Source organism: Podarcis raffonei, chromosome 8 (genome assembly GCF_027172205.1).
Source record: "Podarcis raffonei isolate rPodRaf1 chromosome 8, rPodRaf1.pri, whole genome shotgun sequence".
Taxonomy (NCBI): Eukaryota; Metazoa; Chordata; class Lepidosauria; order Squamata; family Lacertidae; genus Podarcis; species Podarcis raffonei.
In genome coordinates this window covers 38,417,651-38,486,186 of record NC_070609.1, presented here as the reverse complement: position 1 = coordinate 38,486,186, position 68,536 = coordinate 38,417,651, and the positions used below count along the sequence as shown (strand labels likewise).

The 68,536-nt window shown below is 44.6% G+C and overlaps 2 protein-coding genes across 2 annotated transcripts; both read left to right on the top strand.

The window, feature by feature from the left end:
* The first annotated feature begins 12,687 nt into the window (after positions 1–12,687).
* CALB2 (calbindin 2) lies at positions 12,688–45,339 on the top strand. The gene is made up of 11 exons (XM_053399390.1): positions 12,688–12,881; positions 34,691–34,767; positions 35,607–35,696; positions 36,813–36,893; positions 37,976–38,032; positions 39,601–39,678; positions 40,913–40,968; positions 42,427–42,466; positions 42,881–42,934; positions 43,391–43,462; positions 44,798–45,339. Exons 1-11 carry the CDS (start codon positions 12,791–12,793, stop codon positions 44,912–44,914), a joined length of 813 nt encoding a protein of 270 aa, XP_053255365.1. The 5' UTR covers positions 12,688–12,790; the 3' UTR covers positions 44,915–45,339.
* Positions 45,340–56,164: 10,825 nt separating this feature from the next.
* On the top strand, positions 56,165–67,301 carry GOT2 (glutamic-oxaloacetic transaminase 2). Its single transcript, XM_053399389.1, has 10 exons — positions 56,165–56,347; positions 59,975–60,131; positions 60,929–61,057; positions 62,216–62,275; positions 62,413–62,574; positions 63,417–63,521; positions 63,838–63,988; positions 64,875–65,040; positions 65,499–65,649; positions 66,272–67,301. Exons 1-10 carry the CDS (start codon positions 56,262–56,264, stop codon positions 66,392–66,394), a joined length of 1,290 nt encoding a protein of 429 aa, XP_053255364.1. The 5' UTR covers positions 56,165–56,261; the 3' UTR covers positions 66,395–67,301.
* Positions 67,302–68,536: the final 1,235 nt, after the last annotated feature.

Here is a 68,536-nt window from a genome sequence, read left to right as displayed (position 1 = left end):
AAACTGGGAACCAGCTAAGGGTAAGTGCACAAAGGGTTTGGCCCTCCAATTAATTAGGAGGAAGAGAAGTCCTGATCAAACTTCTGCGTCTCAGTAAGGGGAAACTGAGTACGCTACATGGCTGGGTACATCAGATGGTGATCTGGTGTAGGGAAAGGAAAGGTTGGGAGGTAGAGTGTGGTGAAGTATCCAGCGCATTGTATGTGTGAGAAAGTACAATCTGTAAGTGTGGAGTGGGTACTACTTCGTTTCCTAGTAAGGCGAGTGTGTGAGTGACTGAGTGGATACTTCACAGGCCCATATAATGGGAGTTAGAGGTTCAAAGGGGGGAAATACACCTCTTGAATGTATGTTAAATAATTTTAAGAAAGCCTTCTCAGGAGCATATGGAGTCAAAATGACGCCAGAGCGCTTGAGAACGTTATGTGAATTAGAGTGGCCGAAACAAAATACTGAATGGCCATCTCAGGGAACCTTTGATATAAATTTAGTAAGCAAACTTTGGTCTAATATCGCCAAAGAAACTGGAGGGTGCCCAGAACAATTTTCATATATAGATTCTTGGCTGAGCACATTAAATAAAAATCCTCCATGGATAAGGGAATGCAAAGTCCAACGATGCAAATTATTGGCTGTAAAAGCCGAAGCTAGGAAAGGAATCTTGCCAAATAAACTCAAACCCATTTTTGAGGGACCAGAGGAAGAGGTGCTTCCACCTCCACCCTATGCTCCACATCGAAGGGAGCCTAATCCAAATACTCCACCAGTTGTAACCCCAAGGCAAGAAAGTGGAACGAATAATGGGGGTGGAGTCACAGAACTTGATTCCTTGATAGATTATGATAAATATCTTCAGGAGGCCTTGGAGTCCTATAATAAAGCCCAAGCAGAAGTGGTTATTCCACCTGTGAGTCCCAGTAGAACTCCATCTACAGTCTCCTTTAGTGGAACAACCAATTGCCCACCCCAAACCCCTGTACATCCAAATCCTAGAGAACTATTACAGAAGTTACAGGGAGACCTTGATCGGTCAGCAAGCAATACAGCAAGGCGTATAAAGCTGCTAAAAGAACGCCTTGGGACAGATACCATCCCCTATGATTTGAGGCCCCTAGAGCAAAGCGAAGAGAAAGGTCACGTAGTAGCCCCTCTTAGAAGAGTATTTGATGCACTTGAGGAGCCTGTGCTGGTTAACGGGCAACCCGGACCACGGCCACCTCGAACTTCGACCCTCCAGTACATTCCATTCACAACTACGGATCTGATGAATTGGAAAACACACACCCCATCTTTCGCAGAAAAACCTCAGGCTATGATGGACTTGGTGACTTCAATAGTAAATACTCATAGTCCTACTTGGACAGATTGTCGCCAGCTCCTGAATACTCTGTTCACCACTGAGGAAAGGAGAGACATAATTGAGAAGGCACAGATATATTTGCGTGAGCAGGCCAGAGTGGGAAATATTTTTAATATTGACCGTCATCTCCAGGATAACTTTCCTTTGGAAGATCCTAATTGGGATCCAAACAATGCAATTCACCTGGCCAGGCTTACCACCTACCGCCAGACGCTTGTGCAAGGTATCCGCAGGGCATGCCAGAAGCCCACTAATATGTCTAAAGTCTCAGAAGTAGAACAGAAACCTAATGAGAGTCCGGGAGACTTTTTAGAGAGGCTGCAGGAAGCCTATCGTATATGGACTCCTTTTGACCCTGAAGCCCCTGAAAACAGCAGAATGATTACTGCTACTTTTGTGGCCCAGTGCGCTTCTGAGATTCGTAAGAAAATTCAGAAATCAGAAGGATGGGAAGGGATGCTGATGAGCCAAATTATGGCCATTGCACGCCGAGTTTATCGGAATAGGGATGAGGCTGAGAAACAAGAGAAGAAGAAGTGGCAGAAAGAAAAGATGGTAATGCTGGCCACAGCAGTGATGTGTTACCCATAACACTGTTTCGTGTTCAGTGTGCACCCACAAAAGACTTAAGTTGTCACCTTTTGCGCTCCTGTATGGGAGGCCACCCTCCTTTGTTCAGGATATTCCAGCTGACCTCAAACAAATAGGAGACCATGTGACACAGGGACAAGTGCAATCTCTCTCCCGTGTTTTTGTCTCTCTCCCGTGTTTTTTGTTGTTGTTTATCTTAACAGGTGGGCCCTCAAGCACACGCCTTGCAGCATTGCCCAGCCGATTCATCAGTTCCAGGCTGGCGATAGCGTATGGGTGAAAGAGTGGAAACGCGATCCACTTGCACCTAAGTGGCGTGGACCTTACACCGTCTTGCTCTCTACTCCAACAGCGGTGAAGGTAGCTGAGGTGACCCCCTGGATTCATCACTCCCATTTGAAGAAGTCCGAAGGCAGTTGGATGTGCAAAGGTGACCCCTCTAATCCTTTAAAACTGATTCTCTCCAAAAACCCCTGTATCTAGCCCTACGGGGAACGGGCTAGGTCACGGGCAACATTAGACGACTGGCCTGCTGCAGCCACAACCTGGAAGCTGGCTGACCTGCGCACGCCTGAAGCTTGAGGAGCGTCTGAACCAGCGATTGTGAACGGGAAGATTCTCTTATACAATTGATTGACTGCCCCCCCCTGTGGAACAATTATCAGAGATATTACTCATTGGGGATCCTTGGGATATATGTTTTGGTCTTGGTGGTTCCCCATTTCTGTCACTGGAGGAATTATATTGGGGCTAATATTTTTTTGCTATCACAATAAGGTAATCTTTTGTGGAAGGAATGCATATACTAGACATCAACATGATTTTATTATTAATCCTGATCCCTTGGGAAGGGGAAGGGTCCTTGAATCTGACCAAATTTGCTAAATATGGATTCAGTCAAAACCACAATATGTGGGTAGGCTTAGCTGAGATGGTAGCCAATGTTACAAATAGGACCAATTGCCTTGTTTGCTCTCTTGGGCCAGATGATTCAGAGGGAGGTATGCCCTTATTACCAATACCATTAAATGCCATTGGTATGGTAAGCGAAATGCCACACCAAACAGAAGTACAGAATTTCCCCGGATGGAACTCAACTAAACCAATACGAGTTATACCTGTACAAGGGGAATTCTGTGTACATAAATCATCAGAGGCAGCTGATTCTACCATGGTAGACTCTTCTCATTGCCACTATACTTGGGATTATATTAAGAATAGTCAAACCTGGGCAAACGGTACTACCTATTGAACTCGGAATACCTTGCCCTGTGCACCTCCTTTTATTCATGCATGGAAAATGGTGTGGAACATAACTGTGACAGAAAAAGGCAATCTAACATACTGCACTGTGAACTCTGTACCCCTTTTGATATTTCGCCTTATGCACTCCACATACCAAAAACCTCAGACCCGATGGTTGTGGTGGATATGTGGAGAATGGGCATACAAGAAACTCCCTTCCAAATGGAGTGGGACTTGTTTCCTGGGATGGGTATTACCACCAATGTGGATTATGCCCACTAGTTCAGCCAAGCGTACACGAAGAAACGCTGATATTTCTCATATAGCAGGAGGAAGTACCCAAAGTTGGAGCGATACTGATGATTGGCCACCAGAGCGCATTATAGCCTATTATGAACCTGCCTCCTGGAATCCTGATGAGCTCATACAAGGGGCTCGGGATCCTATTTATAATCTAAACAGAATAATTCGATTGCAAGCAGTAGTGGAACTTGTAACCAATGCAACGGCCCAGAGTTTGAGACTTATTGCACAACAGTTGGATGAAAGTAGAGCCGCCATTTTGCAGCTGAAAATGGGAATGGATTATGTACTTGCCAGGCAGGGAGGCCTATGTGGAGTCTTGAACTTGACAGGGAATGCCTGTTGCTTTAACATTTCTGATAATGGTGAGGCAATCCGTGTGTTGGCCACAAAGATGGAGAATATAGCACATGTCCCAGTACAAACATGGGAAGGATGGGATATGGGATGGCTCACCAACTGGTTACCAAATGTCGCAGGACTCAAAGGGATACTATTGTCTTGCTTGTTTTTCTTGACGGTAGTAGTAATGGTTTTGTGTATGGTGCCATGTATCATTTCATGTTTTAGAAGTACAATTAGCAAGATGATTTCAAATGAAACTCTACCTCATATCATGGCCCTATACAGAGCTTTACCTCAGGAATATGATGAAGGTCAAGCTATCAAGGACACTTGGGAAGGTCCTTGAGCTTGAAAGGGGGGAATGAGGCATCTGATCATAGCCTGCATTTTAATCAAGGCTTATATTTTGATCAGATTCCTGTATTCTAAAAATGACCTTAAAGAAATATATATTTGTAAATATTTGTATCTCTCATGCCAGGCAGAAACCATACTCTGGCAGCTGTTTATCTTCTTGATCAAGGGCCCCCCTGATCTATAGCAGTGTCTCAGGGTTGTAAAAGGAAATTACAGGCTAGGAGCAAAAGGTCACACTGACCATACAAATTATAGAATACAATCAAGGTTGCAAAAACACAATTAAATAGTAATAATTATTGTGCCTCCCATTAAACTTGAGCCACATCTTCCTAAGGTTAAAAGGGCAAAAGATGAAATGTTAGTTAAGGCGCCTAGTCTAGGGCAAAAGATGAAATGTTAGTTAAGGCGCCTAGTCTAGGGCAAAAGGTTATCTGGTAATTAAGGTGCCTGGTCGAGGTAAATGTAAGATATATGACTACTTATTTGCCAATTATAAATAGAAGGAAATATAGCTCTTTGTCTCCCATAAAAGGTAATAGGAAATGGGTGTATCTTTTATGATTGGTTCTAGCAAACAGCCAATAGGAATTTTAACCAGGCTGATTGGACAGAGGCAGCCAAAGGAGGAGCAAGGGGGCTGAGCTGAGGGAATATAAGTGCTGGCCATAATGGCAGGAGGCCAGGCCAGAGCTTGGTAACCATATACCACTGTGCCTCTTATTTATTTGTCCGACAAATAAATTATTATTTTAATTTCTCTATTGCTGCGTTGAATATTTCATTCCAGCTAAGCGTTAACCACAAGCAGGGTGCTACACTCCTACTGAGATCAATGTATGGAAACGCTTTTGGGTGTTGCAGTGGTAATTATACCAGCTTCACTTATGCTGAACAGGTTACGTGAAAGCATTATCTGATGAATGTTTCAGGATATACTGTCTATCACAGCTAGCCACATATAACTTTGGCCTTGTCTGTATCATTTGTACATTGTGCATTTGACCTGCCATCCTGTTTTGCACTAAAATTTTTGGGAAATTGGTACAAATATGGCACAACACAAAACAATGGTTACAGCTGCTCTTTGGTCTACCTCTTGAGCCCATGGTTGTTGTGGCCAACCCCGTCACTGAAAGAATGTACATGTTCACAGCTTTGAGATTACACCATGTGAAAGCACAAAATATATAATAAAACAAAAAGTTGGATGGCAGAGTGTATTCTCAGACTCAACTCCCACCTAGCATGATAGAAACCATTCTGGAGCTGTCAAGCAACCTTTTAGAGCAAAACTGTGTTTGCCCCAGGCTGTCTAAAATAATCTTTGTTTCGTGAAACCAAACCTTACGAGATAGTGACCCAAATCCACATGCTTTTCTCAAAGAGTGAATGTCTTTGCTAATAAAAGATGAGCAAAAATGCATTGTTAAGTGCTTTCCCACTTATCCGAGCAGTGAGAGTTCTAGGGCAGCACTAAAGGCTTTCATTTCCTTTGGATAGGAGGACATAGGAGACTTTAGAGATGGTATACAATACTAAGTTAATAGACATCAGTAGCTTAGGTTCCTTAATTTCAATGGGGCTGCTCTGAATAGGCTTAGTTAAACACTCCCATGTCTTTGTAATATTTATTTTATGGAAAAATATATACAGCAGAGCATGGCGAAGTAAAACGAGTACTATAGCAGACAGCACTATGGCTAATCCTTCTTCAGGTTTCCAATGCAACAGTGTGGACTCCCATAGACTTCTCCCATTGCCCACTTACATAAGCAGTCAGAGCAGGTCCACAATAACTCATGGACACTTGGCTGCACTTTCCGCATGTTTAAAGAAAATGTTCCCTAACTCGTTTTGGATTATAAGAGGAAATGTGTTTGGGAAAAATTAACAAAGACCAGTTTAGTTCCCAGATAGCAAATGGGCAGTTTATAGCCTTTTCAATTGTTTACTTCTGGATTTTTAATCTTTCCAGGGGAGAAAAAAGAGTGGTCTTTCATTTTTTTTAATTCATTTTTAAAAAAATCTTTTTGTAAAATGCTTTGGGGGTTTTTTACCATAAAGTAAAAAAGATTTTACTATCAAGTGTATAAATTTTAGGAATTAAAAAATAAATTAATAACAATAAAATTAATATGTATAAAGCAGTGTCCCAACTAGTTAAACAGCTATTAAGACATTGTTGTTGTTGTTGTTGTTGTTGTTGTTGTTGTTGTTGTTGTTGTTATTATTCAACTACATAATCTAAATCATTTTAGTTCCAGGTATGTGATATTGGCTCTGCTTTCCCTCATGGGTGTAGCCTGACACCCATCTTGAGCCATCTCTCTGCCTGGCAAGCACCAATGGGAACTTGCTCTCCCAGCTCTAGACAAATGAGGGCTGATCAGGGGACTAAGGAGCAGGTGTCCTGGCAATGCAGGCAGGTGGAACTTTCTGCCTCCATGATTCAATGGAGCAGCTCCTTCCTGGAGCTTGTTATCCTGGTGTTTTCACTGTAAAACAGACCAGTGAACTGAAGAGACCACTTTGAGAGCCAGTGCAGTACAGTGGTTAGAGTGTCCAACTAGGACCTGGGAGAACAGGGTTCAAATCCCCACTCAACCATGAATGCCTGTGAGTGACCTTGGGCCAGTCACTATCTCTCAGCCTAACCTACTTCACAGGGTTGTTGTGAGGATAAAATGGAGGAGGAGAGAAGTGTGCACCCCACCTCAAGCTCGTTGGAGAAGAGATGGAATATAAATGTAATACTATAATGATGATGGTAATAATGTTAAAAGGCCTCGCTTCTTCCTTTAGATCATCGCTGCCCTGTCAGAAAGGCACTGAACTGGAAAGAGTGAAATATTTATATCCATGCAGCCATATCATTCCCTTAATAATTAATATAGACATTCAGCTGCTTGCAAAGGCCTCCCTCCTTTCCCCCTCTTCCTAGCTATCATTTGAAGCTCTCAGAGCAAAGAATGCACCTGTCTATCTTTCTGGCTTCGGGCAATACTGTATCTGAGAGCCAAAACAGAGGAGAGGCAAAATGCAGGGATGGGTTTCATGCGGTTCTTTCCCCCACTTTAAGACTAGTGTCTTGCAGGAGGAGGCAGACTCTAGCTAATGGCAAGCGGTTTAATACTTTCCTCCTGTGCATCTGTCCCACCAAAAATTATCACTGCTCGCCATCCCTTCTATCAGCCTGAGAAGAGAAGCTTGCACTGTCATCTGTAGGAGGGAGTTTCTGAATCCCTTTCCCTCAGGACCCTTTCCTCTACCCCAGCTCTAGGAAAAAATATAAACAAAGAGGAAAGTTTTATGTCCTCAAAACCCATAACTTTCTTCTTCTTTTTGGGCAGAACCTTGTGAACTAGCATTAGAACACAAACATGTAGCTGAGTCATACTATTTTAGCACACTTGGGAAAGTTTTAGTGACAGCTCTATTCTGAGATGGGCCATTTGGCCTAATCATGAAATCTGCTCCATCTCTGATACTGAGAGGTTAGTTCCACATCAGGGAGGTGGGCATACATTTCAAAAGGTCTGCCCAGCTGAGACCAGTTGATCCACTGTTTCGAAGGGCTCAGCTGGAAGATATTTATTCAGAGACTATATAGTAAATAGCTGTCCATTCAAGGTTAATTTCAGGCGTAAGAATCCCAGACACTCTAGGTGGCACCACAAAGTTACATCAGACCCAGTCCCTCCTTTCTTCCGCCCCCCCCAACAAACAACTCCATCAAAGTGTGCCACACAGAGACACTTAGTGCTACCTGTACAGCCTGAGTGGCTATTCAGTGTTCACCCCAGGAGACAGAGAGCTCTTTCTTTCCACCCCTGAGCACTCTAGAACCATTCAGTGTTCCTTTAATCTTTAATTAACCATTTATGTCTGACAAACATTTTCTTTTGGAACCTGCCTTCTTTTCCCTCTGGTATCCATGGCAATGCACTTTCCCTCCAGATGAGAGCAGTTGTCAGAGCAGGTGATGGAAAAGAAAGAAGGAAGGTCTTGCTTAGGGTCTGGATTTTTTGTATATGGCAGGAAATGTCAGAAAGCGGATTTTGCAAACAGTCCAAACGATAATTGGCACTGCAGGAAACCTCTATGGAAACCTCACTCTCTTGTCCTGAAATGGGACCATCTTCTAGGTGCGATTCTGTGTAGCGCATTAGCTGGACATTAGCTGTACAACAGCAAGATCCAAAACTTGAGGAAGAGGATCTTGCGCCCAGTATTTGTAGGTGAGGTGGTGTGGGTGGGGCACTGTTGTTCTCCCAGATTCCCAACACAAAGGGCCCCTGGCACTTACCGAAAGGGGAAGGAGAGGGGAGAGGTGCAGAGAGTATGATGCAGTGTGGCGCAAGATGGTGGGAGCGCTGCACCACATGCAGGACTGTGCCATACTCTCTGCATTTCACTCACTCCCTCGCTCCCCTCTCCCTCTTGCTAAGTGCTAGCGCCCTCTTGTGTTGGGAAGCCAGGAGAGCAACAGTGCCCTATTTGTGCCACCTAATAGGCCGCTACTGCATATACCATCTGCCGATGGGACTTTATTCTCTCCCTCTACAGTACTAGGTAAAGCTATCCAGTGTAGCTTCTATTGCCTCTATTGCCTTTTTCGCCCCTTTGCACCCCACCTAAAATTCACCCCAGCTTTGTTAATAAAGAGGACCATCTGGTTTATCTTTATTCCTATCTGCCACCTACAATGAGAACCTGTGTTTCCCCCTAAGGATGGAGGCAGAGCTGAGTAATGGTTACAAAGTACCACTAACATCCAGCTTTTGCTGTAAGAAAGGTAGCCTGCACCTGAGGAGGGAAGCCCTATTTCAGCCTTGTGAGGAAAGAATGGAACATCCCTTCTAGTAATTTGGCAAGGCATGTTAACAGAAGCAGTGTGTGTGTGTGTGTGTGTGTGTGTGTGTGTGTGTGAGAGAGAGAGAGAGAGAGAGAGAGAGAGAGAGAGAGAGAGAGAGAGAGAAGCTGTAATACTTACCAAATCCATGGATCACTGTCTCCTTTTCCTGTAAATCTTTGCCATCTTCCCCAATCACCTATAAATTCAAAGTTAAACAAAGGAACACCAGACACTTTCTGGGAGTATTAAGCTGGGAGATGTGCTAAAAGTTACTCACTCCTTTATTTGCTCACCTCTCCACAACCCAGAAGATTGGCTCATCTCCCCACCACCACTGTTGCCCCCAGCCACCTGGAAAGCAGGAGGAAAATGCACTTTCGAAGCCATCTCCCACAATATTCGTGGTGCTTCCAGGTGGTTGCCAGTGGATTCAATCACTTACAGGCAAATTCAGATTGTCAGTTAAAGTTGGTTTGGAGTTCTTCCACAAACAACTCAACCCGCCCCCCCAAAAAGACTTTTTGCAATAAGCAGAGTGATGGGGAAATGCACTGCAAAGTTGTGAGATAACAATTGCTTGATGCAACACCATATAACCTCCCAGCAAACAAATCAGAATTGATGTTTAACAGCTGAGGTCATCCTCACAAACTTTGTGCAAACAAATCAGGATGAATTCTCAGTAAGCAGGTCCGTGTGAGCGACCTTAGAACAAATTCTTCTGTGTGGCATCATTTAAAAACATCAACAAAGGCAATATTTTTAGTCTTTGTTTTTATTCGAACACCCACCCTCTTGCAGTTGCCAGGAATAATAGTTTCTTCTTCACATAAAAGATTGTCTGCCCTTTCCAGGAACCAGACACTCCTCCAAGCTTGAGTTACTGCAATGCACTCTATGAGGGACAGGCCCTGAACTGACCTGGTAGCCACAGCTAGGACAGAATGCAGCAGCAGGAACATGGCTGCGGGGGGTGAAAGGGGACAGCATCTCACACCTGTGCCGAGAGAGCTGCATTGCTCACCTGTGCTCTGGTGATGCATGTATTCTGGATTGTTTCATTAACGTAATATTACTGTTGATTTTATGTTGTTCCTACACAACAGTATTTAATGTAGGCAGTATAGAAAACTTTGCCTATCATCCATCATCATCATCAAATACAGGGCGATTGCAATTGACACGAGGGTTATGCTCCTATTGGTTGCGCATAAAGGCAAAATTGTGCAAAATCAGAATGACCTTCCCCAAACCAACCCCTCTGTTCTCTTGAGATCTTGCAAGGTCAAAGCTGTCCAAGATCTCATGGGAGCCTCTCAGAGACCTTGCACAACCATCCCAGAACCCTTGGACATGGTTGACTGTAGCTCATTCTTTATCCTTTTTAGTCTAGAAAATGATCTTTCGCCAATACAGTTTGTAACCATTAAACTCAGGAACAATCTGAAAATTGTTTCCACATTTGCAAAAGCTGTTTGAATTTTCTCCTGGGATGTTATTTGATAATATACCTTGGTAGCTGAAATTTTCTTTTTCATCGTGAGCTAGTTTGACATGAAGGTGGAAGTGCAAAGTTCATGGTCTAGACTAAGGTCAACATCCTTTGGATACTCTTGCATCAATAATCTCAATGCCATTGTGAATCTGCTCCTTGGTTGCTTGCAAAATGGTTGCACCCAAAATGAAAAATAGCTAGCCATACTCCTGTACACTCCTATACTCCCTTGCTCTTCTGTCTAGGTTGGCTTCAACAACATGCATGACAGGGATAAATGAATTTACCCTAAACTTGCCTCTCAGAGAAAGTTCATCTAAGGCTAAGGCTTCAGGTGCTGTCCCATCATGGGGTGTGTGTGTGTGTGTATACTCTCTGCCTTCTTTTGACAGTTTTGTACTCTGCATCCGGCAGAGTAAATTTTGCTTACTCTTCAATTTCATCAAAATTGGCACCCATGACCTAATGTAGGGACGGGATGCGGAAGTTAGAAGGTACCGAAAGAGTTCCGCTGTGCCCTTTCTCTCTCTCTCTCTCTCTCTCTCTCTCTCTCTCTCTCAGAAGGCTGCTTGCACATGCCAGTTTTTGCCTTGGTGCATAAATGCAAAGCTTATGGCCAGAGTTGCCCTATGCCTCTTCCTCTAGCTCTGTTTCCAGAGATTTAGGTGCATCCTACTGCACTAATGGGACACCTTCGGCAAGAGGATGGTGTGATCCCAGCATCCTCCAGTGACCTCTGAGTTAGCGGAAGCAGGGACTCTTCTCTGTGAAAAATGAGCCAGCTGGCAGGGCTGGTGGGGTCAAGTGATGCTTAGTGTGCGTGAGAAAGAGAGGAGGCAGTGCAATTAGAGGGAGGGAGGGAGGAGGAGCTGGGACCTTTCCTGCAATATGCCATTGTCACAAGGACTGGCTGTCTGGCTGAGTGACTAGCCAGCAGAAAATGGATGACCCCAGAAAAGAGGGAGCCCGGGGGGGGGGGAGCCAATGGCCTCTGTTGCCACAGTATTGTGAAACGCTGGATAAACTGCAGTTGGGGTGATTGACTGAGCCCATTGACCGAATCCTGGTAATGCAAAGGACTGGATAGGAGCAGCTGACCCTTGGAGGGTAGAAGTGGCTATGGCAATGTCCTCCTCAGTGAGAAGGTGCCAGTTGAGGAGCCCTTTCCTAGGAGAAGTTAGGGTGCCTCTTGCAGTTGCTTTCCCTTTGCAAGTCGTGATGCTGTCCAGACTTCACCAATCTGGTGCCCTCCATATGCCCAGGAAATGTGTCCTCAATTTGCTGCCTCACCAGTTTTACTGCAAAGTCTCGCACTGATTAACCTTGTTGCATGCCACCCCCCAATCTACCCCATGTATATCACTGGATGTCAAGGAAGCAGTAGCCACATTCCCAGTCAGATAAGGTAATGGCAAGAGTCTGAAATACTTGGGATCTGCTCTGTCCAAAATGCAGAATGTGCCAAACTCTGGGGTGAACAATCTTATAGAACTAATTGCAGCTTGGTTCAGATATCCTCTGTTGGTAGTGGAAGGTGTCCAAAGGGGGAAGGCGGGTTCCAGTTGTGGGGCTGCAGGGGAGGAGAGGCAGAGGAGGAATCACTTCTCAGGAGTGGCTACACCTGCTCCTTTTTCCCCCTCTCCATTTCCGGCAAATGCTACAAATCCCTATGCCAATCCTGCCATCTGCTGCTGCTGCCCCAAGACATGGTTTCTCTTCATCATTTTTGGCGGGTTTTGTTGGGGGCAGACCTTGCATGGTCTGTCTGATAACCATGAAGACTGTCTCAGATGATTACCTGCCCTGTTCAGAAACCAGGAGTTGCACATGTTTAACCAGTGTAACTCAGATATTTCATGTAGACTTCCCTCCCTGTCATCTGTCATGCACCCCAGTACTTTGCTTTCATTAGGTTGTAGAACTTCCAGATTAGAACACACACTGGCACAGACCTACGTCTCTCTCTCTCTCTCTCTCTCTCTCTCTCTCTCTCTCTCTCTCTCTCTCACACACACACACACACACACACACACACACACACACACACTTTCCCTTGCTGCTGCCGCCGCCTTCTCCTCAACAGCCTGTGTGCCCTCTAGTGGACGTTGCCTCCTTCTGCAAGCTTTGAAAGGCTTATAAAGGCAGAGAGGGCAGCGAGGGAGCTGGAGAGGCAGCTGGACAGTTCCTGGTGCTGAACGCAGACAAGAGAGCAACGCGGTTGAGGACCAGTTCGCTCATGGCAGGGAAGCAGCAGCCCCCTTATCTGCACCTGGCAGAGCTGACCGCCTCCCAGTTCTTGGACATCTGGAAACATTATGATGCTGATGGTCAGTGAGAATGAAAAGAGGGACACAAACTTCTGTTCATTTAACCTTTAGGGACAACTGATGTTTTATTGCTTGGTGCCAACATGTGGCTGGAGGAGATTGATCAGTGGCTTAAAATGGCCAGTGCTAATCAGTAGGCATGCTAAGTTTCTTTCTATTTTGCCTGAATTTTTATTTAAAAGGCTGCAATAAGGTGGTTTTAAAGACAGAATTCAGAAAAGGTAGTTTCTGTTGCCTGTTCTTTTTGCTGTTGGGTTGCTGTTGGTTTTTAAGTGTCTACGTTTTATAAATTGTTCACTTTTGTTAGCAGTAGTAAATGAGAGTTGGAAATAGTAAGACAAAGAGTGAGCAGAGAGGAGTGGAAATGTTTCTGATGAGAGGGGGCACAATGGGTGTGGGTAAGTTGAAAAGTGTTTCAGTTGGTAGAATTCAATATGTTTTAGACTAGTATAGTCTCAGGCTTCTGTTTTAGACTTCCTGGTGTTTATTTTCATAAACTTTGGAGGCTCATAAACTTTTTGCCACTATAAGTAAGTCTGGTTAGAGATCCTGTCCCATGTTAGGAAGAGTTGAGGTGGCTTCTCCTGTTGGGTTGTGTTTGCCTGTGCAGCTAAACATGTGCTCCTATAGAGAAGGGCAATGATTGCAGTATGATGGGAGTTTGCCTTACCGTAAAGGGTCCTGTGACCATGTCTTGATAACACCCCCTGCGGGTGTCCATTATTATTTAAAAACCTTTGATCTGAGCTCTGGAGAATTCTGTGTACAATATGTTTTCCCCACTAGTCACTGTGTCAAGACGGCATAGCAGGATTTTACTCTAGATAGCTGCAAACCTGCCTCTAAGCACCACTAACAAGTAATTCACATGAGGTAAGCCACTGGGTGCCCGAGGTGGTGGCTGTTAACATCCAACACAACACAGGAAGAGATGGCTGCTATCCAGAACGCTGATCCAAAAAGGTTTTTATTTGTGGGAGAGGGGGATACATGCATATCCTCAAACTCTTTAAGCCCTTTGCTGTGCCTCCTCTTCCAGCCATGATGGGATAGAAAAAGCAGAACTTGGAAGAAGGTGGTCTTTAAGAATTTCAGCTGTAGGGGTGAAACAGTCTCCCTGATACTGTTGCAGGAGGCAAGAGGTTCACATGGTTTGGGGCCATAGGGACAAATCTAACCAGGTCCTTTTCTGACTTTTTTTGTCCTATGAAATGAAAGAGAACCAAAAATTTCATAAATTAAATCCCCCCACCCTGTATATGTGCATGTTTTGACTGCACCAATTGCCACACCGGTGACAGGGAAGAGACTTTCCTCTGAGATGAACTGGCTGAAGGCACACCCCAGTATGTGGTAGGGTGTGCATGATGCTCCCCTGTGGTGTGCTACCAGGTGGGTTTCTTGCTGGAGCCACTTAAGTGGAGCATGTGATTTCAAAACAATGAGTTTCTGTGGCATATTGTGCATGGCATGGATGATCAAAGGGCTGGGAAGGTGAAGCATGTGGGTGGATGGGCCAGTTGCCTAACAATGGACTGGTCTCTGTGACTGCTTGACTACTTTATGATTCTCCATGGTTGCAGCAACCTCAGGACAAACAAGGAGCAGGGATCCAGGGGTGGAGTTTTATTGTAATTGTATATCGCTTTTCCTTAGAAGAGTGGGGGACAACCTGCGGCCCCCGGCTTAGTTTCAAGTGGCCCTCCAGGAACTGCAGGCCCACTTTTCCTTGTTCTGTCTGTGTGTAAGAAAGAGAGGGGGGCACTGTGTAATCCTGCAGGGCTGTAAACACCAGCCAATTTTGACCATGGCCTCAACTGTCGGCATGCAGTTCCGCCCCACCTGATTGCCTCTGAGGTTATGCAGCCCCTGATAGAAAAGAGGTTCCCAGCCCTAACTCAGAAACTCAAAGCAGCTGAAACAAAAAATCCTAGTCTGTACATCAGAAGGAACTGAGCAACCTTCACCTTGGGCAGATGCTGACAGGAGAGGAGCAAAAAGCGGGGTGGTGTTTTCAGCTCACTCAGAGTCCGTGATCTCCTGCGGGGCGAGGCAAGCTTAAGCCTACAGAAACTGATTGGGGATAAGCTCACATAACTCACTGCTGGATTGTGGCTAAAGTGCACCGAGCAAGTCCTCTTCCAGATGGCTTGTTTATTGATTATTCACCCTGATTTGTTTGCAGGGAAATTAAGCAGTGTTGACTATTTAATGAGCATTTATTCTGACAATGGTGCATCAAGCAAATGCTAGTCTACACTTGCTGATGCATTTCCCTATCACTTTCTGAATCTCAGAATGTCTGATCTTTTCAGGGACGAGGGTTTTTGTTGTTGTTTGCATGACATTCTCCCAAAGCACAACCTGAATTGGCCAGTATGTGAACCGAATCCCACCCCAAAATAGCAACAGCCTGGAAGCTCTCAAAAAAGGAGGAAGCTGACCTCGTTGCCCCTCCTAAAGAAGGAAGGCATGCTGGCATCTTTTATTTAGTTTATTTATGGCAGCCTAATAACATATGTTCTCTGGGAGGCTTCCACTAAAAATTAAAGCAAATAAATATAAAGCCGGATAATAAAACCATAAAAGCACCACAAAATCTAATAGAGCAGAAAACTACCAGCAAAATACAAAATCAATACGACAGAGCTCACAGCTGCACCAAAATGTCATCAGTCTTAAAACTCCAAGAATATACCAAAGATCTGAATGTCACTAAAATATATTAAGACTGAAAACCCAGGAAACATAAAAAGGGGGCTCTATACGCAATGAACAGAGGTCCTCTCCCTATAAACTAGCTGCATTACCTTATTTGTTGGGGAAACCCTGAGAAGGACCTCAGAAGATATTGATGTCCAGGTAAGTATATATGGCAGAGACAGTCCTTCAGGTCACCTTGTCCCAAGTTGTTAAAGGTTAATGGATTAATGGTGGCTCTTTGAATTGGGCCCGGAAATGGACTGGAAGACAGAGCAGAGCAAAAAGCACTGGTATAACATTACCATGCCATGCAGTCCTAGTTAACAAACTTGCCTGCCCTATTTTGGACCAGAGGAAATTTCCAGATTGCTTTCATTTTTTTTAAAAAAAGATATTTATTAAAATTTTCCAATTTAATACAATAAAAAAAAGCAAAGAGAAAAAAGCAAAAAAGTTTAAAAACACATAAAGTTCGCAATGCTTATTTTTCGATAACATATTTCACTGACCTCCTCATACCTCCCCTTCTTATATATTTAAATACCTTTTTCAATTCATTATAGATCATTTCCCAGAAAGCCTTAATCCTAGGGCACGTCCACCAAAGGTGAAAGAATGTACCTTCATTTTCTTTGCATTTCCAACATTTATTATCGGGCAAATGATAAATTTTTGCAAGCTTGACTGGGGTCATGTACCACCTATATATCATTTTCATAACATTTTCTCTTAAGGCATTACATGCCGTAAATTTCATACCGGTGGTCCACAACTGTTCCCAGTCCGCAAACATAATGTTATGTCCAACATCTTGTGCCCATTTAATCATTGCAGATTTGACCGTCTCATCCTGAGTGTTCCATTTCAACAGCAAGTTATACATTTTTGACAAAATCTTAGTTTTGGATTCTAACAGTTCTGTTTCCAATTTAGATTTTTCCACCTGGAAGCCGACTTTCTTATCTGAATTGTAAGCCTCCATTATCTGATAATAATGAAGCCAATCTCGCACTTTGTCTTTTAATTTCTCAAAACTCTGCAGTTTCAGTCTATCTCCTTCTTGTTCCAAAATTTCCCAATATTTCGGCCATTTGGCCTCCATATTGAGCTTTTTCTGAGCTTTCGCTTCCATTGGTGACAACCACCTGGGGTTTTATTCTCCAGTAAATCCTTATATCTAATCCAAACATTAAACAATGCTTTCCTGACAATATGGTTTTTAAATGCTTTATGTGCTTTAACCTTGTCGTACCACAAATATGCATGCCACCCAAAAACGTTGTTAAAACCTTCTAAATCCAAAATGTCTGTGTTCTCAAGAAGCAGCCAGTCTTTCAACCAGCAGAATGCCGCTGATTCAAAGTAAAGTTTAAAGTCTGGCAGGGCAAATCCACCCCTTTCCTTTACATCAGTTAATATCTTAAATTTTATTCTGGGCTTTTTGCCCTGCCAGACAAATCTAGAAATATCTTTCTGCCACTTCTTGAAACAGTCCATCTTGTCCACAATTTGCAATGTTTGAAACAAAAACAACATTCTAGGCAATACATTCATCTTTATGACTGCAATTCGACCCAACAAGGAAAGCTTCAAATTTGACCAAATTTCTAAATCTCTTTTCACTTCCATCCAACATTTTTCATAGTTATCTTTAAACAAATTCCCATTTTTAGCTGTCATGTTAATCCCCAGGTATTTCACTTTCTTAACCACAGTCAAACCTGTTTCATTCTGAAACTTCTCTTTTTCAGTCAATGTTAGATTTTTCTCTAAAACCTTAGTTTTTGACTTATTCAGTTTAAATCCTGCAACCTGACCAAATTCTTGAATCAATTCCGGAACTCTTTTAGTACTAGATTCTGGCTCCTGTAATGTCAATACTAAGTCATCTGCAAATGCTCTCAATTTATACTGTTTAGCTCCGACCTGTATACCTTTAACCAACCGGTCCCTTCTAATCATGTTCAGCAGGACCTCCAGGACCGAAATAAAAAGCAATGGGGAAATTGGGCACCCCTGTCGTGTCCCTTTTTCTATCTCAAATTGTTCCGTAACCACGTTATTTACAATTAGTTTAGCCTTTTGTTCAGAATATATTGCACCTATACCATTCTCAAAACCTTGGCCTACCCCCATACCCTGTAAGTTCTTTTTCATAAAACTCCAAGAAATATTGTCAAAGGCTTTCTCCGCATCCACAAATATCAGCACTGCTTTAGTGTTTATATTCACTTCTAACTTTTCCAAAATGTCAATTATATTTCTCAAATTGTCAGATAGATGTCTTCCCGGTAGAAAGCCCGCTTGGTCCTTATGAATCTCTTCAATCAATACTTTTTTCAGTCTCTTAGCTAAAATATCAGCAAAAATTTTGTAATCCACATTTAATAAGGATATGGGGCGGTAGTTCTTAAATTGAGTCTTTTCAGTTTTCGTTTTCGGTATAAGTGTAATATAAGCCTCTTTCCACGTTTCTGGTGCCCTTTTCCCTTCCAAAATTTCATTGCAGACTTCCTTCAGAGGTTGTATTAACCACTCTTTCAAAGATCTGTAATATCTGGAAGTTAGCCCATCCGGTCCTGGAGACTTGCCTAATTGCATATTTTGAATGGCACCTTCTATCTCCTGGTCAGATATTTTACAATTCAACATCAATTTACTTTCTTGTGAGATTTTTTGTAATCCATTTGTTTTCAAAAAACGGTCAATGTCCATTTCATTCTGTGGCCCTTGTGCATATAGTTGTTTGAAATACTTCTGGAAGCAATTTCTAATCTCAATTGGATTATGTATGTCCTTTCCTTCTACTTCCAAATTTGTAATGGTATTTAGTTTTTGTCTTTTTTTCAATTGCCAAGCCAATAGTTTCCCACACTTATTCGCTGATTCAAATGTCTTCTGTCTCATTTGTTTAATTTTCCATTCTATTTCCTGATTCATCAATTCCATATATTGTACTTGATATAGTTTTATTTCTCTCAAAATCTCCTGCGACTTTGGCTTTACTCTCAATTTTTTCTCTCCTTTTATTTTCTCCAGAATTTTATCTTTTTTCTCATTTCGACTTTTTTATTGCGTTCTGTTGAATCAAGAACCCTCTCATCACAGCTTTACTTGCATCCCAGATTACTCTTTTTTCAACATTGGTAGTCAAATTTATTTCAAAATAGTTTCTCAAAGTTTTTTGGGCCTTTTTATATACTTCTTCATCTCTAAATAAGGTGTCATTCATCCTCCATCTAAAGGAGCCAGTTGTTGTTTGCTTCATTTCCATCTTTACAGCGTTATGGTCTGAGCAAGTTTTAGGGCAGATTTCCACTTTCTTTATCTTTGGTGCCATTCCTCTAGTAATCCAAATTTGGTTGATTCTAGTCCATGTCATTTTAGCTTCAAAGAAAAAGGTTCCCTCTCTCCCCAGGGGGTTCTTAGTTCTCCAGATGTCAATCAAGTCCATATTGTCAGTCAATTCGAAAAAAGTTTTTGGTAGTCTACCATCTTTGGTGACTACCTGTTTTTGTGCCTTGTCCATGTTTGTAGCTACTACTCCGTTCATATCTCCCATCAGAATAATATTATAGTCCATATAGTCCAGAAGGATCTCATGCAACTTCTTAAAGAATTCCGATTTCCCCTCGTTCGGTGCATACACCCCTACAATCAAAAATTTCTCTCCTTGAGATTGAATTTCAATTGCCAAATATCTTCCTTGTTCATCTTTAAAAATTAATTTTGGTAAAAATTTCTCCTTTGCATATATCACCACTCCTCTCTTTTTAACTTTATCAGACGAAATAAACTCTTGTCCCAATCTCTTATTAATAAGTATTTTCCTGTGTAGCCTCATTACATGTGTTTCCTGTAAACAAATGAAGTCCAATTGTTCTTTTCTTAGTATATTGAAAACACATTTTCTCTTTCGAGGGGAGTTCAGTCCATTACAATTCCAACTTAGAAGTTGCAGAGCCATGGTAAATTACTTAGTTTTCCCTCCAACTGCACCAAGTTGTTGTTCCTCTTCTGATGGCAGTGTGTCTTTCCCTGGGCCAAGAAGTCCAAATGATAAGTTTGCTATATCTAAAATTCCTTTTCCTGATGCAGGTTGGTCCTCACCGGCTTCCACTTCCTTCTGTAGGTCCTCCTCGTGGTCTTTCAAAAACTTGTCTTTATCATTCACTGTCCTTATTCTTATTTTCCTTCCTTTGTATTTGAAAGATAGACCTTGGGGAAATTCCCACCTGAAGAGTATTTTGTTTCTTCTCAATAGAACGACAAGATCTCTGTAATAAGTCCTTACATCCAAAATATATTTGGGTATATCCTTAAAGATCTCCACAAATGAGTCTTCAATTTCCAAAGTTCTTTGGTAGTGCAGATTCAAAATTTTGTCTCTTTCTTCTTTTGTTCTTAAAGTAATCAGACAGTCTCTTGCTTTGTTCTTTCTTTGTCTTTTACCAAGTCTAAATGCACTCACTATCTTGAATTCTTCCTTCCCCAGGTCCTGTTGCCAAAAATCTATAAATTCCTTTGTAAGGAAGTCCGCCAGATTATCTTTCTCACTTTCAGGTACAGCTCTGATTCTTAAATTTCTCTCCTTGTAATTCAATCATAGACAGTGTCAGATCGTGACCCTCTAGTTTCTTATATACAGGTGGTATCTTCTCCTGAGTAGCAATTGCAATTTCCTTAGCTTCCTCTGCTATCTTTCGAGTTGAGGCCGATTCCTCTAATAATTTTTCAATAGACTGTGTATTAGAATTCACCTTCTTTCCCAGTTCATTAATACTTGTAGTGTTCAAGTCAATTTTTGCTGAGGCCTCAGCTACTTGTTTATTTGTTTCTGCTACTTGTTTGTTTGTCTCTGCTACCTGTTTGGTTAAATTTTCCAAAGATTCATTAATTTTGCCGAGTGCCTGGGCCAATACGTCTTCAGATGACATAGCTTTTGGTTTTACTTGCAAAGCAGCAGCTCCTGCTGCATCTGCTGCTCCGGATGTTGAGGCCCTTCTCTGATGTGTAGTATCAGTCTTGTATTGTCTGCCGGACCTGGTGGTTTTTTCCTGCGCCAGCTCTATCTTCCCTTTCTCATTTGCCATAACACTCTCATGTAAAACCCAAGGTCAGTCTCACGCCTGGTAGATTTGTTTTGAAGAGGAATTTTCCAAAGCTGTTGTTTAGTGGCTTGAATGTTGTTGCAACATAGTCTCCTCTAGGAGGACACACTTCCAACTTTACTTTGCAACTTTTAAAACAAATATAGTCCTTATAAGTCCCCGTGTCCCTATAAAGCCACAATTTCAATATCCTTAAAAGTTACTTTATATTCAAAAGCAGTTCTAAAAACACTGTATCTTTCACAGAGTTACTTCAAGATTCTTTACCCTTAACGTGCTGACAGTTTTCCCACTGATCGGCTTTCCCAGTCATAGGCAGACCGTTCCCAGGTTTTAGAGGCAGCGGATATATCTTTACTTCCCTCTTTTCTTGCAGGTAAATAATCACAAATTTTCTCCCCTCCGCTCCTGCAAATGGGAGGGGAAACCGCTTTTTTGATGTTGGATTTTAAGCCTTCAAAAAAAAGTCTTTCAAAGTTACAGCTTCACAGTCTCTTTGCTTTGATCTATTTACAATCCAGAAAGGCAGACTTCCTGTTTGTACCTTTCCCATTTTGGTGCCAAAATTACTCAAAATTTCCTCCGATCAATTTGCTTAAACCTACTCACGGGTAGTTGCTTTAGAGTCCAATTATCCAGAAAGGAATCAGCGCTCTCCGACCATGGCCGTGCGGCTTCACTCCGCGGAAAAGGTAGACGACTCTCAGCCCCGCGCCGCTCACCCCCGTCCCGTTCTGAAGCCTTTAAAAAGGCTCCTTCGCAGCCGGGGGGGGACGCAAATGGTGCCCGCCGAGTCTCCAAGTTCACAGGCTTCACCGCCTGTGATTTTTTCGGGTCCCCGCTTCGCCGGAGCGGCAAGACCCAGTCCCGCGGAGCCGATTCCCTCCGGAGCTCAGAGGGAATCCGCCATTAGTCGCTGGCGCTGACCGGAAGTCCCCCTTTCCAGATTGCTTTCAAAGGCTCCCTTTGGAACCATGATCCCACCCAGACATTAATCAATTGATTCAAATATTTCTAGATCACTCCTCATCAAGAATTGATTCCAGGACTGTTCACAAATTGTTCAAGACTTTGTGGCTCTATTTGTCTATTTGGCCCTGTAGGCAGGAAAGGTAACATTTTAAAAATTGCTGCCTTCATGTGTCCTGGGCTTTAATTTGCTAACTGTGAACCACATTTCCCAAAAACATCAGTACTATGACTGCAGACTCTCTCTTGAGCTCCAGCAACCTTTCTAGATAACGCATGACATCTGCAATATTTTGCACCAGGTACCCAATTTGCATTTGTCAACTGAACTTCACAAGGCCACCTGTTTCTCTTGCAATCTCACATTTGGAAGACCCCTGTACCTTCCCCACTTAACCCCTGGAGGTATAGTTGGTTTAAGCTGCTGTGATCGTATTTCCTTGCGTTGTTCAAAAAGCTCAACCTCTTGCTCCTTCCGTGAGATTAAGAGCCACTCCATGAAATGCATTTAGTAAAAGAAGGACTTCCCTTGCTCTCCTTCAGGGGGGTCTCTCTCTCTTTGAGGGCACAGGGGATTCTGACCTTCCAGCAGCAACACAATCCCACCCCTGGGATGCGACTGGAACATGGCAATAATCCTACAAGGCTCACTCTTGAAAGGCAGCAAGACATAGCCCTGTTCAGGCACCCTAAAGAAGGAGAGGGAGGACCGCTCACCACCCCATCATCATTACCCCCCATGCATTGGAGGGATAATTTTTGAAGTGGGGAGTCTGCTCTCCTTGGGTAAACACCCTCCTTCCCTGATTTCTGTACCATGCAGAAAGGCTGCATTGACAGAAAAAGGCCGCCTGCTTCAGGCATTATCCTTCAGCTCATGAAGGATGATTGATGGTGGGGGGCAGGCAGAGCAGAGCATACTCATTCTCACTCACTCTGAACAGAATGTCTGAGTATGGCTAGACCTTGTTAGCATTGTGGATTATTTACTTGGTGTCAGAGCGGTGCCATGTGGGGCCTTATCCTAAATGCCTGATTGGTAGAAGAGGCAGCAAAGCAAGATCCCCCTCCTGACTTTCTGTAAGGCAACAAGGGTGTCTCCTGCAGCCACTTTGCAGCAGTTTGCCTCCTGTACCACTGGGACTTCAGCCTGTCAGCAAAGCTGGTAAATGAGGCTCAGTGGGCTCAGGGCACCCTAGACTGTCCTTCCAACCTGAACATGGTCAGCTGACCTCACTGGCCAAGGAGGACACACCCAGGAAGAAAAAGCCAGTCTAAGCAGTGCTAGCCTGATCTCATTGAGTCTCCAGGCCTTGCCTCACTTCTGGCGAGCAAGCAGGAGCAAGCTGGAGTCCCTCTCAGTCCCTCCTATTGGTAAGATTTGTAAGGCAGTTTTACTTGTGGCATCAGGATGGTGCCCCCAAGATTTTTCAACCACAGTTCTCATCAGCCCCAACCATCCCACAACTATCTGAGGCTGGGGCTGATGGGAACATGGATGTGCTGGCTGGGGTGGATGGCTGTTGCAGTCCAGAACTCCTGGGCAAGCACCAAGTTGGAGAAGGCAGGTATGAAGAATACAAGAGAAAGGTGGGGGAGAGAGAGAGAAAGAGAAAGAGGGAGTGCCCAAAAGAACTGCATTTCAGATTGGCCCCTGTAATTCCTATGTACCCCTCCTCACCCCTCCAACCATGGTTGCCCTCCTTCTAAATTTGAGCAGGATGCATCGCTAAAGGGTGAATGCAACCAAGACACCTTTTGTCAATTCAAGTAAGCTCAGCTTAAAAACAAACACGACACCCCCACCCCGCAAACAAACACACATACACAGACATAAATGATATGTTGTTGCAGTGTAATTTGAGGGTGATTCAATGTGTGGAGGGGGGTCTTCCCAGGGGAGCTAAGGAGATCTAACCTGTTATTAATATAATCATTTTGGCAACTTATCATTAAGCACAGCTTTTCAGTTACATCACCTCGCTTGCAATGATCAGAGCAGAAACCAAGGACTTGGCATCAGTATGAAATTATACTGTCCCTGCTTAGTAATCCCATTATTATATCAGAGGACCCCTGCAATTTCTATCTTATCTATCTTTCTGATGAATCAAGCCATGTACAATATACTCAGGGCGCTCGAAGCATCACCATCATTTTCATTGCATCAACAGCTGATGTCGCAGAGGATGCAAAATCTGGAGATCCTAATAATGGTGGATTCTCACCAAGTTATGTCCTACCTCAACCTTGGTGTTTCCTGAAGCCCCTTGAGGTGGTCAGCCACTTCCTCCTTGTCGTCCCCCTGGTTCAGATGCATGCAGGATGACCCAGGGGCAAGAATGGCATCAGCAAAGCAGGATGGGGGTGGTGCTCACAATCAAACTGCAGGATGGCAAACCACTCACAAGCTAGAAAACTACACATAACTTTGGAATACAGTGGGGGCAGAGTCCTGCTTTTCATTAGTGTACTTCTGAGTAATTTCCCACATATAGAGGCCAAGCACAGCAGGCCAAACCCTGATACACTAGTTTTCTATCTGCAGCAAGTTCCCCCCTCCCCACCACGTTCATAAGGACACATGCAAAAGTAGCAACTACTTGTGTGTTCTGAACTGGTACTCACTTTGCTTCATGTGTAAGGCTGGCCTCCAGAATCATGGGTTAAAGTACAGTGGTACCTCGGGTTATGAACTTAATTCGTTCTGGAGGTCCGTTCTTAACCTGAAACCATTCTTAACCTGAGGTACCACTTTAGTTAATGGGGCCTCCTGCTGCCGTTGCCGCACCACTGACCGACACACGATTTCTGTTCTCATCCTGAGGTAAAGTTCTTAACCTGAGGTACTACTTCTGGGTTAGAAGAGTTTGTAACCCAAAGTGTTTGTAACCAGAGATGTTTGTTACCCGAGGTACCTCTGTAATTACTTTACATATAACAAGTGTTGGAGGTGGTGGTACATTAATTTAACCATGTTGACTGTGTGTCACTCAAAGTTGTGTGAATGTGGTTTATTAGTTTCCGACTGCTCTTGTCAACACTCAAGGTCTCTTTCTAGCGGCCTCCATCTTCTCATTGCTCACACTTTCTCCATTCCAAAGCCATGGCTTAACCTTGCCTGTTTGCAGGCTTGTTCTGTGTCACCCTATCCCACACTCTTCCACTGGCTGCTCTCCCCACAGGGATGTGCCAGTAAAACCTCCCCTGATTAAAGGTTCTCCCTCGGGGGCCCATCAGAGATCAATTACACAATGCCACCTGCTTTAAGAAAACACTTGCCTCACCCGTCTCAGGCTTTCCAGCAGGACTCATCTTCAGGACTGCTGCGATTCCCAGAGCCCGTGATGGCCCTGTGTACAAAGTTGTTTAGCATAGACTCAGCAAGCATCTTGTCCCAAACTCACACTGGACAAAATAGAGTGCCAAGGCCAGCTCAAGACATTTTGCTGCCTAAGGCCAAGATGCTGCACATATTCTACATGCAGAGGCCAAGTGGATTGGTGTGTGAATCTTGCTTCCACACTGGCTGGTGGCACAGTGTCTTCCTCTGCACCTGAGGGCTTTTTGGGTGGCTGGGTGGACTGCATGGCATAGGCGGTTCTGTCTGATCCATAGCTCTCAGCATCTGCTGCCTGAGGTTTCCTGCCTCACTCTGCCTAATGGTAGAGCTGGTCCTTGATACTGGCCCCATACTTGTGGAATCCCATCTGAAGGGATATAGGGCTGGCTCTATCGTCACTAGCTTTTGAACCAGCCTTGAAAACCCACTTGCTTCCATCTGCTTTCAGCTGAAATGTTGAGCTGAGTTTTTAGCATCCTATTGTTTAGCGTTTAACTTCCTTGCAATTGTTTTAAATGTTACAGGATGTATGTGTGTGCCCGCTGGGGCTGCCTAATGCCTTTAGATGGCTATTTTAGTTTGTTAATATAAGTGGATGGTTTTCGTTTTGATATTTTCAAATATTTATGTGGGCCACATTGGATTGAGAGGCTTTTACCCTGAGGGGGCAATCTAGAAATATTCAAAATAAATTAATACAATGAATATGGCAGGAAAAGGAAGAAGACTCATTCCTTTCCCCTTCAGCTAACCTAAATCTGAGTCCACGTCTCCCCCCAAAAGCCCCACCCCTCAGCTGGGCTCACTTCCAGCTCTGGAACCCAATGAGGGAGGGGAGACATTTTAAAATAACCAAGGGGATCTGCAAGGGTGACCCAGCGCTAAGGAAGGAGTAAGTGCCTCCTCATAGCCACCAATCCCTCTCAACCCCCCACCCCACCCCACCCCAGGTACTGCCGCGAGGAAAACATTGCACTGGAAACCCATTGTTTCCTTCGCATGATTATATATTTGGTTGGGAGCCTTATAACTTTCATTATGCAGGTGAAAAAGATGCTGGGGGGATATTTTGTACTGGAAAACAACAGGAGGGGGGAGGGGGAAGCTGCTGCCTCTCCCTGCCTGCCCTCCTTCTGCTTAGACACAGCCTCCTCCTGCCCTGGCTCCTTGGGTTGAAAAACAAAATGGAGGAGGAATGGATCACTAGAGCATCTGTCTGGCAGGGGTAACTGCCCTGTGGCCCTCCACAAGTCATTGGACTCCGATTTCCATTAGCCCCTGCAGCCTGCATTGCCAGTAGGCTGGGATGATGATAGCCAAACCATATCTGGAGTGCCACAGGGTCCCCTCCGCTTTCCACCTCACCCCACTGCCCACTCTATAGTTCACAAGCTGAGAAACAGCAGGCCTCAGTGCTGGTCTATCAAAACACCAAACAGCAGGTGTCTGTTTCTTCCATATTGTCAAGTCTGCCAAAAGCACATTTTGCCTCAGGATATTCTGAAGAATGTGCAGGGACACATCTATCTAAAAAGGGAGTGTGTTACACATTCAGTTTTCTACTGATGGGGGAGCAGACCGCTGACAACCCAATTTATTTAAGTGCTATTACTTGTTAAATCAAAGTAGACATTTGTAAGGCATTTTACATACTGGTATACAGTGGTACCTCGGGTTACATACACTTCAGGTTACATACACTTCAGGTTACAGACTCCGCTAACCCAGAAATAGTACCTCAGGTTAAGAACTTTGCTTCAGGATGAGAACAGAAATTGTGCGGCGGCAGTGCAGCAGCAGCGGGAGGCCCTATTAGCTAAAGTGGTGCTTCAGGTTAAGAACAGTTTCAGGTTAAGAACGGACCTCCGGAACGAATTACCGTAAGTACGTAACCAGAAGTATAACTGTATTTCTTAAAAAAATAAAAATAAAGCCTGTATCGCCACTATTAGATAGATTGGGCCACAATAAAAAATCCAAAATCCACAGTTCGATGATGCCATTAGTAGGACCAATCAAAATGTCCACAAAAGAGTCTGCAAGGCTTTTGAGTTATCCAAACTTCATAGATAGTTAAAAAAAAATGCAGACAGGCAACAGGAAGGTAAGATGGTTTGTGGTGAAGCTCTCTAAATCTGGTAGGAGTCAAGGTGGAGCAGATGCTGAAATGAAGTTCGGTTTGCTTTGCCTAGGAAGGTTGACTGCTGGGAAGGAGAAGCATATCAAGGCAGATTCCCTACTTCTGGCAATGCAACAACCCATTCTGTAGTGGCAGTTAGAGAATTGGACTCAGACTGGGGGAAGACCCTGGTTCAAATTGCCACTTAGCCATGAATCTCTTGCAGTCTAACCTACCTCACAGGATTGTTGTGAGGGAAAGAGAACCACATACACCACTCATCTCCTTGGAGGAAGAGTTGCAATACTGCTATCAACAACAAAAGCCCTGAAAATTGCAAGGCATGATAAGAGTTCTAATGTGTAAAGGGGTTTGATTAAGGGATTTAAAAAGTGCTGTGTATTTCAAGTTTGCATATAAAATCTCTGCTTGGTTTATACTGCAATTCAGAGCCAAGGACAGCATTTTCGAAAAGCTGAGGTTTACGGCTGTGCAGCAGGCCAGAACAAGGCAAAAGAATAATTAACTACCACATTATTTTGATTTATTGCCTTTGTTACAGGCTCCATTTTGAATGGGCTCTCCTCCAAGAGTTCATCTATTACTGGCTGAATGATGGCATTGATGGAGCTTATCAATTTTGGTTTTATAAAATGCTGTGCCTATCTATTATCCTTCTCGCTGCACTCCCAAATAGAATGCTGATATTGGATTTCAGCCCAGGAGTCAGAATGATGACTGGGCTGCCCACTGTGCAGACAGGACAGGCAACAGCCAGCCCTCCTGCCTACCCAGGTGCCCATTGGAGGAGAAATGGGTGAAGCACTGCCAGCTGCTTTGCTTCTCCTGGACCTGGGAAAAGGGGGCCCAGCAGTTGCCCATGCAGGCTGATTTCTTGTGCCACACACAGCTGGAAAAGGTCAGGGTGGAAGAGGGAGTGCCAGGGGAGTTCAGGGCTGGCCAAATTGCATTTTTATTTTGACAATTAATATACCGCTTAATTACAACTGTCTTTAGGTAGTTAATGGGTAACTCAAGACAAAACAAAAAGAAGAAGAACAAGACAATTTACCCAGCATAATCAGGACCGTCTTTTCATTACTTGATCTGCGTTGCATTTATGAGAGGGGACAATAAATTGTTCACAAGGATATTGGGAGAATTAAAGAAAACCATGCTCCCCACCCATCCCAGCTCCTCTCATACTACCGTGTCCTGCAACACTGCAACATCTCAAGGACCACAGATGCATATTTGGGTGATAGGCAGCTTTTTAACTCCCAGGCAAATCTTGTGAAGGTGCCCTTTCCGAGGACTACATGCCTACAAAGAACTGGAGGGTCACAAAGTGTATACCAGCCTAATGGCAGGGCTGCTAGTAGTGTTCCCATTGGATGCTCAGGAGGCGTCCAGTGAAATCCTCTGGCAACCACTCTTCTGAGTCCTAAAGGAAACAGACATGCTTAAGGATTTTATTAATGAAAGCAAGCCACAGTCTGAAAGCAGAACAAATTAGAACCCTTACACCTCCATCGTGAGATAAGCTAGGGATGCCCACATAAAAGCCATGGGAGAGGTTGCCAGGGATTCAGAGTGTAAGGCAGGCATAGGCAAACTTGGCCTTCCGGATGTTTTGGGACTACAACTCCCATCATCCCTAGCTAACAGGACCAGTGGTCAGGGATGATGGGAATTGTAGTCTCAAAACATCTAGCGGGCTGAGTTTGCCTATGCCTGGTGTAAGGTCACCAGTACAAGGAAAGCATCCAGCTCTCTCTTTCTCTCTCTGCTTTCCATCTTGCTCCCGAAAGCCTCTTGGGGCTCTGAACCAGCTGTGTGGCCTAGGGGGAGTCCAAAGGGCTAATTTTGGCTCTCCAGTCTGAGGCTGTTTCTCCTTTGAAGCTGATGGCTGAAGTCCAAAGGCTTAGAAAGAGACACATTGAACATTCAGACTCTCCTGTTTATAAATGTTGATAACTGTGCATGTCTGACATTATGAAACTTTAGTGTTGAAGTTTCCCCTAATAACTCATGAAAAGCCATCCTGCACCTGGTAATACATCGAAGGAAGGCTTGGTACCTTCCCAAAATGTTCTCCAATGACACTCTATTGGAAGGAGCCATCACAGTTTGTGTTGATGGTGCAGAAGAGATTATGTGCCCTTCTGCCTTCCTGGCTGACTTGTATGAGACCCTCTTTTGAGAGGCTAATCAGGTCCCCGGATGGCCTGGAGGGCATTAGCGTAGCAGAACTTTTTGCGAGGAATTTAAAAATGCATTGACTGTTTTAGTAAGTCAGGTCTTATAAGAGCCTTGCTTCAGCTGACCTAATTTGGTGAGACTTCTCTAGGAGTATGAATAAATGCATATTAAGCCTCCCTGTCTATTCATGAGAAATACCATTAAAAGATGTTTTTCAGAACACTCATTTCCATCCTGCTTGGGGTCCCCAGAGTTGGAAGGGACACTTGCAGGCCTTCTAGAACATGATTCTGGCTTCAAAGTGTAGTTCTGTAGAAGACGGAGCCTCCACAGACACTCCTTCTCACTGCTGGAGGATTCAGCCAAATTCCGCTCTTCAGTGTGCCTATTAAAGATTCACGAGCCCGTCCCACACCCTTGGGCATGATGGCTATGCTCTGCCTCCATGGTCGGAGGCAGTAATGCTTGGAATATTCAAGTTCTGCTTGCCAGTTTCCCCATAGGCCATTGGCCTGATCCAGCAGGCTCTTCTTATGTTCTATATTGTGAAAGGGAATAATCTAACCAATTCATAATCAATTGCTTCTTGTAATACCTTTGCGGGTTACAGGTGTTTAGCTGTTCTTCTTCTTAAAAGGTAAAGGGACCCCTGACCGTTATGTCCAGTCATGGACGACTCTGGGGTTGCGGCGCTCATCTCGCTTTACTGGCTGAGGGAGCCGGCGTACAGCTTCCGGGTCATGTGGCCAGCATGACTAAGCCACTTCTGGCGAACCAGAGCAGCGCACGGAAACGCCGTTTACCTTCCCGCCGGAGCAGTACCTATTTATCTACTTGCACTGGTGTGCTTTCGAACTGCTAGGTTGGCAGGAGCAGGGACCGAGCAACGGGAGCTCACCCCGTCACGGGGATTCGAACCGCCAACCTTCTGATCGGCAACTCATAGGCTCTGTGGTTTAGACCACAGCGCCACCCACATCTTCTTCTTACCCTGCTTTAAATATCTCCAAATCAGAAAGAGTGTTTTCAGACCTTCTTAATGACTCAAGCTTTTCACACGGACCGGTTGACTTGCAACAACTCCATGCACACAGCTGTGGTGTTGCATGTGCATCTGCCATACCTGGGTTCAAGTAGCCACTGAGCTGCAGATTCTGAGGTGGCTTCAAGCAAGCTGTCTCAGTTCCCCTTTCTTAAAATGGGTTCCTTAGCAACTTCCCTCACAGGGTTATTGTTAGAGTGAAGGTTTGTCGTGTATTTTCCACAGTTAACCGAAAGGTTTAACAATAGAGAGGTTTGTAAAACTGACTGCAACCTGGTAGGTAGCCCCTAAGGAAGAGACTTTAACAATCTAGACTAAGTTACAGATAGGTAGCCGTGTTGGTCTGCCATAGTCAAAACAAAACAAAATTTTTTCCTTCCAGTAGCACCTTAAAGACCAACTAAGTTAGTTCTTGGTATGAGCTTTCGTCTGCATGCACACTTCTGGAATGCGCTTAGTCGCATTCAAGATAAGAAGTGAAGGGGGCCTCTGTCCTTCAAAGAGAAGCTTGCCAAGCCAGCAGCAGCAACTGTGGAGAAATCAGAGTGAGCTGTGTGCCATTTAATAAGAGCTTTGCTGGGCAGCTTGTTTCTATATGAAAGAGTTTTCTGCTGCTTTGAAAAACCCTCGTCCAAATGATTTTTAAGTGGTGCCATATGAAAACCAGAATTTTTTGGACTCCCTGCAGAATGAGGCCCAGTAGGTATAACGATGCCTTTCCTTTTAATTCTTTGATATTTGAGCCACTACCATTAAATTATTTTAAACAATATTTGAAAGTGTACTCAAAGAAAAGCACAAAAGAGAAATGTTCAAGTCAGAAAGGCGGAAACTTTCATAAAGAGGGAATTAGAAAGCCTTTGGCCTGCTGAGCCAGCTTTCTATTGGCAGAACATTTGCAACTCAGGGAGCAGACAGATATGTCAGCCATTGAGACAGAAATTAGCAGCTAATTGGACAAGCTGCTTGATGGTGACCAAACCAGCTCCTCCCAAATTCATTCATTGTCAGCTAGGAGTGTGGAGAGGGGGGTACCTCAGTTCCTTACTGGAGAATCTGGCCTCTCACTGGGAGTCAGGTATGGATTCATAGTTCTGCTGAAACAGATGAAATACTGTGCTGCATAAAAGGTGGTGATTTCTGTATTTAAATGAATTTATATAACTGGGAAGTTAACCTCCCCTCCCTCATTGGGCCGCACTGTCAATTCTTGGTTAGTCTCCCTTGGCTAAATGTTGCCAGCCATGAAGGATCCAGGGTCCAGCAGGCATATGGGAGGCTACACTCCCCTCCAAGCACCTGGTCCACATCCTCAGGTTGCAATAACTGAAATGTATTCTACAAATTTAAGTGACACGACTGCAGAATTCTTGATACCCTAGTCATGGCAGATCCAAAAGGGTGTGGGTGTGTTTGGCCTCAGTGTCTTACAAATGTGCCACCACTTACTTCCAGGAGCTCTCTTGCATCTCCTTGTGGGCCAAGATGGAGCATAGACCCTGAACCACTCAGAAAAAATGGTGTTGGGTTTACTTATTTAATTAAACTTATACCCTACTTTTCACTACATCTGGGTCTCAAAGGGGCCTTATAGAATGACACATCTCACAGGCTTCAGCGGGAGCGCCCACAGCATCAGCCAGAAACTTCCCTAGTAGGGTTCTCAGAAATACTTCAGAAATCAACCTCAGAGCAGAGTGGTCTCCTTCAATGCCCAGCAGTATGTCCCAATACTTAAAAACTGCATCCTGCCGGAAGGGAGATGGAGATGTAATCCCTGTTAGCTACAGCTATTCATTCTCCACAACCCCACAAGCCTACACTGGTGCTGCGCAGAGAACTCAGGAGGCCAAGTCTGAGAAGGATCCACTCTTTCTAACCCATCCACTTTGGTCTTATATTGAATGCCAGGTTGGCTCCTACATTAGTGATTCAATCCAGGGTGGCAGAGGCTGTCTACACAAGGTAATTTAAAATGGAGTCAAGGCACCTCGTGTATGCATGATTCCACATTGTCCAACACAAGGTTTTCCTCATTCAAGCAGCAGCCCACACTCCCCCACCCTCATTTAATTCAAGTTTTCCTGATTAGCAGACAAATTGGTAAGCAAAAAAAATCCAACATATAATTGCTTGTTACTCAACTGCAGACATACGAAAGAGCATTGTGTGGGTGGTTTGTTTTGGGGTTTTTTACATGTGTGTTGACATTTTGCTGTGTGCCATCAGGGCTGCCAACACTTGGCAGAAAGGGTCAGATTTGGGGGGGACCTCAAGGCCAGCAGAGCCCCTGGTTGCTTAGCCTTGGGGTTTTTTAAAAAGTAACTTCCTCCATTCTCTAGATCAGAAGATATGAGCCAATCCATTAACACCTCCACCCCTGTGTCACAATTTCTGTGAACTGAGCTAGTCTTTTTGGTGGACTCTACTTTGCAGGGTTCTAGCCAATGAATGGCAAGTGACCTTTTTGGACATCACCAGGAGGAGCTGGGAAATCTTAGAGCTGCCTGTTCCTGCTTCTGTCTCCTTGCTGCCCAGATACTGCATATATGTAATGGGGAAGCGGGTGCACACATCATGGGCGTTGAGTGAGTTTTTGGCTTTCAGCAGTGGCACCACATGTGCCTGCTCTCCCACTGTTCTCTCTCTGTGTACATCCAGTAGGAGTTCCAGAAAATCAAAGAACACATATAGGCAGCATCTTGGTAGGCACATACATTTAACCATTTCTGTGGTGGTGATAACAAAAATGTACACACAGCTTTTGTGTGTGTGTATGTGTTTTCTTGGGACGCGGGTGGCGCTGTGGGTAAAAGCCTCAGCGCCTAGGGCTTGCCGATCGAAAGATCGGCGGTTCGAATCCCCGCGGCGGGGTGCGCTCCCGTTGCTCGATCCCAGCGCCTGCCAACCTAGCAGTTTGAAAGCACCCCCGGGTGCAAGTAGATAAATAGGGACCGCTTACTAGCGGGAAGGTAAACGGCGTTTCCGTGTGCGGCTCTGGCTCACCAAAGCAGCGATGTCACGCTGGCCACGTGACCCGGAAGTGTCTCCGGACAGCGCTGGCCCCCGGCCTCTTGAGTGAGATGGGCGCACAACCCTAGAGTCTGTCAAGACTGGCCCGTACGGGCAGGGGTACCTTTACCTTTACCTTTATGTGTTTTCTTATTTGCAATCATGTTTTTTGAAGAGAAATATAAGAGTGTAAATGCAGCTTATGATGCCATTAAAATGTGTTGATATTTTCTTCTAAACATAATGAGCTATACAAGTTTAATTTTTCCTGGGCTGCTGAATAGGGCAGTTTATTTGTCTATTTCATAGCCTGTTTTTAATCTAGTCCCGGCATCCTGTATTAACTTTTCTGGGAGTAAGGCTGCAATCCTCATTCCATTTACCTGGGAGTAAACACTATTAGATTCAACAGGATTTACTTTTGAGCAGACATGATTAGGATTCTGCTGTACTTTTGAGTAGATCTAGGATTATGTTGTTAATCTCTCCCTTTCTCCCTCCAATCCTAAATTTTAAAACAATTATGCAGGGATTACTTAGGTGTCACTGATGTCACTTGGCAAGAAACTAATACTAATTTTTAAATAATTATTCTGTAGTGACCAACTGGTTTTGACAGTAAATATGTGGTGCATGTATTTTACATTTCCAATCTTGGAAAGCTTTTTGTTTTGTTTTTGGCATTTTACTGTAAAATATCAGGGCTGTGAAATGGTGCCGCTAAAGCAAGGGAGGAGCTGTTTTTCTGGCTTTGTGAAGGTGTGTATTTCTTGACATGAACGGCAGTACATGTTTGTATCTTGATTAGCCTGCTGTTTTGTGCAAGTCTGGCATTTCAGAAAACTTGTAGCTCAAAAAAATAAAATAATTGTGCCCCCCCCAAAAACTAATGCCTCTAGGCATGCCCTCAATGGACCTCAAGGTTCCAGAACTCAGGGAGGGCAGAGGAAGTACTAATTGAGGGGAGGGGAAAACATACCCCATCAAGCACGACCCACCAGTGTGGATAGGAAAAACTGAGGCAGAGTTCAACTGGAAGCTCACATGCATGAATGAATGTGCACAAAAGTATACATGGAAGACTCTATCTGTGGCACTCATGTGTGCATGGACACTGGTGTGTACAGAGCCTGACCTGGCATGTCAGTGTGGAAACATCCTTGGTGGGGAGGTGAAGACATGGCTGGATGAAAGGGTAGCACACGCCACGTTCATTTGTTACTCAAAGCAAGATGAGAGATGCCTTCTGCTATCCTTTTTTCCAGCTTCGAATGCTCCTTATTGCTCCCTTTGTGCTTCTTCTTTCAGGAAACGGCTACATTGAAGGCAAAGAACTGGAAAGCTTCTTCCAAGAGCTAGAGAGCGCCAGGAAGGGAGCAGGAATGGTAATGACCAGTGCATTTTCTTTCTCCCACCCATTAACTTCTGCTTCTATTCCTGTTTTCAGCTTAGGCTGTTCTGTGCCCATTTACTTGGGAGTAAGCATCTAGCTTGACCCCTAAAAGAAAGGGCTAAACAGGGTTTTAAAGTTTGCATTGCTGTAATTTTTGCCTTTAGGTTAATCAAAATGTCATATTCTTATTATTCAACACTGTTGCTTTACTGCAAAGGTTGGGGGAATCTGTGGCCCCCAGAGGTGTTTCTGAGTGACAACTTCTGTTCCATCTATGTTTGGGGATTTTAAAAGCAAAGCCTGCCGGGGACGGGGCTGCACTCAATGGGGAGGTGTATGGATCCCAAGTGGGATGCGGGTGGCGCTGTGATCTAAACCACTGAGCCTTGGGCTTGACAATCAGAAGGTTGGCGGTTCAAATCCCCGCGACGGGGTGAACTCCTGTTTCTTGGTCCCTGCTCCTGCCAACCTAGCACTTTGAAAGCACGTAAAAGTGCAAGTAGATAAATAGGTACCACTCCGGTGGGAAGGTAAACGGTGTTTCCGTGTGCTGCTCTGGTTCGCCACATGACCTGGAAGTTGTCTGAGGACAAACGCCGGCTTCCTCCGCCTATAGAGCGAGATGAGCGCCGCAACCCCAGAGTCGTCCGTGACTGGACCTAGCGGTCAGGGGTACCTTTACCTTTATGGATCCCAAATGCCATTTCTCTTCAAAATGCAGCTCGCCTGCTGGTCTGGGCACAGGACTGAGCCCAGAAGTGGCTTTGTTTCTCCCCACCCACCAAGCTGAGCCTGCATCAGAGGAGTGAGCTGTGCCCCCTCTTTTCTCAGGAATCGAAAAATGTCAATGTTGCAGAGAAGATGCAGGAGTTCATGCGGAAATACGACAAGAACGCCGATGGGAAAATTGAAATGTCTGAGGTGAGCTGTGTGACACCCTCCCCCCTGCAGAAGTCCAGAAGCCCCCTGCCCTGAAGAGGGTGTGAGCCTGTGCATTCGGCAGAACGCTCGCCCCTCTCTGCATGATGACTGCTCTGAGTCTGCCTATATGCAGGCAGGGACAAACTCAGCAAAGGGGAAATGCTGCAGATCTCCTGATGGGAAGAAGATTGCCCCTCTTGCCACTGCCATGCCTCCTTGCTGCTCTTACCCTCTGGGCCCAATCCTCACCATCCCTCAGGAGGGCAAGAGGAGGTGGCTGATCTCCACACTGTTGTTGCTGTTTGCCTCAGCCCTGCTAGAGCTGCCTTCCCCAATCTGGTGCCTTCCGGTGGTTCTGAGCCACAACTATCAGTCCTCATCAGCATGGTTATGCTCCCCTAAGTCCCAGGATCCTATGGCTGGGAATGGCAGGAGTTGTAGTCCAAGACATCTGGAGGGCACCAGCTTGGGGAAGGCTGTACTAAAGCCTTGGAGAATGCAGAACAGCAGGCAGCAAGAGCCGGAGGAAGCCCATCTAGCATAATACCAAGCGGCCACCATGGCTTTCCAGGGTGAATCAGAGGGGACATTCCCAGCCCCACCTAGAGATGCCACCGGAATTTGAATACGGGACCTTCTGCAGGCCATGCAGGTGCTGTATCCCAAAGCGTTTCCCTCCAGAGACTGTTCAAGCTTCCCTGCAGCTGCTACATAAATAACAAAAATGTGTTTGTTAAGTGCATTCGTACAATGGACATCATATGTAGTTTGGCCCTTGGTTGCTCTGAGGAATCCTCCTGAGCATATTTCTCAGCAGCTTCCCTAATCTGGATTATGCTGTTCTAAAACCAGTCATTTTACCCTGTGACCAGGAATCCTTTGGAGTGCCAACAGTTCACTTCAGTGATCTAAAGTGGGCTTGCTCCAAACTGCCCAAGTTGAACTTCTCCCTATATTCTTTCCTAGAAAAATGGCAAGACAGAAGGTCAGGGGAAAGGAGACCAGGAACATACTTTTAAGCAGTTGTTCATATCGTCTACACTGTTCTCAACCAGTTTCTCTCTCTGAAGTTGACTTGCCTTTCTTATCTCTTTCTCCTCCCCCTCCCACACCCAGCTGGCACAGATTTTGCCCACAGAGGAGAACTTCCTGCTGTGTTTCCGGCAGCATGTTGGCTCCAGTGCCGAATTCATGGAGGTAAGAAGAACTTGGCTCCTGCTATCTCATTTGGGGCTCCTCCAGACTGTCGTGGGTTTTGTTCTTAGCAGGTGAATTTTGCAAGATGCTGCTGACGTTGTAAGAGTGATTGGTAGTGGATTTGTACTGGGCCATCCACATCAATCTGCTTCGTTAGTTATTCTGTGTTGCTTCCCCAGTATTATTACATTATTGCCATCTGGAAAGGCCCTCTTGCACTGCAGAGCACCGAGAGCAGGACAAAAAATACACAATAACATTTGTCATATGAAAAGTTACAGGATTTCAGCTCTGAGATAGGCACCAGCTGGAAACGGGCCAGCCTGTTCGCCCCAGAACTTTTGCTACAGGGCTACGGCCCACTTAGTGAAGCAGAGGAGGCCAGGCCAGCAGGGCTGTCATAAGGTTGGCATTGGGCAACTTCTCCCTGGAAGCAAATAGGTGCTGTCTGCCCTAGAGGCACATAAATAAATAAAAACGCCACTGATATGTCGTCATCTTGAGACATACATCCAACAGCTGTGAAACAGCGATCCATCCAAGCAATTAAAATGAATAATAGGAAATGAATACCGTGTTGGGAAATGAAACTGGAGTCCATCTGTTGTTAGCTAATGGGCAAATTAAGTTGTGTGACAGGCACAGGCAATTAAATATTAAAATTGATCTGCTTATAATAATTTGTGCTTAAAATATTCATTCTTTCAATAATGAAGGTGAACCCTTGACACAGCGTTTTCCACTGTGCTGGCCTTTCTCCAGATGAAAACAATATTGAGAATCCTTTCCCACTGATACTGAAGATTTGGAAAGCGGTTGCTCTGTGACACAGGATGGCTCCAAAGACCATTTCTTAATTGATTGAACTGCTCTCTGATGGATTTTCAGTTACCGGCTCATGATTGCTTTTTCCTAATCTGCTGATTCATTTGTTATTTTCTTCATTATTGATGCTGCTGCTGCTGCTGCTGTTCTTAGCCACCTTGGGGCATTTTGTGAGAAGGTGGGTTATAAATCCCAAAATGTATAAAAATCAATATAAATGCAATTGTTGTGACAAATCTGTGCTCTTTCCATTGCAGGCTTGGCGGAAGTATGATACCGATCGCAGTGGCTACATCGAAGCCAATGAGCTCAAGGTGGGCTGAGCTGAGGTCAGGGCTAAGAGAAGATAGAACCAGATGCAAAATGGCTCACAGGGATAAACATCTTTTAAAAGTTAATGCCAATTACATACTTGCGCACACACACACACACACACACACACACACTTTCTAATGCACAAATAGCCTCTGTGCAATATCAGTGCTCAGCATCTTCAAAGCACTTCTCTTTGGTTTTCAGTACTCTTTGTAATAGCCTTGTAGGGTTGGCCGGTGTTAAGATGGCCACATTATAGGTGGGAGCTGAGGTCGAGAGAGGCTTTCCTGTGCAAGCACAATGATGAAGTGAGATTTGACTCTCCCGGGTATTTTGTGGCTGGCAATTCACTCTTTGAACAACTATTCTATAACAACGACCCCCCCTCCCCTGCTCTTCACAAAGCATCCATTGATCACGGCTCTGATACTGCTGTTGTCCTTAGCACTTGAGGCGTGGCGGAGTGGGAGGAAGAGCAGCAGCACTAAGAGGCGGCTTCAACAAGGATCCAAACAGCGGCAACAACATCTTTTGTTTGTGCTGAAAATGGCCTCCCTATCCATCACGTTGCCATGCTCTTACGTGTTTCCCCAGCTGCATCCAAATCTCTGCATGGAGCAGGCAAGAGGTGTAGACTCTGCAGCATCTCATTGCTGTGGACTGAAGGAATGGAGGGGAATGGAGCTCCTCCTCATAGGGAACTCCAAGGACAAAAAAAAAAAAAAGATCAGGCAGCTGGATCAGGCCAAAGTGCCCCCCTTTAGTCCGGCATGCTGCTCCCAGGATGCCTCAAGTAGGAAGCCCACCAGCCAGACCTGAGCACAGCAGCAGCTCTCTCCCTGCTTGTGATTCCCAGCAACCGACATTCAGATGCACACTGCTTCCAACCATGGAGGAAGAAAATAGCCTTAGTGGGTAGTAGCCACTGATCTCCTCTTCCGCCTCCGCCTCCGCCTCCTCCTCCATAGGTCTGTCTGACCCTCTTCAAAAGCCACCCCCTGCCTGTGGCGTCCCTTCCAACTCTACAGTTCTATGATTGTATGTCACACTGAAAGGTGTGCTGCGCACTTATTCACAGTTTCTAGAGCACTTCTCGTGTGCAAATGCTTCTTGCTCTTTATTGTCGCCACAGCATTTGCCCTTAACCCCATTTTACAAATCAAGACTCTAAACCAAACAGAAGCCAGTTTTGGCCAATGGAAGAGTCTCTTGTTAAAAGGCAGCACTGCAGCTTTTATGCACAGCTCATTCCACTTCTTACTGTAATGTCCTGCTAGGAGATGTCTGGCCTTACTGTGGTGGGATTCTCTTTGCCTGCTTCCCCTACACTGTCACGGGGGACTGGGGCCAGTGGTGGTGGTGTTTATGCAGGAAGGACAATTGTAGCTGCCTTTTTCAGCAACAGTTGAGTCCTCCCCAGGATGCCTCATTTCTTCTGCATTTCTGTGCTTGCTTCCTAGGACATCAAGGCCTGTTGAGCTTACAGTTGAGCTTAGTTCTGAGTGGGCATGTTTACGATGGGGCTGTAAATCAATCTGCGCCTTCTCATGCCTTCTCTTTTTTGTAGGGATTTCTTTCGGACTTGCTTGAAAAAGCCAACCGGCCCTACGACGAACCAAAGCTGCAAGAGTATACACAGACCATCGTAAGTGCAAGAAGCCCCCTGGGAGTAGGAAGGTCTCTTGTGGGGATGGAGAGGTCCGTTGCTCAACTCCAGAACTGCCTGCAGGCTTCCTCTGTCCCCCATAGGCTGTATCCCCCAAAAGCTCCTGCCACAACTAATTAGTTAGGCTTTAAAAGTGCCCTCTCTGGCTGCAGTCCACATCAGCTTTCTTCAACCTGATGCCCTCCAGATGTTTTAGACTACAACTCCTAACCTTGGCCAGTTCGTTTTGTTTTTCCAAAGACACCAGAAGTGTCTTCCGTTTTCTTTTTTCAAGGGAATCTGGAGAAGAGGAAGCAAGTAGGCTTCTTCAGGGGCTGCTGTGCTACCTCTGCCGATTTCAGCAGAGGCTGTGTTCACACTCTGGTTGACTGTGCACTCCCAGCAGATCCAGTTCTGGGTTTTTAATCCGTGGTCGTTATCCCAAATGCATGTGTATTCTGTCCTTCATTATAAAATGCTACTGTTTGATGCCATTGTTTCTCAAACAGCTTCATACTGACTGGGGTCCTTGAGCCGCAGCCAAGGCGCAAAAACACCTTTGCATGGGGTAGAGACATCCCTGCCCTGTCAATGCCCCATAGTGTGTACACAAACAGAAACAAGTCTGACACAAATGAAGCTGTGCTGATGTGAACAGCTAAAGGAGAAGGTGCTCTGAAATGCAACTTCACTGCACTTTAAGGTGGTAATATGAATACACTTCACTTCACATTGCATTGCAGAGGGGCAATGAAAAGAGGCCATCTGGTAGGAGCCACCCAGAGTCAGGGGTGGAGGAAGGAGGGTGCAGTGGGTGTGGTCCGCCTCGGGTCTCATCACTGAGAGGGGTGACGAAATGCCGGGCAGCACTCACCGTGAGGCCTGCAGCACGCCCGAGCCACGCATCTCTCCTGGGAGAGACATGGTGGCTTGGGGGCGCGTAGGCTCCACGCTGCCCAAACGGTCCGCCCACTGCCTCCCCCCCACAGGTGTAGGGCAGCTGAGTGGGAGGAGGCAGGCAGACTCCAGAGGCCCTGCAGTGTCCCGCTCCTATAGGTGCGCCCCAGGCACCCGAGCGGCTTCCTCCACCACTGCCCAGAATGGCTGAGACAATCCAACCAGATGAGCAGCATATAAATAATAAAATTATTGTTACTGTCATTAGGAGTGTCTTGTTGCAGGCCAAACCTTTAATTTAGGAGCCACTCACGACTGTCGCTTTCTGACCCCACAGCTGCGAATGTTTGACTTGAATGGGGATGGGAAGCTCTGCCTGTCGGAGATGTCACGGTAAGATTCATAGAATCCATAGGATTGGAGGGGATCCCAAGGGTCATCTAGGTCACCCCCTGCAATGCAGGAATCACAGCTGATGGATGGCCATCCAACCTGTGTTTAAAAATCTCTAGTGAATGGGAGTCCACCACTTTCCAAGGGAGTCCATTGATCCATCACATTGTTATAAACCCCCAAAAGCCAAACATATTTCTTTGGTTGTGACTTTTCTGGCAGGGAAAACTCTGATTTTGTCTGAGAGTTTGCTGCTCCTGCCGTTTCTAAACAATGCTCTCGTGCCCTCAGACCTCCCCACACCCCTCCATATGGCAGAAATAATATAAGTGTAGAATCTTTTTTTCTCTGGGCGCAATCTCCAATGTACCCTTCCAGTGTGAATAGTTGAGTTTCTTCCTGAGTGATTCCCAACCTGATGCTTTCCCACTGTTTTGGACTACTACAGCTCTCCTTACCCTCAGCCAGCACAGCCAATGGGGGCTGCAGTCGAAAAGAATGAGGTGGTAGGCATTTTCCAGGTTGTGCAAGGCTGGATCAATGTGGAATAGTGGTTAGTGTGTCAGACTAAGATCCAGGAGACCAAAGTTCAAATCCTGACTCACCCACAAAGCACGCTGGGTGACATTAAATTAATGTCTGGCAGAAATGACTGGCAGAATCCGTGACCAGGGAGAAGAGTCGGTGGAAGAAGATTGGAAGAAATTTAAAGATTATCTACAGAAACATTGTAAAATTAATGAATGCTAAAATGATGTCGGAATGAAATGAAGCGGTTTTAGCAACAATGTTAAAAAGGAGTATGTAAAAATGGATTGTTAATAGATGAAAATATAAAGTTATAATATGTTAAGATAAAGAATTAAGATAAAAACAAAGAGGGAAAGGATTTGCTGAATTAACCATTCGAACTGGAATACAAAAAAGGGAGGTGTGAGGAGGTCAAGGAAACAAGTAAATGAAAGGCAAGGCATGGAAAGATGGATTTATTTTTAATTGTTTTTATTTCCTCTGTATTTTGTATCTTTTGTTTTCTTTTTTCTATTTTTTTATTACTTTTGTAATTTCTTTTGAAATTTTAATAAATATCATTAAAAAAAAAGACATTAAATTAATGTCAGTTAAATTTGGCCTGCAGCCTCACCTACCTCACAGTCACACCCATTTAACCCACATCTTGAGCAGACGGGTTTCTTGCCACTTGTCCCTGTAAGATGACCATGTTTCAAAAGGACTTCTGAGGCAAATGTCTCCAATCCCAGTAAGGCACGGTCCAGTTTCCAACTATCATCCCAGCTCCAGAAATCCACATTCCATCTAAAAGTTTGCCCCAAGCAAAATACATCTGGAACTGACAGACAAAACTCATCTATTCAGAGGTGGTGCTGATCCCTTTTCTTCCTGGCAAAAGTCATGCTGTACATTCTTTTGTCTGACATTATCCCATTCATGTTGCAGACTATTGCCTGTGCAAGAGAACTTCCTTCTTAAGTTTCAGGTAAAAAAAAGGGTTGGTGGGATGTTGGTGGGGTTGCTTTCCTCCTGTTTATCTTAATCCATGGGTAGGCAAACTAAGGCACGGGGGCCGGATCCGGCCCAATCGCCTTCTAAAACTGGCCCGCAGACAGTTTCAGAATCAGCGTGTTTTTACATGGGTAGAATGTGTCCTTTTATTTAAAATGCATCTCTGGGTTATTTGTGGGGCCTGCCTGGTATTTTTACATGAGTAGAATGTGTGCATTTATTTAAAATGCATCTCTGGGTTATTTGTGGGGCATAGGAATTGGTTCATCCCCCCCCCAAAAAAATATAGTCCAGCCCCCCACAAGGTCTGAGGGACAGTGGACCGGCCCCCTGCTGAAAAAGTTTGCTGACCCCTGTCTTAATCCATTTCTCCTTCTCATTTATTCAGGGAATGAAGCTAGATTCTGACGAATTCAATGCTATCTTTGCATTTTATGACAAGGTACAATATCTAGATCTTCACTCACCCCTTCTTCCCTGGCCAGGGAGGAGCCCCATTTTGTGGCTCACCTCAGGTGCCAAAATGTCTTGGGCTGGCCATGCGTGGAACTCTCTTCTGGCCCAAAAGAGCCTCAGCTTGGTCTGTTCTCCTTGGGGGCAATGAGTAGGCGTGTGAAGAAAGCCATCCAGCTGATACTGTTTCTACAGTTTGCCAAGTTGACCACTTTGTTCGAATAAAGTACGGTTTTCCTTTGATGATGCTTATATTTCCAGGGTTGCAAACAAGAAAGCAGCTGCAAAGCAGAAAATTTTCAAACAGCTGGGATGGAGAGTAAGGCAGGTGTGCCTGCAGATTACAAGTGAAGGAAGAGAAGACTTTCAGGGTTGGGGAATAGTGTACCTTGCATTGAAAGAATAGTCTAATCTCTCTCTATTATCTCCTACCATTAATATCCAGGATGGAAACGGCTTCATTGATGAGAATGAATTAGATGCTCTTCTGAAAGATCTCTATGAGAAAAACAAGAAAGTGAGTACATAAGGTGGTTTGTGTGTGTGTGTGTGTGTGTGTGTGTGTGAGAGAGAGAGAGAGAGAGAGAGAGAGAGAGAGAGAGAGAGAGAGAGAGAGAGAGAGAGAAGAACACACAAGATTGGGGGCGGGCCCTCCTCACCCCAGAGCACACATTATGAGGAATGTCCAAGCACTTACTGTGAAGATTATAGCCCGATGCACAAACATCAAGTGAGAAAATTTATTTGCAAATCTGTCCCAAAAACGATGTCTGAAAGATCGCACCGTTGCACCCTGTCTTGAGGGATCTAGTACCCTTTCCTTATTGGTGCAAATGCACTGCTAGCAATTGGAGGCTTAATTCAAAATGGAGCCTCTGGTTTTAAAATTCATACACTTAAAAGCTGCATGTGAAAAACTTCTCATTCCCCATAGTCAGAACTTGGAATTTTTAAGTGTAAGATTTGATTCTTCAGTGTAGTTGGCTTTCAGCTTTTATTAAACATTTACTTTTTGTATCCAGCTTTGTAGGAGTGAAAGAGGGGTGATTGTTGAGTTCTGGGCTCATGATATTAGGTGTGTGTGTGTTGGTCTCTGTGTGTTTTGAGACAAATCACCTTTCGTCCACAGCAGCCTGGGGCGATATACAACAGGTATGAACTGCATAACACAGACATCAATAAAACAGTAACTAAAATAAAAGTGTTAATGCAAAACTAAGAAGTTATTAAAATATTCATTCACATATTGTTGCTGCGGGTGAAAATCCCATAAATAAACTACAGAAGCCTGGATAAAAGAGTCCTCATTTGCCCTCTGAAGACCAGCAATGAGGGTGACAATCCTACCTCAAGGGGGAGACGATATCAAAGCTGGGGACCTCACCACAGAATTCCCTTTCTGCATATTCCCTTTTCCAAATACTGTTTGGGACCATAAGCAGACCACCCTGGGTTTTTTTTACATTAAAATAGGAGGCTAAGAAGTGCATTATATGATTCCTGCATTGTAGGAGCTTAAGCTAGATGGTCCTTTGGGCCCCTTTCAACGCTACAGTTCATAGAATCATATAATTGTAGAGCTGGAAGGGACCCCAAGGGTCATCTAGGCCAACCCCCTGCAATTCAGGATTCTCAGCTAAAGTATCCATGACAGATGGCCATCCAGCCTCTGCTTAAAAACCTCCAAGGAAGGAGTGTCCACAACCTCCCAAGGGAGACCATTTGCTAGGTATTCCATTCTATGCCATTTGCTAGATTTTCCAGTTCTCTAAAGCCTTGCTCTGAACTTGGCTCCCCTCTCCAGTCATGTGAAATTTCATTGCTCCCTCCCCTGTTCTTTTCCCTTTGCCAGGAAATGGGCATCCAGCAGCTGACCAACTACAGAAAGAGCATCATGAATCTGTCCGATGGGGGGAAACTTTACCGCAAGGAACTGGAGATCGTTCTCTGCAGCGAGCCCCCTCTGTAAAGATGAGCCGCCCCCTCCACAACTCAACCTGCCGCCCCCCGCCCTGCCACAACCAACCACAAAGGCAAAGGAAAAAGGGAAAAAGACCACGAGGAGCAACGGGAGGCCGACTGTCCAACCTGTACCTGGGCAATCCACTTGACCCCGCAAGGCTTGGCTTGCTGATCTGCTTGCTGACTTTGGGCACACAATTGCTGCCGGATGGTGGCGCCTCCTCTCCCAGAGGGGGCTCTGATCCAAACCATCAGTTTCCTCTTCCTGCTTGTTTCTCTCTCTGTGTTGGTTACCATAGTTTGTGTCCTGTACATCCTCAGATCTGGAGTGTATTTTATTTTTGCTCTTAATTTTTATCTTTTGCTTTCTTTTCACACTAAGTCTTCTTGATTACCAAAGAAGAGTTTACAAATAAAACTGATCTTCTGCTACGGGAATTGTGTAGTTGCATCTTTTCATTCCCTAAATGTTGCAAGGCTCTGCAAGGATGGGCCAGATTTTCAAGAGGGCAGACTTGGCACCCATTCAAATCCCTCTTTGACTGAAACTGTAAGAATCTAATATGCCCAGATCTTGGCAATGCAAAAGTGCAGCTGGCCTTCCCTTCTCATTGTAGACACTCTTTGGGGTGGGAAGAATCAGTGACTTACTGAAGTTAGCAATTTGTGACTTGGCTCATTATGGCTGTCTACACACAGCAATTTAAAATGGATTTGATGCATCTGAGGTGTGTGTCATCCGCATGACATTCTCATCCAATTAGCAGCCCACACTCCCCCCCCCTTTAATCTGGATTTCCTGATCTGCAGATAATGTGGCAAGGGAGGAAGGTTGGGAATTCAACATCACATCACATGTTACCCAATTCTGGACATACTGAAAGGTTTTTAAGCAGAGGTTGGATGGCCATCTGCCATGGATGCTTTAGCTGAGATTCCTGCTATTGGGGGGGGTTGGACTAGATGACCCTTGGATCCCTTCCAGCTCTAAGATTCTGTGAAGCACCTTGTCGGGGCAGGATTGGGCTTTTAAAATGTGCTTAGTGACGTTTTTCTGGGTGCTACCCCCTACATTCCTGCTTCCATTGATGGGCTCCTGCTGGGAGTGGCACAACACATTAAAATAAAGAAAATTAATGTGCTGTTTTATGCAAGTCTGGTATATCAGAAAACTTGTATTTAATTTATTTTTTTAGATGACCACACACACACATGTAAACCAATGTCTGTAAGCATGCTCACAATGAACCTCAGTCTTCCAGAACTCAGGGCGGGTAGAGGAAGTACTAATAGATGGGAGGGGACAACAGAACTCATCAAGCACCACCCACTAGTGTGGGTAGGAAAGATTGAGGCAGAGTTCAATTGAAAGCTGGCATGTGTGAATGAATGTGCATAAAAGCACACGTGGAAAAATCTAATCTGTGACACCCACATGTGCATGGACACTCTGGGATGACCTGGCATACCAATATGGAACAACCCTTGGTGGAGAAGTGAAGGCATGTCTGGATAAGCACACTGGATCATTTCCTTCCTTCCCCCAAATGTGGGGTTTAGACCCCAATCCATTTCACCCATTCCGCCTGTGTGCATATATTTCTAATTTAGGGACGTGGGTGGCTCTGTGGTCTAAACCACTGAGCCTGTTGGACTTGCTGATCAAAAGGGCGGCGGTTCAAATCCCCACGACTGGGTGAGCTCCCGTTGCTCAGTCCCAGCTCCTGCCAACCTAGCAGTTCGAAAGCATGCCAGTGCAAGTAGATAAATAGGTATCGCTGCGGCAGGAAGGTAAATGGAGTCACGCTGTTCTGTTACACCAGAAGCGGTTTAGTCATGCTGACCACATGACCCAGAAAGCTATCTGTTGACCAACGCCAGCTCCCTCGGCCTGAAAGTGAGATGAGCGCCACAACCCCATAGTCACCTTTGACTGGACTTAACCGTCCAGGGGTCCTTTACCTTTTTTACCTTATATGTTTCCAACTGCTAATAAGAACAAGCTGGATTTTTTAGTATTGTGAATTGTTATAACTGGAAACAAGGAATAGGGACAGATGTGAGTGAAGATCAGTAGAGGTGGATGGCTGAGCCCTCCCCACTATGCCCTGAGCCCTCTGTACAGATGGGGCATGGACAGTGATGGCTTTCATAGAAACTCTCTGTACATATTCAATAGTCTTTCCAAAGCTAGTGGAAGGGGATGGGGAGGAAAACATGCTTGGTAATGAATGTCATATTTTTAAAGAGCAGCTGACATTTTCATCTTGATAAGATCGAAGTTCAGGGCACTCAGCATTGTTTCCTCTAATTGCCAAGTTAGCCAGCAGATGGCTTCTAGCAAAAAATCTGTGGAACACAAGGAGGCTCTGATGTCCAATGGGAGATAAAACAAGATCAGACAGACAACATCTGCTGGGCTAGTCTTAATTGCAGCAAATTGCAATCTATGCTGAGGCTAAATTAGGACAGGTGTGAACAGGCGCACCAAGACCACCTGACTATTCCACAGTACAGGGTGCATTGAATCCACCCAGAAGCACCAACAATAGATGTTTTCCCTTGGCGCATCTCTGAATGCAGCTGGAATTTTGTTGTTGTTGTTCTTGAAACTAGAGCATTCGCCCCCATTAGTGCTGGACCTCTTAATTAGTGGGCTCTGGGATTCGCCCCCAGGGCCTGTCTCTTTTGAGAGGCTATTAAACAAATCTTAAAAGGCAGGGAGCCTTTGGTAGCCTCTCATTGGGCTCAGCCTTGATTGACCACAGTGGAAGATTTGTGCTTTGGGGGAAGAATGCGATGCGGTCTTCATTATCCTGTGTGGCAGCCAAAAAGATAGTCTTAAAGCAGCTGAGAGCTACAATAAGGGTTGCTCTAAATAAACATCAATAAATAGTTCAAACAAAACAGATGCCAACCATTTAGGTCTGCTATACACATTTTTCTTATGTGCATAGTTATTAAATGTTAACCACATTTTTTTCCAAAGATATGAATATATCTTTATACTCATGACTGAGCCAATACATTTTACAGCCTGAGGCAAGATCAAGGTGGTCTCTTCACTTCCCCCACACCACACACACATCCACAGGGACATAGGAAGCTGCTTTATACTAAGGTTACCAAACACCCGTCCCCGGATTTACAAATCAGTCCCCTGACAAAATCCATTGAAGTTGAAAAGTGTCCCCAGATTCATCGAAAAAAGTCTGGTAACCTTACTTTATACTGAGTCAGACCATTGGACCATCTAGCTCAGTATTGTCTGCACTGACTGGCAGCAGCTCTTCATTCTTTCAGCCAGAGAAAAGTCTTGTCCAGCCCTGTGTGGAGATGCCAGTGGGGACTGAATCTGGAAGCTTCTGCATACAAAGAATATGCTCTGCCACTGAGTTATATGCCCCCCTCCCAGAAAAATACAAAGTCAGAAATTAAACCAGATTATTCAACTGCTGCAGGTAACAGGGCAGGATCCTGAGGGCAGTAGACTTGCTCAGAGGTGCAGGTCTGGTCCCATGACACACACACAGCTCTGGCCTATAACAACTGCCCTCTGAGGCTGCATCTTCACTCTGCCTCACAGTGAATAATTCCTTTGGTGTTTATACTTCTTTTGATTTGTGCAGCAACCTTTTATCAAGAACTAACATTTCCCATAACTGACTGAACCATTCTAGCATAGATGTGCATTTGGTTTCTATATTTATCTGGTTGTTATTAAATATTTAGCTGCCGCTACTAAATGTAAAATGAAGTCCTTCCACAACTGGGGAGCAGAGCACCTAAAAGTACAGCTGCTGATCACACACTTAACAATTGTTTTCATCAATGCAGTTTGAGGACGTGACTTTGGTAGCTGAGGGATTGGGCCAGTGACTCCATATTTACACCAGAATCAGTGGAGTATGAGACTGAATTTCAGAGTCGTGGGTTTGAGTCCATTGGGCTAAAGATTCCTGCATTGCAGGGGGTGGACTACATGAGCCTCGTGCATGGGCATAGCCAGGATTTTTGTTGGAGGGTGCAGGCTTTTGTTAGTGTGGCAGAACCTCAGATTTGCATGATTTAGGGGGTACAGCTACCCCCCCTTGGCTACGCCCATGCCCTCATGGTTCCTTCCAATTTGACAATTCAGTGATTCTATATCTGATGCAACAAAGCTAATGTACAATGCCACCTAGCGACAAATTTGAGAGCTACGGTAATTCTTCAACGCTTTCAGAGCAAAAAGGAAATGAACTTAAGATGACTAAATATTGGTAGAAGTTTTGGGATCAATTGTCACTCTTCAATGCATCTCCTTGACCACTTATTAATATACAGGAGGTCCTTTGACCAAATGATGAAAAACTGAATAATTATAGACATAAGATGCTTACGCTTTAAAATAAAGAGGTATTCAAAGAAGGTGGGATTGCTGGACACCTGGCAGCTAACATGTGATAGTCATAACCAAAGACAACCACCCACAACCTAGGTCACTCCCTTTTTTTTTTTTTAAATATTTTTATTAAACAGTTTTTATAGCCACACAAACAAAACATAACAACGACAAATACATAAACAAACAATAACAGAAACAAAACAAAAAACAAGTATCATTTCATATCCTAATTTCTTAAACCTTTCTTCCTCGACTTCCTCATGCCTCCCTTTTCTGTATTCCAAATTCTAATCAATTACTCAGCAAATCTTCCCTTATTTTACTTTAAATTTAAGCTAATCTTCCTTATTCTCCTTGTCTTAACCATTGCTAATAGTAACCATTTACTTTCCAGTCCAACATCATTCTAACTTTCATTGATTTTGTAGTATTTCTTTAGATAGTCCTTAAACTTTTTCCATTCTTCTTCCGCTGCTTCTCTTCCCTGGTTTCGGATTCTGCTCGTCATTTCTGCCAAGCCCATGTAGTCCATCACCTTCATCTGCCATTCTTCCAGTGTGGGTAGATCCTGTGTCTTCCAGTACTTTGCAATGAGTATTCTAGCTGCTGTTGTAGCATACATAAAGAAAGTTATATCCGTCTTTAACACCCCTTGGCCGACAATGCCCAAGAGAAAGGCCTCTGGTTTCTTAGTGAAGGTATATTTAAATACCTTTTTAAGTTCATTATAGATCATTTCCCAGAATGCCTTAATCTTCGGGCACGTCCACCAAAGGTGAAAAAATGTACCTTCCTTTTCTTTACATTTCCAACATTTATTATCAGGCAAATGGTAAATCTTTGCAAGCTTGACTGGGGTTATGTACCACCTGTAAATCATTTTCATGATATTTTCTCTTAAGGCATTACATGCCGTGAATTTCATCCCGGTGGTCCACAACTTTTCCCAGTCAGCAAATAAAATATTATGACCAATGTCCTGAGCCCATTTAATCATAGTTGATTTAACCGTTTCATCTTGTGTATTCCATTTCAGCAGCAAATTGTACATTTTTGACAGATTCTTAGTACTGGATTCTAACAATTCAGTCTCCAATTTTGATTTTTCCACCTGGAAGCCAATTTTACTGTCCAATTTAAACACTTCATTTATTTGGTGATAGTGCAACCAATCTCTCACCTTCTCTTTTAATTTCTCAAAACTCTGCAATCTCAGTTTGTCCCCTTCCTTTTCCAGAATTTCCCAATATCTTGGCCACTTCGACTCCATATTTAACTTTTTAACTGCCTTAGCTTCCATTGGCGACAGCCACCTTGGGGTTTTGTTTTCCAGCAAATCTTTATATCTGACCCAGACATTTAATAGTGCTTTTCTGACAATATGGTTTTTAAAACTTTTATGTGCTTTAACCTTGTCATACCACAAATATGCATGCCACCCAAAAATATTGTTAAAACCTTCCAAATCCAAAATGTCTGTGTTTTCAAGAAGCAGCCAATCTTTTAGCCAGCAGAAAGCTGCCGCTTCATAGTACAGTTTAAAGTCTGGCAGGGCAAACCCCCCTCTTTCCTTTGAATCCGTTAATATCTTAAATTTTATTCTGGGCTTCTTGCCCTGCCAGACAAATTTAGATATGTCTTTCTGCCACTTCTTGAAACAATCCATTTTATCCATTATTTGTAATGCTTGAAACAAGAACAACATTCTTGGCAATACATTCATTTTTATAACTGCAATTCGACCTAACAAGGAAAGCTTCAAATTTGACCAAATCTCCAAATCTTTTTTCACTTCTGTCCAAGTTTTTTCATAATTGTCTTTAAATAGGTTCACATTCTTAGCTGTCATATTTATACCCAAGTATTTCACTTTTTTAACCACAGTCAACCCCGTCTCATTCTGAAACCTTTCTTTTTCAACCTGTGTTAAATTTTTCTCCAATACCTTAGTCTTTAACTTATTCAATTTAAATCCTGCCATTTGACCAAACTCTTGAATTATTTCCAAAACTCTTTTCGTACTAGCTTCTGGCTCTTGTAATGTAAGTACTAGGTCATCTGCAAATGCTCTCAATTTGTATTGTTTAGCTCCGACCTGGATCCCTTTAACCAACTGGTCCCTCCTAATCATATTAAGCAAAACCTCCAGGACCGATATAAAAAGTAGTGGGGAGATAGGACACCCCTGACGTGTCCCTTTTTCAATCTTGAACTCTTCTGTAACCACATTGTTTACAATTAATTTTGCTTTCTGTTCAGAGTATATTGCACCTATACCATTTTCAAACCCTTGGCCTACCCCCATCCCCCGGAGGTTCTTCAACATGAAACTCCAAGATATATTGTCAAAGGCTTTCTCAGCGTCCACAAATATCAGAACAGCCTTAGTGTTTATATTCACTTCCAACTTCTCCAAAATGTCAATTATATTCCTTACGTTATCCGACAAATGCCTTTTCGGGAGAAAGCCCGCTTGGTCCCCATGAATCTCCTCCATCAAAACTCTTTTCAATCTCTTTGCTAAGATGTCAGTAAAGATTTTGTAATCCACATTTAGTAACGAGATGGGTCGGTAGTTCTTAAGTTGGGTCTTTTCAGTCTCTGTCTTTGGTATAAGTGTAATGTAGGCCTCCCTCCACGTATCGGGTGCCTTCCTCCCCTCCATGATCTCGTTGCAGACTTCCTTCAAAGGTTGTATCAACCCTTCCTTCAAAACTTTGTAATATTTGGAAGTCAGTCCATCCGGTCCAGGTGATTTGCCCAACGTCATGCTTTGAATGGCATCTTCTATTTCCTGTGCTGATATCTCCTGGTTCAAAATAGTCTTACTTTCCTGCGAAATCTTTTTCAGCCCATTTTTCTCGAGGAATTGTTGTATGTCCATTTCTTTCTGCGGCCCTTGTGTGTACAGTTGTCTAAAGTAGCTCTGAAAACAGTTCCTAATTTCCACTGGGTTACATATGTTCTTTCCCTCCACTTCTATGTTTGTTACCGTGTTGAGTTTTTGTCTCTTCTTTATTTGCCAAGCCAATAACTTGCCACATTTGTCTGCAGATTCAAAGGTCTTTTGTCTCATTTGTTTAATTTTCCATTCTATTTCTTGATTCATCAGTTCCATGTATTGTGTTTGATACAATTTAATTTCTCTTAAAATCTCTTGCGATTATGGCTTCAATCTTAGTTTCCTTTCCCCTTCTTTTATCTTTTCCAAGATTTTCTCTTTCCTCTCATTTTGCTTTCTTTTCTTTAATGTGTTTTGTTGTATCAAGAACCCTCTCATCACGGCTTTACTTGCGTCCCATACTATTCTTTTTTCTACTTTAGTCCTTAAGTTGATTTCAAAATAATCTTTCAAAGTTTTTTGGGCCTTCTTACAAATCTCCTCGTCTCTAAATAAGGTGTCATTCATTCTCCATCTGAAGGAGCCAGTTGTTGTTTGCTTCATCACCATCTTTACTGCATTATGGTCGGAGAAGGTTTTTGGGCAGATTTCCACTTTCTTTATATTCGACGCCATACTGCTAGTCACCCAAATTTGGTCAATCCGAGTCCATGTCATTTTGGCTTCAGAAAAGAAGGTTCCCTCTCTTTCTAATGGGTGTTTTGTTCTCCAAATGTCAATCAAGTCCATATTGTCAGTCATTTCAAAGAAAGTTTTTGGTAGTCTTCCATCTTTTGTAACTACCTGTCTTTGTGCTTTATCCATATTTGTTGAAACTACTCCATTCATGTCACCCATCATAATTAAATTGTAATCCATATAATCCATCAAAGTCTCATGCAACTTCTTAAAAAATTCTGCTTTCCCTTCATTTGGTGCATATATTCCCACTATCAAAAGCTTTTCTCCTTGAAATTGAATTTCAATTGCCAAATATCTTCCTTGGTCATCTTTAAAGATTTGTTTCGGTTGCAAATTTTCCTTTGCATAGATCACCACTCCTCTCTTTTTTACTCTGTCTGAAGATATAAATTCTTGTCCCAATCTTTTATTTATTAATAATTTTCTATGTGCTCTTGTCACATGAGTCTCTTGTAAACAAATCAAGTCCAATTGGTCTTTCTTTAAAGCATGAAATATATTTTTTCTTTTTCTGGGATTATTTAAACCGTTACAATTCCAGGTTAGAAGTTGCAAAGCCATGATGGGATTATTTATTCTTTCCTCCTACAGCTCCCAATTGTTGTTCCTCTTTTGTCGGTGGTTCCGTATCCGTATCTAATGGTCCCTTGCTTGAAGGATGCCCTTGTCCTGGAAACGTCTCTTTCTGTAGGTCTTCTTCGTGTTCTCCTAAGAACTTGTCTTTATCACTCACTGTCCTTATTCTTCTTTTCTTCCCCTTGTATTTGAAAGACAAGCCTTGGGGAAACTCCCACCTGAATGGTATGTAGTTCCTTCTCAGCAGTGTCACCAAGTCCTTATACGAACCTCTTGCATCCAAAATACTTTTGGGAATGTCTTTAAAAATCTCAATATGGAAATCTTCAATTCGAAGGGTTGTTTGATAGTGCAGGTTCAGTATTTTGTCTCTCTCCTCCTTTGATCTTAAAGTTATCAAGCAATCTCTGGGTCTGTTCTTCCTCTGCCTTATTCCCAGTCTAAATGCACTCTCTATCTTAAATTCTTCCTTATCCAGCTCCTGCTTCCAAAAGTCAGAAAATTCTTTTGTCAAATAATCCACCAAGTTGTCTCCTTCCTTTTCCGGCACAAGTCTGATCCTTAAATTTTTCTCCTTGCGTTGCATATCCTGCATAGAGAGTGCCAGCTCATACTCATCTAATTTCCTGTACACCGGTGGAAATTTTTCCTCGGCAGCAGTTGCAATTTCCTTAGCTTCCTCAGCTATCTTTCGTGTTGTGGATGAATCTTCCAGTAATTTCCCAATTGCTTCTGCATTAGAGTTCACTTTGTTCCCGAGGTCAGTTATACTTTTGGTATTTAAATCAATTTTCCCAGAGATTTCTTCAATTTTCTTATTTGTTTCAGCGCCTTGCTTCTTTAGTTCCTCCAAAGAGTCATTTATTTTCCCCAATGCCTTTGCAAATGCTTCTTCTGAAGACATTATTTTCACTTTTGCCTTTGTGACAGCTGCAGTTCCGGAAGCCCCTGATACAGAGGCCCTTCTTTGCATAGAAAGATCGACTTTGTATTGTCTACCGGATCTCAAAGTTGTTTCTTGTGAGTCCTCTTTCTGTTTACCATCTGCCATAACAAAGTCTTTCACTCAAGGTCATTCCCACACTCTTAAGCTGTCAGAAAAAAAAATTCTCAGGTTTTAAGCTCCACTTGTTGCTGAAACTATTCACAAGTCCTCTAGAGGGCGTAAAGTCAGTTCTTTAGCTTCAAATTGTTCCCACACCTTCCAAAAAACAAAAGCCCTCCTAGTCCCTTTCTTTGTAAAAGATCCAAATCAATAGTATCCTGCAGATAACTTACTGTGCAACAAAATAAGATGTTTCAAGTTGAGAGTAGCCAAAGTCGATATTACAGTTACTTTTTAACCTTCTTGTAGCGACAGTCCTTAGCCGGTTCCTTTTCTCCGGCAGTCCGACCCCCAGGTAAAGGAGCAGCAGTAAACAGTTCAATTTCTTTTAAAACAGGCAGGAAATCACTTTAAAGTCTTCTTCCCCCCCCCTCCTGCCTTCGGGGGAGGGAGTTCTTTGCTTGGTTATGGATTTCTTAGTTCGCAAAACTCTCCTGTCAGAAAGTTACAGCTTAAATGCCTTTCGCTTTGATCTTGCTACAGAACGGAAAGCAGACTTCCTTTTTGATGCTTATCCGTCTCGGTGCCCAATTTCTTTAGTTTTAACGTCCAATTATGTTTTAAAGCTCAATCCTACTCACGGAAAGTTGCTCTTTTTAGTCCAAATTCACCGGAAGAAGTCAGCGCTCTCCGCTAATGGCGACGCGGCTTCGCTTCGCAGGCTGGGTGAAAGCGACTCTCAGCACCGCTCCATACACCCTCCGCTGATCCGTAACCTTTAAAAAGGCTATTTCACAACGTCGGGGGGGCGCAAAGGTGCCCGCCGAGTCTCCAGTTCACAGGCTACGCGCCTGTGATTTTTGAGGGTCCTCGCTCCGCCGTGGCTGCAGGACCCGAACCCACGAAGCAGATCTCTCCCGGAGCTCCGGGAGAAATCCGCCATTAAGCGCTGGCGCTAACCGGAAGTCCAACCTAGGTCACTCCCAACCTCTCTCACCATCAAGGAAATACAGCAAGCAAATAATAACTCATACAAGTTATGTTGACACAAAACCGCACACATACACTAAGTAGAAGAAACATAACCACCCAACCCCACCCTACTCGCCATTCCCCTCTTTCCCCCCTAACCTAATACTACATGCAATGCAAATGTCTCACAACAAATGAAACGGATCTGTAGAAAACGCAATTGGGGGAAAAGAGACAATGCACGTATTTTTGAAAACTAATAAATGTTTAATAAAAAATTATTTTTAAAAATACACCATTGGACTGGTCCATCTGAACTTGTCACTGTATTTTAGAGAGTAGTTTACCCTGTCCCTGGAATAGACTCCCATATAAATGTCATCATTGATAGAAACTCCCACTTGGATAACATAGGAGAAATAGTTTGGGAAGGAAAAATATTGTGTGAACATCATGTGCCAGTTGGCATAAGTCTGTGCGATCTGTTTTCCACTCCTGCAGTGCCTGGCTCATGAAACCCACCAACTATATCTGTAAAATAATAAAATATTTTGTTGTCGGCGAGCTGGCTGCCCTTCCCTGCGGCTCCTCTTTCAGCCTCAAGGCGGGGCCAAGCAAAGTCTCGAGGCCGAGGCCCGCCCCACAACCAGCCAGCCCTCCTTCCCTCCCTCGATCGGTGCGGCCTGTGGGAAGCGCGGCGTTGACTCCGCCTCCTTCCGGCTTCCTCCCGGCCAAGGCAGCAGCTGCAGCCGCCACCGCCGCAGGTTCCTCTCCATTCCGCCCGCTCCGCCATGACGCTCCTTCACTCCGCCGCCGCCGGCAGCCGCCTCCTGCTCCTCTCGCCGCCCTGCGTGGCCTCCCTCGCCGCCCGAGCCAGGTAACGCGCGCCGCGGGGCGGGAAGGCCTCGACTGGCTACATCCATGCACCTCTCCGACCCGACACGTGTCGCGCTCGCGCCGCCAGAGCGCCTTCGAAGGCAGCTCGAGCCTCCGTCGCGTGCGGACGCTCTCGACTCGTGTCAGGACGGGGACGTGTGTGAATGGGGCCTGAGGGCCGGAAACCCCGGCGTGTTGGACGAGAGAGGGAGTTGGCGGGTCAGGGCATCGGCCCGGCTAGTGTTGCAAGCGCGAAAAGGCGATTCGGTGGGGAGAGCACCCCTCCACCTTTATGTCCTTTGGCAGGGCCCGTCGCTCGCGTTTGGTGCACGCGGCCGGCTGGGGAGATGGTCGGCGGCCTTGATTGGCTGCGATGAAGGGCGGGAACACAGGGGCTTCCTCGGATTGGCTGGAAGACGGTGGCGTTGGCCTTGGACTTGAGTGCCCTTGGAGAGGGTTTGGAGGGCGGTGGGAAGGGACAGAGACTGCAAAAAAACCGCAACTCTCCAGGCCTGTGTGTATGCAATACACGAGCTACAATTCTGCCCACATTTACCTGGGAGTAAGCCCCGTTGGATTCACTGGGACGTCCCTGCTTAAGAATGTGCTTTGGTTGCCTTAAATGAATCCCATGCGGCCAAAGTTCCAAGTTCATCTGGCCTGGAGAGATTCTGGCAACTGAAACTGCATTAACTCCTCTCTTCCCACCCACCCCTTTGAAGTTTTCAATTGACTGCACTTTTGATTTCAACACGTGTTTATTATTATCTTATTTATGGCCATGCAGTTGGAAATCTTTCTCCTCTGGTGACCCTTTTACTGGTAAAGATGATATTGTTAGTAATGATACCTGCTGGTTCAGGGCGGTAAAAAGAAAGGGGGGGTTCTGAGGAGCTCCAGAAGGGTGAATAGGTGTTAAAATGGCAGCCTAAGCAAGCTTAAAGTGATGCGCTCAGGGGCAGAAAAGAGAATCCCAGCTTCACTTTGGGAACTTTCACCCTTGACACTTATACCACCATGATAGCAACATAATCTTTGCCTATTTGTCCTTTAACATCCTTAAGAAAATTTGGCTGTAACTCATAGCCAGTGATACCTTTAATTCCTGAAATTATCTTTTAAGATGCTTGCGACTGAGGTACGTCTTCCTTTCTGTTTAATAGAACAGCAGCAGGGGTATGTGTGTGTTCAAGCTGTGGCATGGCTGTCCAGTCAGTAATCTCACCCTTTTAAAAACACACATACCTCTTGCAACAGGCATGTTCCCTCCCACAGCAATAGTTTTATGGTTTCACTCAAAGCAAGAAAATAAAAATATCCTAGCTGAATCACTTATGCATTTACACTTACTGCATGTAGAAGGGCTGCAGCCACACCACTGAGGCTATTTCTAGTGGCCTTCACTTGGACATCACATAAGAATAGCCTGCTGGATCAGGCCAATGGCCCATCTAGTCCAGCAACCTGTTTGTGCAGTGTCAAACCATGGATCTCAAGTAGATTTGTCTTTGCTCTGCCAATTTCCCCCAGAAAATCAGAACAAACGATAGTCCACTGAAAACCTTATTGCCGTTTGTTCCAGTTTAGCGGTAGATCCTGGGAAAGTAGTGGGGCAAACAGAAGTACAATATGGGTGAGCCCTTAGTTACTGCAGGAAGATCAGGAATATTTGCATGCCAAGAAAGCAATAACAGTGAATGCTTGTGCTGTTTTGTTCTCATGGGTCTAAATGGCAGTCTTCTTAACACTGTGCTGTGACATAGAATCATAGAGTTGCAAGGGACCACAAGGGTCATCTAGTCCAACCCCCTGCAATACAGGAATCTTGCCCAACATGGGGCTCAACCGGGGGCAATGAAGAAGATGAACGGGAGGGGGCTGTGGGGAGTGAAAAGGGGTCAGGTAGTAGGCAAGAGAGGCCTGAAGGGGGGCTGCTTGGGTGTCCCCCACAGAAAAGGGTCAGGGGCTGTGAAGGGGAGGGTCAAGGGGTGCCAAATGTGGGCCGTGGGCTACAGTCCCAGAAGCATGGCAGTTGTAAAGGAGTATTAGCGCTGAAGAAGCCTCCTGTTCACTAAAGGACACCTACTTAATAATGTGAGACTAAGGCACAGATACTCAATGCAATGAAAACTGAAGCCCTCTACACTTTTAAAAAATGTGTATCCCTCATGAATTATCAAAATCATTTACATAATACCTTTACAAAGTTATCAAGTTGGCATACAACATGATAACTTACGATAATCCATTAAAACACATTAAACACCATTATAAAATACTATAGCTGCCATATCCAAGAAACAGTAAAATCTGGTATAATTTATCAAAGGCCCTGAAAGGCCTGAGTGAACAGGTATGTTATTCAGTTACTAGCAGTTACTAGTGAAGTTTGTACCTTATGCTCAGTTAGCATGTGCTTAGACACACCTTTCATACCCTCCCATTACAACATATAATTGCAACTGTTCTCGCCAACAAGGACAGCTTTGCCCAGTTCTGCATGCCAGGCTTGCTTTGGGGTTTGATTTTTTCTCTCACAACCAGCTGCCCACTGGCTGCCCACTTGCTGAGGGGGGGGCGCTGTCAGGCAGTAGCAGTTGGAATGTACAACAAAATACATCTCTCTGAGCAAGAGCTTCAGGTGAAGAGCAGATACCAGGAGCAGCACAGCTGACAAAAAGAGTCATCTTCATCCTAAACAGCAGCGACGGGGACAAGGAACATCTGGACCAAGGCTCTGAGCGTGCCAGTTGGCAAGAGGTCAGGAGCTCCTGTTCAGAGCAAATCCCAGCAGAGCAGCCTCACATAAATGCCTTAACATGTCTCCATTTTGTGTGAGGCGTCTCCATTTTTCACAATGAAATTCAGACAGAGAGGAACATGTCACAACACATCCTCCCACATCAACCTGTCCTGCACAAGGAGGGCATCTTAGCAACACCCTTCTTCAATCACTAGCAGAAAAAAAAGCAATTGTTCACCTAGGCTTTTAAAAACATTTTTACTACAGTGGTACCTCGGGTTACATACGCTTCAGGTTACATACTCCGCTAACCCAGAAATATTACCTTGGGTTAAGAACTTTGCTTCAGGATGAGAACAGAAATCATGCTCCGGCGGCGCGGCGGCAGTGGGAGGCCCCATTAGCTAAAGTGGTGCTTCAGGTTAAGAACAATTTCAGGTTAAGAACAGACCTCCGGAAAGAATTAAGTACTTAACCCGAGGTACCACTGTACCTTTAAAAAAAAACTTTTAATGACTTAATTGAGCTTTTATTCACTAGCTGCTCTGAGTATTATTTATTTATTTATTTATTTATTTATTTATTTATTTATGTGAACTGCCTTGAAATATTTGATAAATGTAATACAGAAATAGGTTAAGCACACTCAGACAATGTAAATGAGGCACAAGACCTGAAGTTTGTGAATTTGCTTATATGTAGAGTCATTTTTACATGGTAAAAAGAACAAGAAATCAGTTCCATGGAAGACATTTGAAACACAGTATGGCTGCAAATGTCTTCTAGTCTGCAGCTAAATGAACGGACGTTGACTGACCATGCCTCATTTCCTTGTAAGGGAATGGAGCTCTGAACAGAAACAAACACTTTTCATTGATGTTGCAGCTCTTGGTGGGCTAATGTGGAGATGGGACCCCCTGATCCTATTCTGGGAGTGACTGAAGCCTTCAAGCGAGACACCAGCAGCAAGAAGATGAACCTGGGAGTCGGGGCTTACCGAGATGACAATGGGAAACCATACGTCTTGAACTGTGTCCGCAAAGTAAGCAAAAGCACCAGCTCCCACACATTAAGGGCATGTATGGGATTGTGTAGATGTGGCTGTGTGTGGCAGCCAGACGTGCCTATGGACAGTCATGGGAGCCAGGTTCTAGCAGCTAGGGTTGTGTGAGCAGCTTAGCTGCTTCCTACTCCTTTCAGATGTCTGAACAAAACAAAGAGCCAGATCTCTTCTCCATCCAGTAGCTGCCTGAGCTGCGTTTGGAACCATCCCAGTGTGGCCAAGTGTCTTCGTGGTGGTGGGGAGACACAAAACGATGGCTTTGTGAAGTAGCTGGAGGGTGGCAATAGGCGAACTGAACTATTTAGGTAGGAATTGAGTCGTGTTGTGCAGGCCGAGAGGCCATATAGCTGCCACAAGCATAAAAGGGAAGGCTTGAGACGGAAGCGGGGGTTGGAGAGAATTTGCAGCTGCTTGGCCTTTCCTGCATTGGGAATCTAAGGAGCAAGCAAGCAGTGGCAGCTGGGAGGTGTGAAGGCACCATCTGCAAAGATATTGAAGGAGCAACAAAGGCAGGTCTGAGTAGATGAATGAGGAATGGGTTGGGGGCTCTTGGTGCTAGATGTTGAGTAGCTTTGCTAAAGCTCCTGGGTTCCCACTTAACTCACTTGTCAGTTCTTTCTGTGAAACAAGGATAATCCTGCAAAGGGATGTGCGCTCGCGTCCCTTTAGTTATTTGGGTGTGTAATCTAGGAGTGATAAATGAGGTGAATGGAAGTTGCCTCTCCTCTTAACCTATGGAGGAAACAAAATAAGAAAATGCAATCTGTTCTCTCTAGGCAGAAGCCGAGATAGCTGCAAAGAAGTTGGACAAGGAATACTTGCCAATTGCTGGCCTGGCAGAGTTCAACAAGGCGTCAGCTGAGCTGGCTTTGGGAGAGACACATGAGGTTATTCAGAGTGGCCGGGTAAGGAGCCAAGGTTATCAACTGCATTCATTAATACTGTATTCAAGTAATGGATTCCTGCACTGGGGGCCTTGACACTTTTCACCCATAGGGAACCTTTTTCAGATTGACATTTGCTGAGTACCCACTGAATGCTGCGCAGGATTCCAAGATGGGCAGTTTGTTAAGGTAGAACACTGGCTGGGCCTCACCATCCCCCTTGCAAATGTAGTGTTCTCATGGATCATAGCCCAATTCCATCCTGTTTCACTTCTGACCTTTCTCATTGAGGAATGCCCAGTAACATTCTGGGGAACTGCAGGGTTCCTCAAAATACGGTTTGAAAAGTCAGTGCCAAAGAAACTTGTAGCACATGAGAACAGATGTCCCCTGTGATTAGGTCAGTGGGGGCAGTGGGATTCGTTTTAGAGTTGCTGTAAGGATCTGGAAATGCAAGCAACACCACATTTTATTCTAGAGCCTATGATGGATCCTAGTCCAGAATTTGACTCCTTCCTTTAAAGCAAGATTCTAATCTCATGGTTGTGAACATGTTAGATGTGTGTTGTGTCTTCTGAAACCAAAAAGAGAGCCAGTCTGTGCCAAAAATTCCTTGCCTAGGATCCATATTTCTGTGGGTCCTCTGTGTTGTTTTGGCCCCAACTTATCTTTTTCTTTGGATATGCCAAAGGAGTCCAAATTCTTAAAGAATTAAAAAAAATGCTATTGGAATAAATAATAAAAACTGGGTCACTTTTATATGCTTAGTTATGAACAGAGTTTGAACTTCCTTGCTGCTGGGAAAAACCAGCTAAGAGGAAGGCTCTTTTGAGTATATCATTCAGATGAGCCACTGGAATAAATGTTTTCTCGTTGTTCAAGTGTTGACATGCGCTTCAATCTTAACAGATAGTGTTGCCTTTGCAAGCATTGAGAAAAGCTTTATTCCTCCTTGTTACTCTTTCTCTTTCAGTTCTTGGGCAGGTAGAATTGTTGACCAGTATTGCACACAGCTGTCTTTTCCTCTTGCCCTTACAGTCATGTTTCAAGGGCTTCACCTGTAAAATAGGGAGATTATGAGGCACACTGAGCTCCAGCTATCATTGGAGTGTTTACCTGTTGTATTTTGTGGGCGTGTCGTCTGGAGATGTCTCACGTGCCTGTTCATTGTTCTTTCAGTATGTCACTGTGCAGACAATTTCTGGAACAGGATCTTTAAGAGTTGGTGCCAACTTCTTGGTAAGTGCTTCTGTAAACTAACAACATAAACATGAGGAGATGGTGGGATACAGTTTTTCCACATCTCTTGAAGGAGCTGTGGTCGCTGGCGTTGAAACTATGATTCAAACACACCCTGTCTCCTCTTCTTCATACAGCAACGGTTCTTCAAGTCCAGCCGCGACGTGTACCTCCCCAAACCATCCTGGGGGAATCACACCCCCATCTTCAGAGATGCTGGGTTGCAACTGCAAAGCTATCGGTACTATGAGCCCAAAACCTGTGGCTTTGACTTCGCTGGAGCTTTGGATGACATCTCTGTAAGTTGACAGTTGAGGGTGAGCTAATGGGGATGTGTAGGTCATGGAGAGTTTGGGCGTGGCTTGTTTAAATGGTGAGCAAGGAAAGATACAGCCAGGAGGGTTTAGATACTAGGCCCCGTATGATGTTTTGGAGTAACAGGTCTTGGGAATCTAAACTTAAGACAATAACCGCGTTGGTTGCAAAAGTAAGTCTTGCTATACCTTTAAAACCCAATACCATCATGGAAGGAGCTGTTATAGGAGAGGACCTGTTTAATCAGAATCATGAAAAGAGTGGACATGCAAACATGGGTTGGAGAGAGACACTTGCCCACTTTCTGTCTTGTGAAATGGAACTGGCAATTCTTGCCATCCATTACAGATGAAGATTCTTCTGGTCACGCTGTATGTGATGGAACACGTCTTCTCATACCAGCCAGCCCAAGCTCTGAGACTGGGCTGGAGACAGGGCTGCTTGTGGTACCACCAATGGATGTAGCTCACTGTATAGTGATTGGCCTTCTCTCTAGAGGCATCTCAGCTGTGGAGTTCCCTTCCTCTGGAGCCATGGATGGTCATGACTTTAAGGAGTTCAGCCACTTAGTGAAATCTTGCTGTTTTCTCTGCCTTTTGGAGGCTCTTGTTAGATGGGTTTTGAGCCTTGAGTCTGTTTATTATTATTCTGTTGGTGTGCGTGTGTGTTGTCTGTGCAATTTTATTATTGATAGTTCATTGTTTTGTGGCATGTGGCTTTTAATGATGGCTCCATTCGCTATGGAAATTGCTCTGAGGTCACTTGGTATATAAATGGACTAAGCAAAGAGTAACGGCTTGTTTTTCTCACACCCTTTTTATTAAAGAAAATCCCAGAAAAGAGTATTGTTCTCTTCCATGCCTGCGCTCACAACCCAACTGGAGTAGACCCTCGGCCAGAGCAGTGGAAGGAGCTGGCAGCAGTAGTGAAGGTGAGGAAGTCTGTGGTACCAAGAGAGCAGGCAGCTGAGGGATGACCTTCCCTGTGTGAAGAAGGAGCGGGTCTGCTTGCCTGTTTGGAAGACACACCCTGGGAGGAGATCTTGGCTGGGCAAGAGATGTGTGTAACTCCTGTGAAAATCAAAAACTGTCTGAATGGGCACTGTCGCCTCCCAATTATTGTTGTTACCTCATTGTTTCTGTATGATGCGAGGCTCCTCTGCTGTGTGACCTGTTCCATTTACCATAGCTGCCCTTAGGAAGGAGTGTTGTCATTTTTAAGCTAAGCTGGCCTCTGTTCTTTTGCAGAAAAGGAACCTCTTTACCTTTTTCGACATGGCCTACCAAGGCTTTGCCAGCGGTGACATAAACAAAGATGCCTGGGCTGTCCGCCACTTCATTGAACAAGGCATTAATGTTGTGCTGTCCCAGTCATATGCAAAGAACATGGGCCTGTATGGTAAGCCCCTAAGTCCAGGGTCTGTTGCCATCTCCGTGGGTGGGAAAAGCTGCTCAAGGGATTAAGCACTTTGCCTAGCTGCTTTCACTTTCCAGTATATGGGTGAAAGGTCTACGCAGGACTAGAGGCAAGAGAAAGCCCTGCTGTTCGGTTGAGTTTGCATTTTGGACCACATTCCTGTTTTAGAGATGGTCCCAGGTTAGAAATGGAAAGGCAGTGGCACTGGGGAAATGCTTGTGAGGCTCTTAATAGAGAAAGCAAGCCAAGAACTTTGTTTATGATTGAAGAGAGGTGGCTGTGATGTGGAGTCACAATTCTGTCACAGGAGAACATGAATTTCTGTAATCATCCAATTTGTATAAAGATGCATTCTTTGTGCAACCACACAGTGTCTTTGGGGACTCCACATGATAGGAGCATCAAGGAGGGCAGTTCTAGGGGCTGATAATTGTTTGGGGAGGGCAGATCTGCTCCTTGCCTGGCTAGAAGCCCCTTTAGCCTTGAATCTACTTTCTGAGTGCCTCTCTATTGAGTCACAAGGGGTTAACCCTACCCCTTTAAAAAGTAAATCTAGGGATAAAGAAATCCCCATTCCTTCCAGTTACAGGTATGGTGCTATAAAATCAGATTGTACTGCTCTAGTTTCTTAGTCTGCGTTTGAGCTAGCTGCCATCCAGAGGGCTGATGATTTCTTCTTTCAGGCAGAGGAGACAGGGCTGGAAGGAAGGACTGAGGCTGATAAAAGGAAGGGGATAGAAGGAGAGCTCCAGGTGGCATTTGTGTGCCTCTTCCAAACAACAGCACAAGTGCACAGCCAGACCAATGTGGCTGAGCAGAGCCACAGAGGGAGACACAACAGCACTGCATTCTGGTCTTTGTTTTCCAGGGGAGCGTGTGGGGGCCTTCACGGTGGTTTGCCATGACTCCGATGAGGCCAAGAGAGTGGAATCGCAGCTGAAGATTCTGATCCGCCCCATGTACTCCAACCCTCCCCTTAATGGGGCTCGGATAGCCTCCACCATCCTGAATAACCCTGGCCTGCGAAAGGAATGGTAAGGCTGACTATGTGCAGTCAGCAGATGAACAGGAAAGGGCAGGGGGACAGCCAACCCTGGATGGCTTTTAAGGACAGTTGATTGTGGGGCTGCAACAACGAACCAGAGGAGTCCTTCAAATTGGAGGGCAACACTTTAAGCAAGTTTAGTCTGCTCAACCTTGTTCTTGGTTGATGCCAAATCTGCACCAAAGGCAGAAGGGCTGTGGCTGTTCCTTTCTGTAGCAGGCAGGTGGCTGGGTTAAAAAAGAAAAGAAAATCAACCTGGGGTTTCTTAAAGCTGTTTTGGAGGCAGGACTGTGCAAACTTATTATGCTTTTCCATGGACATAAACTCCATCAGGGCACAAGGCATGGTGGAGCCTCCTATATTATTCCTTTGGCTGCTCCCCCACCCCCACCTCCCTCTGTCTCTCGCCTTGTATTGACTCCACATTTGCCTCCTTCCCTGGCACAGGCTGGTAGAGGTGAAGGGTATGGCTGACCGAATCATTGGCATGCGCACCCAGCTAGTGGCAAACCTGAAGAAAGAAGGCTCCCCTCATAACTGGCAGCACATCACTGACCAGATCGGCATGTTCTGCTTCACAGGACTGAAACCCGAACAGGTGGGTGAAGGAATGAGCCTGAATCAAACTTGCTAACCATTTTGTACTGGCATTTGATTTGCTTGGTCCCCTCTCCCCCATAGATGGGCTCAAAGTGCCTCAAACCCCAGAACAGCTGTATAGAATTAGTCTTTGATGCACACCAGGAAAAGGACAGAACATGATTAGTGTGGCTGCATTTTAATTCTCTGAAGAATTTAGAATGTCCTCCATTGTTTAATTGGTGGCTGAGGGAAGTGGGGCTGGGCTGGAAGTGGGAGCTGTGTAGGAAGCCGGCAGCTGCTACTAATTTGGAAATGGCAGCATGTGGATCCCCCATTGATGATAAAAGCGCTCTGCTGGGCTGGTCATGTGGAAAGGGATTGTTAAAAAACATGAAGCACAGTGTTAGTTGCATTGAAGTGAGATGTGGCAGCAGCCGACTTGAGTAGGTATCAAGCAGCCTGGCTGGGCTACTGTTTGCTGAAGAGCGTTCACTTGAAGTTCTAGGAAGTTGCTTCGCTGTCCTCCAGGTTGCAAGTTGGCCCTGGTAGGTGGTAGCAAACAGACGTGCCTGGCCTTGGGAAGCTGCCTGAGTCGATCCCTTCCTGAAGTAGAATCTTTCCTGTGCTTTGCTTTCCAGGTGGAGCGGCTCACCAAGGAGTTCTCTGTCTACATGACCAAGGATGGCCGCATCTCTGTCGCCGGAGTCACTTCTGGCAATGTGGCTTACCTGGCCCATGCCATCCACCAAGTCTCCAAGTAAAGCAAAGACAGAAATGGGTGGACTGACCGGCCTTCCCTTCCGTGCTCTCTGGACATTTTGACTCAGCAGAGGGTGGGTGAGAGAGGAGGAGATGGCGGCAGCATCAGCAAGCAAAATGGTTCTTTCCACAACACTTCAACATCATTTGAATGTATCTCTGTAGCAGCAAGGCCTCCTCAGCCCTCCCTACTCACACTGCTTGGCTCTAGGCAGAACTGTTGACGTGTGTTCTGCTCGTCCCTTCAGAAGTAGCCGCTTTACCAAAAATGGATCCTTGAATCCTTCAAGAGTTTGTGGCGGATTTGATGCAAATGCTTTAGTGAATGTTTGCCTGCCAGCATTTTGTGTGTGGTGGCCTCATCATATGAGTGTCAGGGCAGGGGTGGGGCCTTGCAGACTACAACTCCCACCATCCTTGTCCATTGGCTGTGCTGGCTAGGGCTGATGAGTGTTGAAGGGCTGCAGCTTCCCTGCCCCTGAGCCAGGGTTCTGGATGACGAGCCTTTCCTTGTCTGCCCTTTTGGACTTGGATCGGGGAGTTCTGCAGAGCCCACCTCCGGCTTCACAAGAGGCTTTCTCCCCAGGGATCCTCTTCTTGCCCAGTTCTTCCAAAGAAAGGCAAGCAGGGGTATTCCGGAGTCAGCATTTCTTTCCATTGGCTCTTGGCTTTCTAGTTCTCCTTTTTCTCAAAAAATAAATAAAAATCACTTGAAATCAGCCTGCTTTAAATGGATCCCAAGTCCCTGGCACACTCCGGGAATTTGTGTAATGAAGCTTGAAAGAGAAATTACTTCCTCTTTTTTTCCTTCCTTGCCAAAAAGCTCATTGTTTCCATGCATAGACAGTTTATAAAGCTGACTCATAAGTTTGTTTCACTATCAAATAAAAGGCAGATAATAGAACAATCTTTTAACTCTTCTCTGGCATCTTTGATCAGCAATAAGGGCAACAAATTAAACTGTGTTTCTTTTAATTTTTGGTCATGGGAAGCCCTGCTGGGCCCTTGCTCATTCTCTCCAAAATCCTTTCTCACACAATGCTTTGTAATCCTTTTCAATCCTTTGTAATCCTTAAATGGGACTAAAGCTCAGTTATGAATTTGGAATAGCTTCCCCCACTCCACCCCCAACCCAGGAAATGTAACTGCTCTTTAAGTGCAACTTAACTTTGGCCCTTTTTAGTTTCCTCTCTGTTCTTGCCACTCACATGTGCTCAGGATATCCACCACCTGAGCCAAGAGATCCACTGCAATTGAATGACAGCTCACTAGGCCTATAAGTAGGGCAAGATAAACTCTTCAATGTGTTCAAACAACTTAATATGGAAAACATTTTTGTCTGTGAAGCATTTTTCTCATGGAACTGCTTCACTCTTCTCCCTCCAGCTGCAAAGTGGAAAGAAGGGGGCAGGTAAAACCCATGGGAAAACTTACCAGATCTCTTGTCTGTGTGTGTGAGTGACAGAGATAAGTTCTTCAGCTTTGGCAATTATACAACAGCAGATACCATGAACAGTTGAGCCTCTGTGGCCAGAAGTTGATTGTCTGGAGCTACAAAACATGTACCTTGCTGCCTACCCATTGCCTCTGTTGTGAAAAGGCAGTTGAGTATTTAATGCATTGTGTGTGTCTCCTTTATATTGTGTGAACAACTTAAGGCTTTCGTGCCTGCCCAGAGGCCAGGGCTTAAGCCCCATCTCTGTGTTAGCTGAGTGTCAAAGCATGCATATTGAATGAGGAAGGGCTGAGAGGTCAAGAAGAGCTGTTGCCACAGCATGAAAAAGCCTCAGGCTGGTGGCTTGCCTTTGCATCCAGTGGACATAGCTACACATGTGGAGCTGCCTCTAGGGGGCAGAAGTGAACTTGTTTGTCCTTAGCTTTCAGATACTACCACCTGCTGCTGCTTTCCCCCTTGTTTGGAGTATGTGCGCTTGTCCTGTCTGCCCTTAACCAGCCTGTTTAGGGTGCTTAGCTGTGAGTTTCATTTGCGTGAATAGCAGAGCTAAAGGCTGTGTTCGGCTGATCACCAGAAAGAAAGTTGTTCTTGCAAAGAGCTTGCAGGTTTTGCTGTAATTCTCACATGACAGAAGAGAACAGCATTTTCCTTCCATCAGTAGCCTTTGTGGTCCTCCTATTTCAGCTTG

What these genes read in the sequence shown, in the direction of transcription:
- CALB2 (XM_053399390.1), top strand. Translation starts at nt 12,791, where the DNA reads ATGGCAGGGAAGCAGCAGCCCCCTTATCTGCACCTGGCAGAGCTGACC. An exon ending in CCAGGAAGGGAGCAGGAATG is followed by an intron (nt 34,768 to 35,606) that starts GTAATGACCAGT and finishes CTCTTTTCTCAG; the next exon opens with GAATCGAAAAATGTCAATGT. An exon ending in TGCCTGTCGGAGATGTCACG is followed by an intron (nt 40,969 to 42,426) that starts GTAAGATTCATA and finishes TTCATGTTGCAG; the next exon opens with ACTATTGCCTGTGCAAGAGA.
- GOT2 (XM_053399389.1), top strand. Translation starts at nt 56,262, where the DNA reads ATGACGCTCCTTCACTCCGCCGCCGCCGGCAGCCGCCTCCTGCTCCTC. An exon ending in TCCCTCGCCGCCCGAGCCAG is followed by an intron (nt 56,348 to 59,974) that starts GTAACGCGCGCC and finishes TTGATGTTGCAG; the next exon opens with CTCTTGGTGGGCTAATGTGG. An exon ending in GAGCTTTGGATGACATCTCT is followed by an intron (nt 62,575 to 63,416) that starts GTAAGTTGACAG and finishes TTTTTATTAAAG; the next exon opens with AAAATCCCAGAAAAGAGTAT.